The 72,089-nt window shown below is 39.4% G+C and overlaps 4 non-coding genes across 4 annotated transcripts; all 4 read right to left on the bottom strand.

Moving 5' to 3' along the window:
• Positions 1–27,427: 27,427 nt before the first annotated feature.
• trnae-cuc (transfer RNA glutamic acid (anticodon CUC)) lies at positions 27,428–27,499 on the bottom strand. The gene has a single exon. It is a non-coding gene; the product is annotated as a tRNA-Glu (tRNA).
• A 1,957-nt stretch (positions 27,500–29,456) lies between these two features.
• trnae-cuc (transfer RNA glutamic acid (anticodon CUC)) lies at positions 29,457–29,528 on the bottom strand. Its single transcript has one exon. It is a non-coding gene; the product is annotated as a tRNA-Glu (tRNA).
• Positions 29,529–30,551: 1,023 nt separating this feature from the next.
• Positions 30,552–30,622, bottom strand: trnae-cuc (transfer RNA glutamic acid (anticodon CUC)). Its single transcript has one exon. It is a non-coding gene; the product is annotated as a tRNA-Glu (tRNA).
• A 1,029-nt stretch (positions 30,623–31,651) lies between these two features.
• trnae-cuc (transfer RNA glutamic acid (anticodon CUC)) lies at positions 31,652–31,723 on the bottom strand. Its single transcript has one exon. It is a non-coding gene; the product is annotated as a tRNA-Glu (tRNA).
• Positions 31,724–72,089: the final 40,366 nt, after the last annotated feature.

Below are 72,089 nucleotides of genomic sequence, written 5' to 3'. Positions count from 1 at the left end.
CTGGCAAAAATTGCGATCTAATAAAAACCCAACCACAAAACTCAAAATTGCGCTCTAGCGCCCCCTAGGAAGAAATTGCTCAGAGGAAGAAAACTCAGACAAAACTGCTTGTAACTTCCAGTAGGAATGTTCTAGATATATGAAACAAAAACCTCTATGTAGGTCTCACTTAGACCTACATTTCATAAATTGACAACCTTCAGCAAAAATCAACAGAAAGTTGGCAATTCCCCCTTCAAAACAAAAGTTTTGTAAGAACCGGTCACCTTTTTTCTAACATTATCTCCTCAGAGCGCGTTTGTCGTGTCGGCTTCAAACTAGCACAGGAGAGAGATTCAACCCTTCGGATTAAAAGTTGACCAAAGAGGTTTAATTACTGCTCCGGTTTGGATTTTATGTGCCGTCAAAGTCGGTCCCGTCCATCGCTGCTTGCAGCTTTAATTGTATTTTGTGGTTAAGGGTTTTGTCCATGGAATTTTTTACCCTACAGTTTTAGGACAGTGTTTTAATTTCTTGCCATGAGGATGAAAATGGAGAAAAGGCAGACCAGGATGATTTGGACACACGTCTGGTGTAGTTCAAAGTGCAGTGAAATAAAATAGATGAATAAAAGACTTGCAGGCCTCTCTCATTAGAGTGTACAGTGGGGACTTCCTGGCTTAATAACTGGTGTGGAGTTTGTGTCTTAAGCGGCAGGAGAGGAACACAACCCTTTAATAGAGCAGCTTCAATGGCACCACATCAGGAAAACGATGTCCCCTTAGATCCCATTAACAAAAATAATAGTCGTGTTTTGGCTGTTGCTCCGGTTATATTTGGTCCCAGCGCCACTCAGAAAGTGCAGCCGTTTGTCAAAAGTGGACTTAAGCGAGCGCCCGGAAGACTGATGTGCTCCGACGGCGCGCCGACATCTGTTACGTCGCGGCCGTCGATAGCCATCGTCGCAAACTGCCGGCAAACTGCCGCGTCTTATCGAGGGGCAATTAGGAGAAAAAAAAACGGAAACTTCGAAAAAAAACACCCCCAGGCCGCCCCAAACGTCAGGGGGGGATGCCTCTCGTGGCGGACGGCCCTTGAAGGAAGCTATTTTGCCAAACTTGTTGAGTTGCTACATATCCTGTCAGATAAGAGCCCACAAAGAGACCTCTTACCGCCCCCCCGCCCCCCACCCCCGGCCCCTGAACTCTTCCTAACATCTCCACATCCTCCGCTCCCCTGATAAAGAGCCTTGTAATGTCAGGAAGGATGCACATTCCTCACATCTCTGCCTTGTAGCCACACATCAGAGGGAACGAGCGAAGGAGCGCATACATGTTCCGGTTCAGGGAACCGGGATAGGAGAAGTCGTCGACGATATTACGGGCGACTGCTGAGGAATGCGGGATAAACGGAGGGGTGACAGCGTGTGATTGCATGCGAATGTGGCGCAGAGCCAGCGTCCTCTGCAGACCCGGGAGGTTGTTCTGGGTGAGTCTGTTCAAAGCAGCCTCAGAAACCTCGGGGTTGTGTTGGATCAGTCTTTGGAGAGTCATTGCCGTCAACTGACCAAAAACTGTTTTTTATCGCCTCGGAAATGTTTCATAAGTGAGAACTTTGATCATTCATCTGACATCACATGGACAAAGATAAGACCTTCTGGAGGAATGTTCTGTGGTCAGTTGAAACAAGAATTGAGCTGTTTGGCCACAATACCCAGCAATATGTTTGGAGGAGAAAAGCTGAGGCCTTTAATCCCAGGAACACCATACCTAACGTCAAGCATGGTGGTAGTACACTCTTAGAAATAAAAGTGCTAAGTAGAACCATATATGGTTCTTCGGCTCGTCCTCATAGGAGAACCCTTTTTGGCTCCAGGTAGAACCTTTTTATAAAGGCTCCACCTGGAACCCTTTTGGAGGGTTCTACCTAGAACTGTGTGTGTAAGGTTCCACCCAGAACCCCCCATGAGAGGTTCTACAAAGAACCCACGCAGGGAGTTCCACTAAGAACCCTTTCATGTTTCAAGGGTTTCATCTAGAACCCACACAGGGAGTTCCACCAAGAACCCTTTCGTATTTCAAGGGTTTCATCTAGAACCCACACAGGGAGTTCCACTAAGAACCCTTTTGTATTTCAAGACTTTCATCTAGAACCCACGCAGGGAGTTCCACTAAGAACCCTTTCGTATTTCAAGGGTTTCATCTAGAACCCACACAGGGAGTTCCACTAAGAACCCTTTCGTTTGTCAAGGGTTTCATCTAGAACCCATGCAGGGAGTTCCACTAAGAACCCTTTCATGTTTCAAGGGTTTCATCTAGAACCCACACAGGGAGTTCCACAAAGAACTCTTTCATGTTTCAAGGGTTTCATCTAGACCTGACACAGGGGGTTCTAAAAACATCCCTTTTCAAAGGTTTTCACCGATAACCGTCTTGTCTTCTGAGGGTTCTATAAAGAACCATATTGTATTCTACAGATCAGTTTAGTTCATATTATATTGTGGTCATTTATCATGTTGACATTGAACAAACATTCAAAACATTTTAATGAGAAAAACATTTATTTAAAGATAGGCACCATTATTGGCAAATGTTATCAGGAAGTATGTCCCTGGTGACACAGGATCTTACCCATGCTTTCAACAATCCCTGAAGAACTCTTTCTTCCAAAAACGGTTCTCTGGATCAAAATAGTTCTTACTGGAACCCTTAGTGTTAGTGAGAACCCTTTTAAAACCAATTATTCAGAAAAGGGGTTTTAAAGGGTTCTCTGGATCAAAATGGTTCTTACTGGAACCATTAGCGTTACCAAGAACCCTTGAAAAACCCTTTCTTCGGGAAAGGGTTTTTCAGAAGCAAATGGTTCCAGTTAGAACCTCAGCCCTTGTAGAAGAACCCTTTTAGAACCCTTATTTCTAAGAGTGTATAATGCTCTGGGCCTGTTTTGCTGCCAATGGAACTGGTGCTTTACAGAGAGTAAATGGGACAATGAAAAACGAGTATTACCTCCAAATTCAGGTTGGGGAGGAGATCTTGCCCCAAGTGGAGGAGTTCAAGTACCTAGGAGTCTTGTTCACGAGTGAGGGAAGAGTGGATGGTGAGATCGACAGGCGGATCGGTGCGGCGTCTTCTGTAATGCGGACGCTGTATCGATCCGTTGTGGTGAAGAAGGAGCTGAGCCGGAAGGCAAAGCTCTCAATTTACCGGTCGATCTACGTTCCCATCCTCACCTATGGTCATGAGCTTTGGGTTATGACCGAAAGGACAAGATCACGGGTACAAGCGGCCAAAATGAGTTTCCTCCGCCGGGTGGCGGGGCTCTTCCTTAGAGATAGGGTGAGAAGCTCTGTCATCCGGGAGGAACTCAGAGTAAAGCAGCTGCTCCTCCACATGGAGAAGAGCCAGATGACGTGGTTCGGGCATCTGGTCAGGATGCCACCTGAACGCCTCCCTAGGGAGGTGTTTAAGGCACGTCCACGGGGAAGACCCAGGACAACCTAATATCATCAGCCCGGAGATTGGGTCTTGGGCGCAGTTGGGTGTTCCAACAGGATAATGACCCCAAACACACGTCAAAAGTGGTAAAGGAATGGCTAAATCAGGCTAGAATTAATTATTTAGAATGGCCTTCCCAAAGTCCTGACTTAAACATGTGGACAATGCTGAAGAAACAAGTCCATGTCAGAAAACCAACAAATTTAGCTGAACTGCACCAATTTGGTCAAGAGGAGTGGTCAAAAATTCAACCAGAAGCTTGTGGATGCCTACCAAAGCGCCTTATTGGAGTGAAACTTGGTTGTTCTGGGTGAATCTGTTCAAAGCAGCCTCAGAAACCTCGGGGTTGTGTTGGATCAGTCTTTGGAGAGTCATTGCCGTCAACTGACCAAAAACTGTTTTTATCGCCTCGGAAATGTTTCATAAGTGAGAACTTTGATCATTCATCTGACATCACATGGACAAAGATAAGACCTTCTGGAGGAATGTTCTGTGGTCAGAAGAATTGAGCTGTTTGGCCACAATGCCCAGCAATATGTTTGGAGGAGAAAAGCTGAGGCCTTTAATCCCAGGAACACCATATCTAACGTCAAGCATGGTGGTGGTAGTACACTCTTAGAAATAAAAGTGCTAAGTAGAACCATATATGGTTCTTCGGCTTGTCCTCATAGGAGAACCCTTTTTGGCTCCAGGTAGAACCTTTTTATAAAGGTTCCACCTGGAACCCTTTTGGAGGGTTCTACCTAGAACTGTGTGTGTAAGGTTCCACCCAGAACCCCCCATGAGAGGTTCTACAAAGAACCCACGCAGGGAGATCCACTAATAACCCTTTCATGTTTCAAGGGTTTCATCTAGAACCCACACAGGGAGTTCCACTAAGAACCCTTTCGTATTTCAAGGGTTTCATCTAGAACCCACACAGGGAGTTCCACTAAGAACCCTTTTGTATTTCAAGACTTTCATCTAGAACCCACGCAGGGAGTTCCAATAAGAACCCTTTCGTATTTCAAGGGTTTCATCTAGAACCCACACAGGGAGTTCCACTAAGAACCCTTTCGTTTGTCAAGGGTTTCATCTAGAACCCATGCAGGGAGTTCCACTAAGAACCCTTTCATGTTTCAAGGGTTTCATCTAGAACCCACACAGGGAGTTCCACAAAGAACTCTTTCACGTTTCAAGGGTTTCATCTAGACCTGACACAGGGGGTTCTAAAAACATCCCTTTTCAAAGGTTTTCACCGATAACCGTCTTGTCTTCTGAGGGTTCTATAAAGAACCATATTGTATTCTACAGATCAGTTTAGTTCATATTATATTGTGGTCATTTATCATGTTGACATTGAACAAACATTCAAAACATTTTAATGAGAAAAACATTTATTTAAAGATAGGCACCATTATTGGCAAATGTTATCAGGAAGTATGTCCCTGGTGACACAGGATCTTACCCATGCTGTCAACAATCCCTGAAGAACTCTTTCTTCCAAAAACGGTTCTCTGGATCAAAATAGTTCTTACTGGAACCCTTAGTGTTAGTGAGAACCCTTTTAAAACCAATTATTCAGAAAAGGGGTTTTAAAGGGTTCTCTGGATCAAAATGGTTCTTACTGGAACCATTAGCGTTACCAAGAACCCTTGAAAAACCCTTTCTTCGGGAAAGGGTTTTTCAGAAGCAAATGGTTCCAGTTAGAACCTCAGCCCTTGTAGAAGAACCTTTTTAGAACCCTTATTTCTAAGAGTGTATAATGCTCTGGGCCTGTTTTGCTGCCAATGGAACTGGTGCTTTACAGAGAGTAAATGGGACAAGGAAAAACGAGTATTACCTCCAAATTCAGGTTGGGGAGGAGATCTTGCCCCAAGTGGAGGAGTTCAAGTACCTCGGAGTCTTGTTCACGAGTGAGGGAAGAGTGGATGGTGAGATCGACAGGCGGATCGGTGTGGCGTCTTCTGTAATGCGGACGCTGTATCGATCCGTTGTGGTGAAGAAGGAGCTGAGCCGGAAGGCAAAGCTCTCAATTTACCGGTCGATCTACGTTCCCATCCTCACCTATGGTCATGAGCTTTGGGTTATGACCGAAAGGACAAGATCACGGGTACAAGCTGACAAAATGAGTTTCCTCCGCCGGGTGACGGGTCTCTCCCTTAGAGATAGGGTGAGAAGCTCTGCCATCCGAGAGGAACTCAAAGTAAAGCCGCTGCTCCTCCACATGGAGAGGAGCCAGATGACGTGGTTCGGGCATCTGGTCAGGATGCCACCTGAACGCCTCCCTAGGGAGGTGTTTAGGGCACGTCCACGGGGAAGACCCAGGACAAACTAAAATCATCAGCCCGGAGATTGGGTCTTGGGCGCAGTTGGGTGTTCCAACAGGACACTGACCCCAAACACAGGTCAAAAGTGGTAAAGGAATGGCTAAATCAGGCTAGAATTATTTTTTTAGAATGACCTTCCCAAAGTTCTGACTTAAACGTGTGGACAATGCTGAAGAAACAAGTCCATGTCAGAAAACCAACACATTTAGCTGAACTGCACCAATTTTGTCAAGAGGAGTGGTCAAAAATTCAACCAGAAGCTTGTGGATGGCTACCAAAAGCGCCTTATTGGAGTGAAACTTGGTTGTTCTGGGTGAATCTGTTCAAAGCAGCCTTAGAAACCTTGGGGTTGTGTTGGATCAGTCTTTGGAGGGTCATTGCCGTCAACTGACCAAAAACAGTTTTTATCGCCTCGGAAATGTTTCATAAGTGAGAACTTTGATCATTCATCTGACATCACATGGACAAAGATAAGACCTTCTGGAGGAAAGTTCTGTGGCCAGATGAAACAAAAATTGAGCTGTTTGGCTACAACACCCAGCAGTATTTTTGGAGGAGAAAAGCTGAGGCCTTTAATCCCAGGAACACCATGCCTAACGTCAAGCATGGTGGTGGTAGTATTATGCTCTGGGCCTGTTTTGCTGCCAATGGAACTGGTGCTTTACAGAGAGTAAATGGGACAATGAAAAATGAGGATTACCTCCAAATTCAGGTTGGGGAGGAGATCTTGCCCCAAGTGGAGGAGTTCAAGTACCTAGGAGTCTTGTTCACGAGTGAGGGAAGAGTGGATCGACAGGCGGATCGGTGCGGCGTCTTCAGTAATGCGGACGCTGTATCGATCCGTTGTGATCCGTTGTGGTGAAGAAGGAGCTATGGTCATGAGCTTTGGATTATGACCGAAAGGACAAGATCATGGGTACAAGTGGCCAAAATGAGTTTCCTCTGCCGGGTGGCGGGTCTCTTCCTTAGATAGGGTGAAAAGCTCTGCCATCCGAGAGGAACTCAAAGTAAAGCCACTGCTCCTCCACATGGAGAGGAGCCAGATGAGGTGGTTTGGGCATTTGCTCAGGATGCCACCTGAACGCCTCCCTAGGGAGGTGTTTAGGGCGCGTCCGACCGGCAGGAGGCCACGGGGAAGACCCAGGACAACCTAAAATCATCAGCCCGGAGATTGGGTCTTGGGCGCAGTTGAGTGTTCCAACAGGACAATGACCCCAAACACACGTCAAAAGTGGTAAAGGAATGGCTAAATCAGGCTAGAATGAAGGTTTTAGAATGGCCTTCCCAAAGTCCTGACTTAAACGTGTGGACGATGCTGAAGAAACAAGTCCATGTCAGAAAACCAACACATTTAGCTGAACTGTACCAAGTTTGTCAAGAGGAGTGGTCAACAATTCAACCAGAAGCTTGTGGATGGCTACCAAAGCGCCTTATTGCAGTGAAACTTGGTTGTTCTGGGTGAATCTGTTCAAAGCAGCCTCAGAAACCTCGGGGTTGTGTTGGATCAGTCCGTGTCTTTAGAGGGTCTCTGCCGTCAACTGACCAAAAGCTGTTTTTATCACCTCAGAATTATTTCTACAGTGAGAAATTTTCTGTCAAATTTGGATCTCGAAATAATCATTCATCTGACATCACATGGACAAAGATAAGACCTTCTGGAGGAAAGTTCTGTGGTCAGATGAAACAAAAATTGAGCCGTTTGGCCACAATACCATGTTGTGTAAATGGTAAATAAAAACAGAATACAATGATTTGCAAATCCTTTTCAACTTATATTCAATTGAATAGACTGCAAAGACAAGATACTTAACGTTCCAACTGGAAAACGTTGTTATTTTTTGCAAATATCAGCTCATTTGGAATTTGATGCTTGCAACATGTTTCAAAAAAGCTGGCACAAGTGGCAATAAATACTGATAAAGTTGAGGAATGCTCATCAAACACTTATTTGGAACATCCCACAGGTGTGCAGGCTAATTGGGAACAGGTGGGTGCCATGATTGGGAATGAAAGTAGATTCCATGAAATGCTCAGTCATTCACAAACAAGGACGGGGCGAGGGTCACCACTTTGTCAACAAATGCGTGAGCAAATTGTCCAACAGGTAAAGAACAACATTTCTCAACCAGCTATTGCAAGGAATTTAGGGATTTCACCATCTACGGTCCGTAATATCTTCAAAAGGTTCAGAGAATCTGGAGAAATCACTGCACGTAAGCGATGATATTAAGGACCTTCGATCCCTCAGGCGCTACTGCATCAAAAAGCGACATCGGTGTGTAAAGGATATCACCACATGGGCTCAGGAACACTTCAGAAAACCACTGTCAGTAACTACAGTTGGTCGCTACATCTGTAAGTGCAAGCTAAAACTCCACTATGCAAAGCGAAAAGCCATTTATCAACAACACCCAGAAACACCGCCTGCTCCGCTGGGCCCGAGCTCATCTAAGATGGACTAGAAAGTGGGAAAAGTGTTCTGTGGTCTGACGAGTCCACATTTGAAATTGTTTTTTGGAAACTGTGGACGTCGTGTTCTACGGAACAAAGAGGAAAAGAACCATCCGGATTGTTATAGGCGCGCAGTGTAAAAGGCAACATGTGTGATGGTATGGGGGTGTATTAGACATGGGTATCTTACACATCTGTGAAGGCATCATTAATGCTGAAAGTTACATACAGGTTTTGGAGCAACATATGTTGACATCCAAGCAACGTTATCATGGACGCCCCTGATTATTTCAGCATGACAATGCCAAGCCAAGTTGAACATCTTAAGCTGTACATCAAGCAAGAATGGGAAAGAATTCCACCTGAAAAGCTTCAAAAATGTGTCTCCTCAGTTCCCAAACGTTTACTGAGTGTTGTTAAAAGGAAAGGCCATGTAACACAGTGGTGAACATGCCCCTCTGACGTGTGTTGCTGCCATTAAATTCTAAGTTTATGATTATTTGCACACAAAAAAATAAGTTTCTCAGTGTGAACATGAAATATCTTGTCTTTGCAGTCTATTCTATTGAATATAAGTTGAAAAGGATTTGCAAATCATTGTATTCTGTTTTTATTTACCATTTACACAACGTGACAACTTCACTGCTTTTGGCTTTTGTACCAGAACCACGAGACCGGCAACATAAATCTCTCCCGGGGGATCTCGGGATTGTGGGCGCATAAATATAAATAGTCAGAGTCCTGAATTTTACAGCACCTGTCATATGACTGCAGCCCGAAAAAAAAAAAATGACTATATTAATTTGCTTAATTTCTCCTCTCTGCGTCGGGGGAAAAAAAAAAGTTCAGCGGCCAAGTTCCAAAAACAAGCTCAGCGCTGACAGTAAGACAACATGCAGAGCGCTCCAAGAAGTGATGCATGTTGTGTGATTGCACTACGGGTGCATGTTTGCTGACTCCATCAGTGTGACCGTAAATTACATGCACAGCACAACAACAACCAAGAGGGCAGGGGGGGTGGGGGGAAAGGCAGCGTTCCTCCCTTGTGGCAACATTTGGACGTCAGTGAGCGAAAATAATAAAAAAACAGCCTCGCCCGTCAGCCGCGAACCATTAGCAGCGAGCCCAGCCACGCCGCACACGCTACCCAGGCGCTAATTGCCTGTTTGCCAGTAAAGAAGGAGGACGCTTGTTTTGTAAACAGGCACGGATCGTAAACACCTGTGTGGGGACATTTCGCCTGACCCAGACTGATAGGACTTGGCTATTAAACGCACAGTAAACACTGTGAGACCTGCTGGTTGCATTTATTCGAGAAGGGTTGGCAGCATACCATGCCTGGTGGTGTCGTCGTGCATGCTGCTTTCTTGCATGCACGCCTGCATAAATGTGAGGCTTCAACCAAGAAATGTGCTGATGGGAGAAGGTGAAACCGCACTCATGCACCAAGAAGACAACAAAACAATATTTGTCCATGGAAAAGTCAAATATTGGACACCAGGAAGACAAAACAAAATATTTGCCCATGAAAAAGTCAAATATTGGACACCAGGAAGACAACAAAACAATATTTGTCCATGAAAAAGTCAAATATTGGACACCAAGAAGAGAAAACAAAATATTTGTCCATGAAAAAGTCAAATATTGGACACCAAGAAGACAACAAAACAATATTTGTCCATGAAAAGGTCAAAAATTGGACACCAAGAAGACAACAAAACAATATTTATCCATGAAAAAGTCAAATATTGGACACCAAGACAACAACAAAACAATATTTGTCCATTAAAAAGTCAAATATTGGACACCAGGAAGATAAAACTAAATATTTGTCCATGAAAAAGTCAAAAATTGGACACCAAGAAGACAACAAAACAATATTTGTCCATGAACAAGTCAAATATTGGACACCAAGACGACAACAAAACAATATTTGTCCATGAAAAAGTCAAATATTGGACACCAGGAAGACAACAAAACACTATTTGTCCATGAAAAAGTCAAATATTGGACACCAAGAAGAGAAAACAAAATATGTGTCCATGAAAAAGTCAAATATTGGACACCAAGAAGACAAAACAAAATATTTGTCCATGAAAAAGTCAAATATTGGACACCAAGACGACAACAAAACAATATTTGTCCATTAAATAGTCAAATATTGGACACCAGGAAGACAACAAAACACTATTTGTCCATGAAAAAGTCAAAAATTGGAAACCAAGAAGACAACAAAACAATATTTGTCCATGAAAAAGTCAAATATTGGACACCAAGACGACAACAAAACAATTTTTGTCCATTAAAAAGTCAAATATTGGACACCAGGAAGACAACAAAACACTATTTGTCCATGAAAAAGTCAAAAATTGGACACCAAGAAGACAACAAAACAATATTTGTCCATGAAAAAGTCAAATATTAGACACCAGGAAAACAACAAAACAATATTTGTCCATGAAGAAGTCAAATATTGGATACCAGGAAAACAATAAAAACAATATTTGTCCATGAAAAAGTCAAATATTTGACACCAAGAAGACAACAAAACAATATTTGTCCATGAAAAAGTCAAATATTGGACACCAAGAAGACAACAAAAACAATATTTGTCCATGAAAAAGTAAACAATTGGACACCAGGAAGACAACAAAACAATATTTCTCCATGAAACAGTCAAATATTGGACACCAGGAAGACAACAAAAACAATATTTGTCCATGAAAAAGTCAAATATTGGACACCAAGAAGAGAAAACAAAATATTTGTCCATGAAAAAGTCAAATATTGGACACCAAGAAGACAAAACAAAATATTTGTCCATGAAAAAGTCAAATATTGGACACCAAGAAGACAACAAAACAATATTTGTCCATGAAAAAGTCAAAAATTGGACACCAAGAAGACAACAAAACAATATTTATCCCTGAAAAAGTCAAATATTGGACACCAAGACAACAACAAAACAATATTTGTCCATTAAAAAGTCAAATATTGGACACCAGGAAGATACAACTAAATATTTGTCCATGAAAAAGTCAAATATTGGACACCAAGAAGACAACAAAACAATATTTGTCCATGAAAAAGTAAAAAATTGGACACCAAGAAGACAACAAAACAATATTTGTCCATGAAAAAGTCAAATATTGGACACCGAGACAACAACAAAACAATATTTGTCCATTAAAAAGTCAAATATTGGACACCAGGAATATAAAACTAAATATTTGTCCATGAAAAAGTAAAAAATTGGACACCAAGAAGACAACAAAACAATATTTGTCCATGAAAAAGACAAAAATTGGACACCAAGAAGACAACAAAACAATATTTGTCCATGAAAATGTTAAATATTGGACACCAGGAAGACAACAAAAACAATGTGTCCATGAAAAAGTCAAATATTGGACACCAGGAAGACAACAAAACAATATTTCTCCATGACAAATCAAAAATTGGACACCAAAAAGACAGCAAAACACTATTTGTCCATGAAAAAGTCAAAAATTGGACACCAAGAAGACAACAAAACAATATTTGTCCATGAAAAAGTCAAATATTGGACACCAGGAAGACAACAAAACAATATGTGTCCATGAAAAAGTCAAATATTGGACACCAAGAAGACAACAAAAACAATATTTGTCCATGAAAAAGTCAAATATTGGACACCAAGAAGACAACAAAAACAATATTTGTCCATGAAAAAGTCAAATATTGGACACCAAGAAGACAACAAAAACAATATTTGTCCATGAAAAAGTCAAATATTGGACACCAAAAAGACAACAAAAACAATATTTGTCCATGAAAAAGTAAAATATTGGACACCAAAAAGACAACAAAAACAATGTTTGTCCATGAAAAAGTAAACAATTGGACACCAGGAAGACAACAAAAACAATATTTTTCCATTAAAAAGTCAAATATTGGACACCAGAAAGACAAAACAATATTTGTCCATGAAAAAGTCAAAAATTGGACACCAAGAAGACAACAAAACAATATTTGTCCATGAAAAAGTCAAATATTAGACACCAGGAAAACAACAAAACAATATTTGTCCATGAAGAAGTCAAATATTGGACACCAAGAAGACAACAAAACAATATCTTTCCATGAAAATGTTAAATATTGGACACCAGGAAGACAACAAAAACAATGTGTCCATGAAAAAGTCAAATATTGGACACCAGGAAGACAACAAAACAATATTTGTCCATGACAAATCAAAAATTGGACACCAAGAAGACAACAAAACAATATTTGTCCATGAAAAAGTCAAATATTGGACACCAATTCAGCGTCAAATTCATACACCGTCATTATTAGACTGTCATTAAAATGATGCAATTGTATCTGAATGTGGTTCCAATGTGGACATGAGGAGATGTGGAAAGTGCATTTGTTCTAGAAGGATAGCGGCATACCATGCCTGGTCGTGTCCTAGTACAGGGGTTGGCAACCCAAAACGTTGAAAGAGACATATTGGACCACAAATACAAAAAACGAATATGTCTGGAGCCGCAAAATATTAAAGGCCGTATATAAGTGTTATAATGAAGGCAACACATGACATAAGTGTCTATATTAGCTATAATAGCCTACTATCAAAATGACTTTATAAGTCTACGAACAATGGGAGACCGGGCTTTCTGCTCCCAGTCTGTGGAACGCTCTCCCTGACCCCCTGAGGGCACCACAAACTGTGGATGCTTTTAAAAAAGACTTAAAAACCCTTCTTTTTAAAAAAAACTTTTTTTTTTAGATATATGCATACTAGATTTAGCGATTTGGCTGTTCTAGTTTTTAGTTTTTTAGTTTTTTTATTATCTTTTTATTTTTATTTGTTTTAATACACTGTCGCACTTTGAGGTTGTTTACTCAAGTGCTTTTTTACAAATAAAATATATTATTCTTATTATTATTATTACATAAGTGTTATAATGAAGGCAACACATGACACAAGTGTCTATATTAGCTATATTAGCCTACTATCAAAAGGCCTTTAAAAGTCTTATATAAGTGTTATAATGAAGGCAACACATGATGTAAGTGTCTATATTGGCTATATTAGCCTACTATCAAAATGACTTTAAAGGTCTTATATAAGTGTTATAATGAAGACAACACATGACGCAAGTGTCTATATTAGCTATATTAGCCTACTATCAAAATGACTTTAAAAGTCAGTTATAAGTGTTATAATGAAGACAACACATGACACAAGCGTCTATATTAGCTATATTGGCCTACTATCAAAATGACTTTAAAAGTCTTATGTAAGTGTTATAATGAAGACAACACATGATGTAAGTGTCTATATTAGCTATATTAGCCTACTATCAAAATGACATTAATAGTCTTATATAAGTGTTATAACGAAGCCAACACATGATGTAAGTGTCTATATTAGCTATATTAGCCTAGTATCAAAATGACTTTAAAAGTCTTATATAAGTGTTATAATGAAGGCAACACATGACGTAAGTGTCTATATTAGCTATAATAGCCTACTATCAAAATGACTTTAAAAGTCTTATATAAGTGTTATAATGAAGGCCACACATGACGCAAGTGTCTATATTAGTTATATTAGCCTACTATCAAAATTACTTTAAAAGTCTTATATAAGTGTTATAATGAAGGCAACACATGATGTAAGTGTCTATATTAGCTTTATTAGCCTACTATCAAAATGACTTTAAAAGTCTTATATAAGTGTTATTATGAAGACAACACATGACACAAGTGTCTATATTAGCTATATTAGCCTACTATCAAAATGACATTAATAGTCTTATATAAGTGTTATAATGAAGACAACACATGATTTCAGTGTCTATATTAGCTATATTAGCCTACTATCAAAATGACTTTATAAGTCTACGAACAATGGGAGACCGGGCTTTCTGTGGAACGCTCTCCCTGACCAGCTGAGGGCACCACAGACTGTGGATGCTTTTAAAAAAGGCTTAAAACCCTTCTTTCTTTTTTTTTAATAATTTTTTTTACATATATGCATACTAGTTTTAGAAATTTGACTGTTCTAGTTTTTAGTTTTAATTATTTTTTTATGATCTTTTAATTTTTTTATTTTTTTAATACACTTTAGCACTTTGAGGTTGTTTACTCAATGTAAAGTGCTTTTTACAAATACAATTTATTATTATTATTATTATTATTATTATTATTATTATTATTATTATTATATAAGTGTTATAATGAAGGCAACACAAGTAAGTGTCTATATTAGCTATAATAGCCTACTATCAAAATGACTTTAAAAGTCTTATATAAGTGTTATAATGAAGGCAACACATGATGCAAGTGTCTATATTAGCTATAATAGCCTACTATCAAAATGACTTTACAAGTTTTATATAAGTGTTAAAATGAAGGCAACACATGATGCAAGTGTCTATATTAGCTCTTTTAGCCTACTATCTAAATTATTAGAACTTCATTAAAAAGATGCCGTTGTAAGTCCAACATAGACTCCAGCATTTATACTGGAGGGTTGGCAGCATACCATGCCTGGTCGTGTGGTAATGCGTGTTGCTTCCTTTCATGCACGCCTGCCCTGGCCTGGATATATTTAAGGCTTGAATCTAAACAAAACATATGTGCTTGAGTCCTGATGCGAAAAGCTGAAACGGCACTAGCAGTATATCATGCCTTGTCGTGGCTAATCCAGCATTATCAGAGTGATTAAATGAAAAAAAAGGAATGGTCATGCAGTAGGACACCATACTGTTTTTCATGTGCAGCTACGGACATGGTAGAGACCCTGAAAGGGTGAAGCCGAAGCAACAGTATATCATGCACTGTCGTGTCGCTCAAAGGCTTTAGATATGATATGAATTCCTATTCTTTCCTTTTAACAACACTCAGTAAACATTTGGGAACTGAAAAGACACATTTTTTAAGCTTCTTAGGTGGAATTCTTTCCCATTCTTGCTTGATGTACAGCTTAAGTTGTTCAACAGTCCGGGGGTCTCCGTTTAGGCTTCATAATGCACCACACATTTTCAATGGGAGACAGGTCTGGACTACAGGCAGGCCAGTCTAGCACCCGCACTCTTACTATGAAGCCACGTTGTTGTACCACGTTGCTTGGCATTGTCTTGCTGAAATAAGCTCCAAAAGCTGTATGTACCTTTAAGGTTGCAAAGCGTGCTCACAGTCATAAAGTGCAGGACTTCTTCGAGAACCGTACAAACACTAGACGAATGTGGCAGGGCATACAGGTCATCACGGACTATAAAGCGGCCCCTTGTCCCTGTGACAACGGTATCAGCTACCTAGATGACCTTAACAACTACTTTGCAAGGTTTGAGGCACTTAACACCATTCCGGCGAGAAAATCCAGCCCTCGCCCTGATGAGCAGCCGCTCAACCTGGCTATAGCGGATGTCCGGAAAACCCTGAGGAGAGTGAACCCCCGGAAAGCACCGGGACCTGATGACATTCCGGGCAAGGCGCTTAAGGGATGTGCAGACCAACTGGCTGGGGTTCTCACAGACATCTTCAACATCTCGCTGACCCAGGCTGTGGTACCATCATGTTTTAAGACGGCCACAATCATTCCAGTGTCAAAAAAACCCACAATCTCCTCCCTCAATGATTACCGCCCCGTTGCACTCACCCCCATCATAATGAAGTGATTCGAGAGGCTGGTAAAGGAATATATTGTCTCCAGACTTCCCCCCACATTCCTAGATGACCTTAACAACTACTTTGCAAGGTTTGAGGCACTTAACACCACTCCGGCGAGAAAATCCATCCCTCACCCTGATGAGCAGCCGCTCAACCTGGATATAGCGGATGTCCGGAAAACCCTGAGGAGAGTGAACCCCCGGAAAGCACCGGGACCTGATGACATTCCGGGCAAGGTGCTTAAGGGATGTGCAGACCAGCTGGCTGGGGTTCTCACAGACATCTTCAACATCTCGTTGACCCAGGCTGTGGTACCATCATGTTTTAAGACGGCCACAATCATTCCAGTGCCAAAAAAAACCCACAATCTCCTCCCTCAATGATTACCGCCCCGTTGCACTCACCCCCATCATAATGAAGTGATTCGAGAGGCTGGTAAAGGAATATATTGTCTCCAGACTTCCCCCCACATTCCTAGATGACCTTAACAACTACTTTGCAAGGTTTGAGGCACTTAACACCACTCCGGCGAGAAAATCCATCCCTCGCCCTGATGAGCAGCCGCTCAACCTGGATATAGCGGATGTCCGGAAAACCCTGAGGAGAGTGAACCCCCGGAAAGCACCGGGACCTGATGACATTCCGGGCAAGGTGCTTAAGGGATGTGCGGACCAGCTGGCTGGGGTTCTCACAGACATCTTCACCGTCTCGCTGACCCAGGCTGTGGTACCATCATGTTTTAAGACGGCCACAATCATTCCAGTGCCAAAAAACCCCACAATCTCCTCCATCAATGATTACCGCCCCGTTGCACTCACCCCCATCTTAATGAAGTGATTCGAGAGGCTGGTAAAGGAATATATTGTCTCCAGACTTCCCCCCACATTCCTAGATGACCTTAACAACTACTTTGCAAGGTTTGAGGCACTTAACACCACTCCGGCGAGAAAATCCATCCCTCGCCCTGATGAGCAGCCGCTCAACCTGGATATAGCGGATGTCCGGAAAACCCTGAGGAGAGTGAACCCCCGGAAAGCACCGGGACCTGATGACATTCCGGGCAAGGTGCTTAAGGGATGTGCAGACAAGCTGGCTGGGGTTCTCACAGACATCTTCAACATCTCGTTGACCCAGGCTGTGGTACCATCATGTTTTAAGACGGCCACAATCATTCCAGTGCCAAAAAACCCCACAATCTCCTCCCTCAATGATTACCGCCCCGTTGCACTCACCCCCATCATAATGAAGTGATTCGAGAGGCTGGTAAAGGAATATATTGTCTCCAGACTTCCTCCCACATTCCTAGATGACCTTAACAACTACTTTGCAAGGTTTGAGGCACTTATCACCACTCCGGCGAGAAAATCCATCCCTCGCCCTGATGAGCAGCCGCTCAACCTGGATATAGCGGATGTCCGGAAAACCCTGAGGAGAGTGAACCCCCGGAAAGCACCGGGACCTGATGACATTCCGGGCAAGGTGCTTAAGGGATGTGCAGACCAGCTGGCTGGGGTTCTCACAGACATCTTCAACATCTCGCTGACCCAGGCTGTGGTACCATCATGTTTTAAGACGGCCACAATCATTCCAGTGCCAAAAAAACCCCACAATCTCCTCCCTCAATGATTACCGCCCCGTTGCACTCACCCCCATCATAATGAAGTGATTTGAGAGGCTGGTAAAGGAATATATTGTCTCCAGACTTCCCCCCACATTCCTAGATGACCTTAACAACTACTTTGCAAGGTTTGAGGCACTTAACACCACTCCGGCGAGAAAATCCATCCCTCGCCCTGATGAGCAGCCGCTCAACCTGGATATAGCGGATGTCCGGAAAACCCTGAGGAGAGTGAACCCCCGGAAAGCACCGGGACCTGATGCCATTCCGGGCAAGGTGCTTAAGGGATGTGCAGACCAGCTGGCTGGGGTTCTCACAGACATCTTCAACATCTCGCTGTGGTGCCATCATGTTTTAAGACGGCCACAATCATTCCAGTGCCTCAATGATTACCGCCCCGTTGCACTCACCTCCATCATAATGAAGTGCTTGGAGAGGCTGGTAAAGGAATATATTGTCTCCAGACTTCCCCCCACATTCGACCCATACCAGATTGCTTATCGCCCTAACCGCTCCACACATGACTCTGCACTCCACCTGAGCTTAGAACATCTGGAAGGAAAGGACACACACGTGCGGATGTTGTTTCTGGACTTCAGCTCGGCATTCAACACCATCATCCCGCAGCACTTGGTGAGCAAACTGACCCCCCTTGGATTCAGTACCCCCCTTTGCAACTGGCTGCTTGACTTCCTCACAGACAGACCCCAATCTGTGAGAGTGGGCAACAACACCTCCAGTGCCATCTCCCTGAGCACCGGCTCCCCCCAGGGCTGCGTCCTGAGTCCGCTGCTGTTCACGTTGATGACTCATGACTGCTGCGCCAGGTCCACTACCAACCACATTGTGAAGTACACGACAGTAGTGGGCCTCATCCGTGACAACAACGACATGGACTACAGGGAGGAGGTGAAACATCTGGTTGACTGGTGCAGAACCAACAACCTGGTCCTGAATGTCAACAAGACCAAGGAGATCATGGTTGACTTCAGGAAGCACCAGTCCAGCCACGCTCCACTCTTCATTGACTGCACAGCAGTGGAGATAGTAAGCAGCACCAAGTTCCTGGGGGTGCAGATAACTGACAATATAACCTGGTCCCTACACACCGGAGCTCTTGGAAAAAGAGCTCAGCAGCGCATGCACTTTTTGCGTGGGATGAAAAGAGCACAGCTCCCTCCCCCCCATTCTCAGCACATTCTACAGAGGCACTATAGCAGGGGTGCTCACACTTTTTCTGCAGGCGAGCTACTTTTCAATTGATCAAGTCGTGGGGATCTACCTCATTCATATATATAATTTATATTTACTTATTTATGTTTTTGTTAATAAGTTAAAGGTGTTTAATGATAATGCAAGCATGTTTAACACATATAGTTAATATTGTTAATAAATTAAAGGTGTTTAATGATAATACAAGAATGTTTAATACATATAGTTAATATTGTTAATAAATTAAAGGTGTTTAATGATAATACAAGTATGTTTAATACATATAGTTAATATTGTTAACAAGTTAAAGGTGTTTAAAGATAATGCAAGCATGTTTAATACATATAATTAATATTGTTAACAAGTCAAAGGTGTTTAATGATAATACAAGCATGTTTAATACATATAGTTAATATTATTAATAAGTTAACGGTGTTTAAAGATAATACTGTCATGTCTGTATTATCATGTTTTGTTTTAAGTCATGTTTTGTTTAGTTTGTCTTTTCACTCCCTTGTCTGGTCACCATAGCAACCATTAGTTTTCACCTGTCACGTCACGCACCTGTTTCACGTTTTGAGTCACGCACCTGCTTTCACTAATCATGTCCATAGTATTTAAGTTCATTCATTTTCTGTTGTTCGTTCTGACGACCACACCACATGTATGCTCTGTCCATTTTTTCATGTCCATGTTCACGCTGCTCCTTTTTTGTCCATGCCAAGTAAGTTTTCTTTATTCAAGCCATAGTTTGCAAGTTTTGTTTAATTGTTCATAGTTTATTCTCTGCCACTGTGCGCGCTTTTTGTTTGATCTTTTTTTTGTATTTATAGTCTTTAAATAAATCATGTACCTTCATTCCCGTCTCGCCCGTGCCAACTTTCCGTTGCATCCTGGAAAAGCACACACCCAGGACCAAGTCATGACAAATACAAGCATGTTTAACACATATAGTTAATATTGTTAACAAGTTAAAGGTGTTTAATGATAATACAAGCATGTTTAATACATATAGTTAATATTATTAATAAGTTAAAGGTGTTTAAAGATAATACAAGCATGTTTAACACATATAGTTAATATTGTTAACAAGTTAAAGGTGTTTAATGATAATACGAGCATGTTTAATACATATAGTTAATATTATTAACAAGTTAAAGGTGTTTAAAGATAATGCAGGCATGTTTAACACATATAGTTAATATTGTTAACAAGTTAAAGGTGTTTAATGATAATACAAGCATGTTTAATACATATAGTTAATATTGTTAACAAGTTAAAGGTGGTTAAAGATAATACAAGCATGTTTAACACATATAGATTCCTTTCTTTCATGAAGACAAGAATAAAAGTTGGTGTATTACCTGATTCTGATGACTTGCATTGATTGGAATCAGACAGTGGTGCTAAAAACGTCCGCATTTTCGAATGGAGGAGAAAAAAAGTCCTCCTTTCTGTCCAATACCACATGAAAGTGGTTGGTTTTTGGCATCTTATTTGTCCAGCTTCCGTACTCCTTTGTATACACTTTACAAGAAATACATTGTCGGCAAACTCCGGAGCTTGCTAGCTTGTGCACGCCAGCTTTCTGAGACTCTTGTTTTGTTAGCGCAACTGTGCAACTGTGCAGTCGGTCTTTTGGAGTTTTGACGACAGGTACGGCGCCAGAGTCTGTTGAAATAAAGTGTTTCTCGCCTTCCAGTCGGTAATTTAAATGAGCTGGCAGCAGCCAGCGTCATCTCAGAAGACCCTCGGGTGCCGTGAATGTCAATCAAGTGACGAAAGTGACGTCATAGTGAAGATTTATGATCGCTCATTTTTAGGACTATTTTTTTAATGCCTGGCTGGTGATCGACTGACACACCCTCCGAGATCGACCGGTAGCTCGCGATCGACGTAATGAGCACCCCTGCACTATAGAGAGGCACTATCGAGACCAACTGCATCTCTGTCTGGACTGGAGCCTGCAATGCCTCGGACTGGAAGTCTCTCCAGAGAGTGGTGAGGACGGCGGGAAAGATCATCAGGACTCCTCTTCCTCCTATCCAGGAGATGGCAAAAAGCCGCTGCCTGACCAGGGTTTTAGAAAATCTGCAAAGACTCCATCCCACCCCCACCAAGGACTGTTTTCACTGCTGGACTCTAGGAAGAGGTTCCGCAGCCTCCGAAGCAGAACCTCCAGGTTCTGTAACAGCTTCTTCCCTCAAGCCGTAAGACTCTTGAACGCATCATAATTAAATTATCCCCTCAACTCCCCCTAAAATGGATTAACTCGCTGGAATTAAAAAGACAATATAACAGACATCCATAAAAGTGCAATATATTTATTTGTACAGTAATCTATTTATTTATTTATATATATTTATATATATTTATTTATTTTATATATATATATATAATAAGCGGTAGAAAATGGATGGACTACCATGAGCTTATGTAACGAAATTTCGTTCTTATCTGTGCTGTAAAGTTCAAATTTGAATGACAATAAAAAGGAAGTCTAAGTCTAATGGCGCCATACCCCCATACCATCACACATGCTGCCTTTTCAACAGCCCGGATGGTTCTTTTCCTCTTTGGTCCGGACGTCCACAGTTTCCAAAATCAATTTGAAATGTGGACTCGTCAGACCACAGAACACTTTTTCCACTTTTGCATCAGTCCATCTTAGATGAGCGAAGCCGGCGGCGTTTCTGGGTGTTGTTGATAAATGGCTTTTGGCTTTGCATAGTCGAGTTTTAGCTTGCACTTACAGATGTAGCGACCGACTGTAGTTACTGACAGTGGTTTTCTATCAAAAATGACTTTAAAAGTCTTATATAAAGTGTTATAATGAAGGCAACACATGACATAAGTGTCTATATTAGCTATAATAGCCTACTATCAAAATGACTTTATAAGTCTACGAACAATGGGAGACCGGGCTTTCTGCTCCCAGTCTGTGGAACGCTCTCCCTGACCACCTGAGGGCACCACAGACTGTGGATGCTTTTAAAAAAGGCTTAAAAACCCTTCTTTTTAAAAAAGCCTCTTTTTTTTTTAGGTATATGCATACTAGTTTTAGCGATTTGGCTGTTCTAGTTTTTATTTTTTTATTTTTTTTATTATCTTTTTATTTTTGTTTTGTTTTAATACACTGTCGCACTTTGAGGTTGCTTACTCAATGTAAAGTGCTTTTTTACAAATAAAATCTATTATTATTATTATTATTATATAAGTGTTATAATGAAGGCAACACATGATGTAAGTGTCTATAAGCCATTTAGTGGTCAATTGTACGGAATATGTACTGTACTGTGCAATCTACTAATAAAAGCTTCAATCAATCAATCAATCAATCAATGGGAGACCAGGCTTTCTGCTCTGCCGCTCCCAGTCTGTGGAACGCTCTCCCTGACCACCTGAGGGCACCACAGACTGTGGATGCTTTTAAAAAAGGCTTAAAAACCCTTCTTTTTAAAAAAGCCTCTTTTTTTTTTAGATATATGCATACTAGTTTTAGCGATTTGGCTGTTCAAGTTTTTATTTTTTTATTTTTTTTATTATCTTTTTATTTTTTTTGTTTTAATACACTGTCGCACCTTGAGGTTGTTTACTCAATGTAAAGTGCTTTTTTACAAATAAAATCTATTATTATTATTATTATTATATAAGTGTTATAATGAAGGCAACACATGATGTAAGTGTCTATAAGCCATTTAGTGGTCAATTGTACGGAATATGTACTGTACTGTGCAATCTACTAATAAAAGCTTCAATCAATCAATCAATCAATCAATGGGAGACCAGGCTTTCTGCTCTGCCGCTCCCAGTCTGTGGAACGCTCTCCCTGACCACCTGAGGGCACCACAGACTGTGGATGCTTTTAAAAAAGGCTTAAAAACCCTTCTTTTTAAAAAAGCCTCTTTTTTTTTTTAGATATATGCATACTAGTTTTAGCGATTTGGCTGTTCTTGTTTTTTATTTGTTTTTTATTTTTTATTACCTTTTTATTTTTATTTGTTTTAATACACTGCAGCACTTTGAGGTTGTTTACTCAATGTAAAGTGCTTTTTGTTTTTACAAATAAAATATATTATTATTATTATTATTATATATATGTGAAGTGTTCCTGAGCCTATGTGGTGATATCCTTTACACATTGATGTCGCTTTTTGATGCAGTACCGCCTGAGGGATCGAAGGTTCAGAATATCTGAAACTTTTTGGTGCTTTTAAAGATCATAGATTGTGAAATCCCCAAATTCCTTGCAATAGCTGGTTGAGAAATGTTGCTCTTTTAAACTGTCGGACAATTTGCTCAGGCATTTGTCGACAAAGTGGTGACCCTCGCCCCGTCCTTGTTTGTGAATGACTGAGCATTTCACGGAAGCTGCTTTTATACCCAATCATGGCACCCACCTGTTCCCAATTAGCCTGTTCACCTGCGGGATGTTCCAAATAAGCGTTTGATGTGCGTTCCTCAACTTTCTCAGTCTTTTTTGCCACAAAATAACAAAGCTTTCCAATTGGAATGTTAAATATCTTGTCTTTGCAGTCTATTCCATTGAATATAAGTCATACTTGCCAACCTTGAGACCTCCGATTTTGGGAGGTGGGGGGAGGGGGGGTGGGCGGGGTCGTGGTGGGACGGGGGCGTGGCTGGGGGCGTGGCTAAATATTTACAGCTAGAATTCACCAAGTATTTCATATATATATATATATATATATATATATATATATATATATATATATATATGAAATATATATATATATGTATGTCGTAGTCTGAGGCGAAGTCTAGTGCTTGAGTACGGAGCAGAAACGTGTGAACTCGTTGGGAGTTTCCTCCTCTCCCAGCTCGCTAGGCTCAACCTGAACCTTGGTATTTACCATGATGACGGACTGGCAGTGTGTCGCGCCTCGCCAAGGAGCAGCGAGAATACCAAGAAACGCATATGCCAAATTTTCAAAGAGAACGGCCTACGGATCACGATTGAAGCCAACAAGCAAACCGTCAACTTCCTCGACGTCACTTTCAACCTGAGAAATAACAGCTACCAACCATTCACGAAATCCAACACAACACTCCAATACGTGCACCATGACAGCAACCACCCACCCACCACCACGAAAAGAATACCTACCGGAATCAATAAAAGGCTATCGATGCTGTCATCTAGCAAAGCTGAATTTGACCAAGCAACCCCCCCGTACCAAAAAGCCCTTGATGAAAGCGGATACAATTTCACCCTCACCTATGAACCCACGCCAGGAAACCAACCAAAAAAGAACAGAAAACGAAACAACATCATCTGGTACAACAAAAACGTCTCAACTAACATTGGCCACAAATTCCTCACTCTGATTGACAAACACTTCCCCAAAGGCAACACCCTAAGAAAAGTATTCAACAAGAACAACATTAAATTGAGCTACAGCTGTATGAACAATATACGACAAATTATCTCAAACCACAACAAAACAATTGCAAATGAGCCGTCGGCCCCCGGACAGAGCGACCCCAAAACCAACAAAGGCTGCAACTGCCGCAAGAAACCTGATTGCCCTCTCAACGGGGGGTGCTTACAAACATCAGTTGTTTACCAATCTAAGGTAACACGCAAGGACATTAACACATCCGACACATATGTAGGATTAACCGAGGGAGAGTTTAAAACCAGATGGAACAATCACAAGCCTTCTTTCAGGAACCAAAACCTGCGGAATACCACAGAACTCAGCAAATACATTTAGGACCTCAAAGACAATAATGTTGAATATTCAATAACATGGCAAATTCTTGCATCCAGCACACCTTACAATAGTGGTAATAAAAGATGCAACCTATGCTTGAAAGAGAAACTGTTTATTATATACCGTCCAGACCTGTCATCCCTCAACAAGCGCAGCGAAATTGTATCAACATGCCGCCACAGACGGAAACACCTCCTAGGTAACACATGAGCCAATCACCACGCCCCTACGCCAGCCTGTACCCACCCACTCTGTGCCCTATATAAACCATGGTATGTGAATGCTTCCATTAAAATCTCCTGATGATTGAGGGAACCCCTCATGAAACAGGCCTGTAGAGATGAAGTAGTCTTGTGATTTTTTTCCCCACACATACATATATATATATATATATATATATATATATATATATATATATATATATATATATATATATATATATATATAAAAGAAATACTTGAATTTCAGTGTTCATTTATTTACACATATACACACACATAACAGTCATCTACTCATTGTTGAGTTAAGGGTTGAATTGTCCATCCTTGTTCTATTCTCTGTCACTATTTTTCTAAGCATGCTGAACACCCTCTCTGATGATGCATTGCTGTGTGGCACGCACAAAAGTGCTTTCATCAAATGCACTAGATGGCAGTATTGTCCTGTTTAAGAGTGTCACAACATTGCTGTTTACGGCAGACGAACTGCTTTAGGGTATACAAAAACGTGACTGCTGTTGTTGTGTGTTGTTGCCGCGCTGGGAGGACGTTAATGAAACTGCCTAACAATAAACCCATGAGGACCTGAGTCCGCCTGAATTTCGGGAGATTTTCGGGAGAAAATTTGTCCCGGGAGGTTTTCGGGAGAGGCGCTGAATTTCGGGAGTCTCCCGGAAAATCCGGGAGGGTTGGCAAGTATGATATAAGTCGAAAAGGATTTGCAAATCATTGTAAATTGTTTTTATTTACGTTTTACACAACGTGACAACTTCACTGGTTTTGGGGTTTGTATCGTGGAGAGGTAGCAGCATATCACGCCTGGTCCTGTCTAGTACTGTAGGGCATGTTGCTGTCTTTCAATGCAGAAACACGACACGTCGTATCAACGCCCTGACAGAAGCCAAGTCAGCATATCATGCTTTGTCATGACTATTACATTACTGAGAACTGAAAAGAATTCCAGCAAAATCGCGTCTTTTTGGACACTTTTAGAGCTCGATTTTCATTATCCCTTATCCTCCTTTCTTGCACCAGCATCTGGAAAATGTCTCCAGATGCTGGTGAGTCTTTATCTCAAGAGCGTGCCCAGAGAATGTTGCACCAGAAACAAAAAAACACACCAAAAAAAAAAAAAAGAGAAAAACACGCTCCCTCATGATTTGTTCCATCCCTGCGCAAATAAACCGCAGCCCTGCTCATTAGATTCACAATCCATAACATTTTACTACCGCCTTGAATTTATTTCCATTTTATTTGCACATTTTCAATTTGTCAACACGCACTATTTTGACGTGGCGGCTCCGCTGACTCCGCAGAAAGAAGCCAGGCGGCTATATATAAACACAGCACGCAGAGCTGGCAGGAAAGCGGCGTTACATGTGAGAAGCAGTACCCACGTTGGCTCCTATCAAAATGGCTGGGATGCTTGTGGCTCGGTGATTAGGCTGCTGCGAAACCGCACGGGGCCCGCGGGGAGTAAAGCCGAGGTTTAAATCACAGCCCCAGATACGGGCAACGAGGCGGGCATATTAGTAATTATCCCCGAGACCAAAATGTCCATCATTTTGAGCGCGAGCCACAATCAGGCGATTGGGCTTCTCGGCACATGGAATTACATCTTGGAGGCTTGAGTGGGCTCCGTTACGCAGACATGTGTAGGCCCTGGCTTGTCTGCAGAACATTACCATGACTCGATGGTTAATGGTGATTAAATCAACATTAAAGAAAAACAACAAATCTCCATTCAGTTTGGATGATATTGTTTACTTTTAACCCACAAAACCAAATAGTATGATGAATAAAATGGACTTTAGAGATGCAACAATGTTATCATAATTATCACATTGTTGAATGTGCTCTAAAAGTACTTATACACACACTGTACGAATGTCTAGCCGTCCATAGCGTTTCTACTATAATAATAAGAATAGATTGTATTTTTAAAAAGCACTTTACATTGAGTAAACAACCCCAAAGTGCTACAGTCTATTAAAAAAAATGGCAAAAATTAAAAGATAATAAAACATAAATTAAAAATAAAAACTAGAACAGCTAAATAGAACTAGTATGCATATATCTAAAAAAAAAGAAGGCTTTTTTTAAAATAATAGTTTTTAAGCCTTTTTCAAAAGCATCCACAGTCTGTGGTGCCCTCAGGTGGTCAGGGAGAGCGTTCCACAGACTGGGAGCGGCGGAGCAGAAAGCCCGGTCTCCCATTGATTGATTGATTTATTGATTGAAGCTTTTATTAGTAGATTGCACAGTACAGTACATATTCCGTACAATTGACCACTAAATGGTAACACTCCGATAAGTTTTTCAAATTGTTTAAGTCGGGCTCCACGTAAATCAATTCATGGTAAAATGCTAAGTATATATGAGAAATTATTCTGGCTTGTCTGCAAAATAAATAAATAAATACAAAGATAATAAAAAATAAATTAAAAAAATTAAAAATAGAACAACTAAATAGAACTAGTATGCGTATATCTAAAAAAAAAAAAGGCTTTTTTTTAAAAAAAGAAGGTTTTTACGCCTTTTTTAAAAGCATCCACAGTCTGTGGTGCCCTCAGGTGGTCAGGGAGAGCATTCCACAGACTGGAAGCGGCGGAGCAGAAAGCCCGGTCTCCCATTTATTGATTGATTGATTGATTGAAGCTTTCAGTACAGTACATATTCCGTACAATTGACCACTAAATGGTAACAAACCAATAAGTTTTTCAACTTGTTTAAAAAGTAAAATGCTAAGTTCCCTGACCGGGAATCGAACCCAGGCCGCGGCGGTGAGAGCGCCGAATCCTAACCACTAGACCACCAGGGACTGTTCACTGTTTTGTTCTCGGAGATTGGAGGAGGTTATACTCACATGATTTCTTCGTTCATCACCCAAAGCAATGTTTGTAAGTTTTACAATACAACTAAAACAATCCATGCTTACCAAACCGTCCCATGTGTGACGTCTGTAGGAGTGTTCTCATGCATATTTGCACGTGCTATTGTAATGTCATCAAGCTAGCGTCGTTAGTATTAGCTAATATGTTAACTTTTTTTCACAAAAATGGCAGTATTATGATAAAAGTTGTCATTTCACTCAACGGAAGTCAACATTTTACAAGAAAAACTGAACATTTGTGCAATATTATGATTAAAAGTTGGAATTTTACTCAATAGCGGTCGCAGTTGTACAAGAAAAGCTTAAAGTTTTGGCAATTTTATGAAAAGAGTTGAAATTTTACTCAACAGTCACAATTTTACAAGAAAACTTAAAAATGTTGGCATTATTATAATAATAATCGGAATTTTACTTGGCAAAATGATGACAAAAGTCATCATTTTACTCAGAAAATGTTCACTATTTCACGAGAACAACAACAAAAAATTGGCAATATTGCGAAAACAGTCAGAATTTTATATGACAAATGTCACCATTTAGCATTAAAAAGTAATAATTTTCCTTAAAAAAAAGTCAACATTTTACGATAAAATATTGCAATATTACAGAAACAGACAGAATATGACAAATTGTCCCCAATTTTATAAGAAAACAGTTGACACATTGTGAGAAAAAGACTGCTTTTAGTTTATTGTTTTTGGGGGAATTAGTATAGTTAGTATTATTAACTTGGAGGCTTGAGTGGGCTCCGTTATGCAGACATGTGTAGGCTCTGGCTTGTCTGCAGAACATTAACATGACTCGATGGTTTAAAAAAAAATAAAAAATGCTCATGTAATTAAATCAACATTAAAGAAAAACAACAAATCTCCATTCAGTTTGGATGATATTGTTTACTTTTAAACCCACAAACCCAAATAGTAAGATGAATAAAATGGACTTTAGAGATGCAACAATGTTATCATTATTATCACATTGTTGAATGTGCTCTAAAAGTACTTATACACACACTGTATGAATGTCTAGCCGTCCATAGCGTTTCTACTATAATAATAAGAATAGATTGTATTTGTAAAAAGCACTTTACATTGAGTAAACAACCCCAAAGTGCTACAGTGTATTAAAAAAAAAAAAATACAAAAATTAAAAGATAATAAAAAATAAATAAAAATGAAAACTAGAACAGGTAAATAGAACTAGTATGCGTATATCTAAAAAAAAAGGCTTTTTTTTTAAAAGGAAGGGTTTTTAAGCCTTTTTAAAGGCATCCACAGTCTGTGGTGCCCTCAGGTGGTCAGGGAGAGCATTTCACAGACTGGAAGCGGCGGAGCAGAAAGCCCGGTCTCCCATTGATTGATTGATTTATTGATTGAAGCTTTTATTAGTAGATTGCACAGTACAGTACATATTCCGTACAATTGACCACTAAATGGTAACACTCCGATAAGTTTTTCAAATTGTTTAAGTCGGGCTCCACGTAAATCAATTCATGGTAAAATGCTAAGTATATATGAGAAATTATTCTGGCTTGTCTGCAAAATAAATAAATAAATAAATACAAAGATAATAAAAAATAAATTAAAAAAATTAAAAATAGAACAACTAAATAGAACTAGTATGCGTATATCTAAAAAAAAAAAAGGCTTTTTTAAAAAAAAGAAGGTTTTTACGCCTTTTTTAAAAGCATCCACAGTCTGTGGTGCCCTCAGGTGGTCAGGGAGAGCGTTCCACAGACTGGGAGCGGCGGAGCAGAAAGCCCGGTCTCCCATTTATTGATTGATTGATTGATTGAAGCTTTCAGTACAGTACATATTCCGTACAATTGACCACTAAATGGTAACACACCAATAAGTTTTTCAACTTGTTTAAAAAGTAAAATGCTAAGTTCCCTGACCGGGAATCGAACCCAGGCCGCGGCGGTGAGAGCGCCGAATCCTAACCACTAGACCACCAGGGACTGTTAGTAGCTTTGTCCTCAGAGGTTGGAGGAGGTTATACTCATATGATTTCTTCGTTCATCACCCAAAGCAATGTTTGTAAGTTTTACAATACAACTAAAACAATCCATGCTTACCAAACCGTCCCATGTGTGACGTCTATAGGAGTGTTCTCATGCATATTTGCACGTGCTATTGTACTGTCATCAAGCTAGCGTCGTTAGCATTAGCTAATATGTTAACTTTTTTTCACGATTGTGAAAAAAAATGGCAGTATTATGATAAAAGTTGTCATTTCACTCAATGGAAGTCAACATTTTACAAGAAAAACTGAACATTTGTGCAATATTGTGATTAAAAGTTGGAATTTTACTCAATAGCAGTCGCAGTTGTACAAGAAAAGCTTAAAATTTTGGCAATTTTATGAAAAGAGTTGAAATTTTACTCAACAACAGTCACAATTTTACAAGAAAACTTAAAAATGTTGGCATTATTATAATAATAATCTGAATTTTACTCAGAAAATGTTCACTATTTCACAAGAACAACAACAAAAAATTGTCAATATTGTGATAACAGTCAGAATTGTATATGAAAAATGTCACCATTTGGCATTAAAAAGTAATAATTTTCATTAAAAAAATGTCACAATTTTACGAGAAAATATTGCAATATTACAGAAACAGAAAGAATATGAGAAATTGTTCCCAATTTTAAAATACAAAGATAATAAAAAATAAATAAAAATTAAAACTAGAACAGATAAATAGAACTAGCATGCATATGTCCCAAAAAAAAAAAGGCTTTTTTAAAAAGAAGGGTTTTTAAGCCTTTTTTAAAAGCATCCACAGTCTGTGGTGCCCTCAGGTGGTCAGGGAGAGCGTTCCACAGACTGGGAGCGGCGGAGCAGAAAGCCCGGTCTCCCATTTATTGATTGATTGATTGATTGAAGCTTTCAGTACAATACATATACCGTACAATTGACCACTAAATGGTAACACACCAGTAAGTTTTTCAACTTGTTTAAAAAGTAAAATGCAAAGTTCCCTGACCGGGAATCGAACCCGGCCGCGGCGGTGAGAGCGCCGAATCCTAGCCACTAGACCACCAGGGACTGTTCACTGCTTTGTTCTCGGAGATTGGAGGAGGTGATACTCATATGATTTCTTCGTTCATCACCCAAAGCAATGTTTGTAAGTTTTACAATACAACTAAAACAATCCATGCTTACCAAACCGTCCCATGTGCGACGCCTGTAGGAGTGTTCTCATGCATATTTGCACGTGCTATTGTACTGTCATCAAGCTAGCGTCGTTAGCATTGGCTAATATGTTAACTTTTTTTCACGATTGTGAAAAAAAATGGCAGTATTATGATAAAAAGTTGTCATTTTGCTCAACGGAAATCAACATATTACGAGAAAAACTGAACATTTGTGCAATATTATGATTAAAAGTTGGAATTTTACTCAATAGTGGTCGCAGTTTTACAAGAAAAGCGTAACATTTTGGCAATTTTATGAAAAGAGTTGAAATTTTACTTAACAACAGTCACAATTTTACAAGAAAACTTAAAAATGTTGGCATTATTATAATAATAATCTGAATTTTACTCAGAAAATGTTCACTATTTCACAAGAACAACAACAAAAAATTGTCAATATTGTGATAACAGTCAGAATTTTATATGAAAAATTTCACCATTTGGCATTAAAAAGTAATAATTTTCATTAAAAAAAAAGTCACAATTTTACGAGAAAATATTGCAATATTACAGAAACAGAAAGAATATGAGAAATTGTTCCCAATTTTAAAATACAAAGATAATAAAAAATAAATAAAAATTAAAACTAGAACAGATAAATAGAACTAGTATGCATATGTCAACAAAAAAAAAAGGCTTTTTTAAAAAGAAGGGTTTTTAAGCCTTTTTTAAAAGCATCCACAGTCTGTGGTGCCCCCAGGTGGTCAGGGAGAGCGTTCCACAGACTGGGAGCGGCGGAGCAGAAAGCCCGGTCTCCCATTTATTGATTGATTGATTGATTGATTGAAGCTTTCAGTACAGTACATATACCGTACAATTGACCACTAAATGGTAACACACCAGTAAGTTTTTCAACTTGTTTAAAAAGTAAAATGCAAAGTTCCCTGACCGGGAATCGAACCCAGGCCGCGGCGGTGAGAGCACCGAATCCTAACCACTAGACCACCAGGGACTGTTCACTGTTTTGTTCTCGGAGATTGGAGGAGGTTATACTCATATGATTTCTTCGTTAATCATCCAAAGCAATGTTTGTAAGGTTTACAATACAACTAAAACAATCCATGCTTACCAAACCGTCCCATGTGTGACCCCTGTACGAATGTTCTCATGCATATTTGCACGTGCTATTGTACTGTCATCAAGCTAGCGTCGTTAGCATTAGCTAACATGCTAAAAAAAAATATTTTTTACGAGGGACTGTGTTAGTATTATTAACTTAGAGGCTTGAGTGGGCTCCATTATGCAGCCATGAGATTGCTCTGATTACTGCGTTGCACACTCTTTGCATTCTCTCCATGAAATACCGTGAATTGATTAACGTGGAGCCCGACTTAAACAAGTTGAAAAACTTATTCGGGTGTTGCCATTTAGTGGTCGATTGTACGGAATATGTACTGTACTGTGCAATACTGTTTCAGATCATGTATTCTCTTCCTTTGCAATCTACTAATAAACGTTTCAATCAATCAATCAATCAATCAATCAATCAATCAATCAGCTTCAAGAGGTAGTCGCCTGAAATGGTTCTCCCTTCACAGGTGTGCCTTATCAGGGTTGACTAGTAGAATATCTTGCTTTATCAATGGGGTTGGGACCATCAGTTGTGTTGTGAATGAGAAGGCGTAACAAAAAGTTTTGGCCTGTACTTAGTATGTTTACATATTGTTACTACTTATTACATACTTGCCAACCCTCCCGGATTTTCCGGGAGACTCCCGAAATTCAGCGCCTCTCCCGAAAACCTCCCGGGACAAATTTTCTCCCGAAAATCTCCCGAAATTCAGGCGGAGCTGGAGGCCACGCCCCCTCCAGCTCCATGCGGACCTGAGTGACGTGTTGACAGCCTGTTCACAACATTGCCGTAAACAGCAATGTTGTGACACTTTTAAACAGGACAATACTGCCATCTACTGTACATGCATATGTGACCCACCCATAATGTGTCACATTTTTGTGTTGATTTATTTATTTTATTTTGTGGTTTGAATTCGTTTTTGGAGCTGTCATTCCACATTTATCAGTATTCACATTGGTCAGTAGGGGGCAGTAGGGCGTTTCTTCCCAATTGAATGCTATCACCTGCAGATTGGAAGTGTCTTGTCATTCTGATGAGCGCGACCAGTCTGTGTACAATTGAAACGTCCTGTGTGCTTTTTCCTCCTGTATAACAGGTTAGTTTTGGTGAATCAACTCACTGAATAATATCCATGTGATCTTTATAAGTTTAAGTACACATTCTGATGGTGGAGCCTAACTCTAAAGTGTTTGTGAGTTGTAGTTTGTATTTGTGAATGAATCCAGTGCACAGCTGCAGTAATCAATACAAAAAGGCGACGTGAGTGCGCAATGTTTATATAGGAACTTCTGATCCTAATTCAGACTCCCAAATTAGAGCTCCCGTTTTCTTATTGATTTTATAATGTATATTTGTACAATATGTGTGTTCTGAAATAGTGACAGAGAATAGAACAAGGATGGCCAATTCAACCCTTAACTCAACAATGAGTAGATGAGTGTTATGTATGTGTATATGTGTAAATAAATGAACACTGAAATTCAAGTATTTCTTTATATATATATATATGTATATATATATATATATATATATATATATATATATGCAATAAAAAAAAAAAATATATATATATATATATATATATATATATATATATATATATATATATATATATATATATATATACACAGGTAAAAGCCAGTAAATTAGAATATTTTGAAAAACTTGATTTATTTCAGTAATTGCATTCAAAAGGTGTAACTTGTACATTATATTTATTCATTGCACACAGACTGATGCATTCAAATGTTTATTTCATTTAATTTTGATGATTTGAAGTGGCAACAAATGAAAATCCAAAATTCCGTGTGTCACAAAATTAGAATATTACTTAAGGCTAATACAAAAAAGGGATTTTTAGAAATGTTGGCCAACTGAAAAGTATGAAAATGAAAAATATGAGCATGTACAATACTCAATACTTGGTTGGAGCTCCTTTTGCCTCAATTACTGCGTTAACGCGGCGTGGCATGGAGTCGATGAGTTTCTGGCACTGCTCAGGTGTTATGAGAGCCCAGGTTGCTCTGATAGTGGCCTTCAACTCTTCTGCGTTTTTGGGTCTGGCATTCTGCATCTTCCTTTTCACAATACCCCACAGATTTTCTATGGGGCTAAGGTCAGGGGAGTTGGCGGGCCAATTTAGAACAGAAATACCATGGTCCGTAAACCAGGCACGGGTAGATTTTGCGCTGTGTGCAGGCGCCAAGTCCTGTTGGAACTTGAAATCTCCATCTCCATAGAGCAGGTCAGCAGCAGGAAGCATGAAGTGCTCTAAAACTTGCTGGTAGACGGCTGCGTTGACCCTGGATCTCAGGAAACAGAGTGGACCGACACCAGCAGATGACATGGCACCCCAAACCATCACTGATGGTGGAAACTTTACACTAGACTTCAGGTAACGTGGCTCCTGTGCCTCTCCTGTCTTCCTCCAGACTCTGGGACCTCGATTTCCAAAGGAAATGCAAACCAAACCAACCCAAACCATCAGTGCAAAAAAAAAAAAAAAAGTCTTAAAAAAATCTTTTATCCCATTGTCAATGTAGGTTTATTTGCATAAAATGTTAAATAACTGCACATAACTCTGAGAAGGAGGTCTAACGCTAGTTAATGGTCGGTGTCCAGGCTGGTCCACCACCAACATGATCCAAAGTCAAGGATGCCTCATTACAAACTGCTATGTCACCACCATTCTTTTTATTTCAAGGTACAATAATTACATAATGTTGCTTTATTATTAGTATCGCTGTGTGCGGCTGTGACTGCTCCGTGACCGGCCAGACCTTGTCAAGAGGCGAAAAAGAAGCCATCCGTCCAAGCAAACGCTTCCATATGGACTCCAAAGAGCGGGGGTTGGGGGCTGCGTTCTTGTGGGAATGAAAGCACGTCCTTTAATCTAAGAGACATAATCAATAAATGATAAGACCTCAGTGTCCGCAGGGGGCCGAGCGCCAGCTTGAAGATAACCGGGGAGCGTGATTAGTGATGAGACCGTGCACTCGCGCGGGGGGGGGGCGACGGGGGACGGATTAAGGTGACGCACCAAGGGCCGAGGTCTCGTTTGGTAATCACGGCCTCCTATCGGCTCTTCAGATCGCTTCCTGCCGGCTTAGCGGGCTCCTTTTTAAGCCGCGCTCGTTTTATCTGAAAGGGATGCTAATCACGCCACGACGTCGAGGAGAGTGCGGCATGTGGTCAGTGGAAATTGGTCAGAATTTTATTCTGGACCGCGACCCGGAAAAGGGACAAGCGGTAGAAAATGGATGGATGGATGGAGTACAGTGTTAACACACCAGAATAAACTTGTCTTAGTGCACAATCAGTGCAATTAATGCAAACGTTTAGCAACACTTTGTAGTTGCCATGTACGAAGATACAGGTGTCAAACCCCGTTTCCATATGAGTTGGGAAATTGTGTTAGATGTAAATATAAACGGAATACAATGATTTGCAAATCATTTTCAACCCATATTCAGTTGAATATGCTACAAAGACAACATATTTGATGTTCAAACTGATAACATTTTTGCAAATAATCATTAACTTTAGAATTTGATGCCAGCAACACGTGACAAAGAAGTTGGGAAAGGTGGCAATAAATACTGATAAAGTTGAGGAATGCTCATCAAACACTTATTTGGAACATCCCACAGGTGAATTGGGAACAGGTGGGTGCCATGATTGGGTATAAAAGTAGATTCCATGAAATGCTCAGTTATTCACAAACAAGGATGGGGCGAGGGTCACCACTTTGTCAGCAAATGCGTGAGCAAATTGTTGAACAGTTTAAGAAAAACCTTTCTCAACCAGGCTATTGCAAGGAATTTAGGGATTTCACCATCTACGGTCCGTAATATCATCAAAGGGTTCAGAGAATCTGGAGAAATCAACTGCACATAAGCAGCTAAGCCCGTGACCTTCGATCCCTCAGGCTGTACTGCATCAACAAGCGACATCGGTGTGTAAAGGATATCACCACATGGGCTCAGGAACACTTCAGAAACCCACTGTCAGTAACGACAGTTGTTCGCTACATCTGTAAATGCAAGTTAAAACTCTACTATGCAAGACGAAAACCGTTTATCAACAACACCCAGAAACGCCGTCGGCTTTGCTGGGCCTGAGCTCATCTAAGATGGAAAGTGGAAAAGTGTTCTGTGGGTCTGACGAGTCCACATTTCAAATTGTTTTTGGAAACTGTGGACGTCGTGTCCTCCGGACCAAAGAGGAAAAGAACCATCCGGATTGTTATAGGCGCAAAGTGTAAAAGCCAGCATGTGTGATGGTATGGGGGTGTATTAGTGCCCAAGACATGGGTAACTTACACATCTGTGAAGGCACCATTAATGCTGAAAGGTACATACAGGTTTTGGAGCAACATATGTTGCCATCCAAGCAACGTCACCATGGACGCCCCTGCTTATTTCAGCAAGACAATGCCAAGCCACGTGTCGCATCAACGTGGCTTCACAGTAAAAGAGTGCGGGTACCAGACTGGCCTGCCTGTAGTCCAGACCTGTCTCCCATTGAAAATGTGTGGCGCATTATGAAGCCTAAAATAGCACAACGGAGACCCCCGGACTGTTGAACAACTTAAGCTGTACATCAAGCAAGAATGGGAAAGAATTCCACCTGAGAAGCTTCAAAAATGTGTCTCCTCCGTTCCCAAACATTTACTGAGTGTTGTTAAAAGGAAAGGCCATGTAACACAGTGGTGAACATGCCCTTTTCCCAACTACTTTGGCACGTGTTGCAGCCATGAAATTCTAAGTTAATTATTAAATATCTTGTCTTTGTAGTGCATTCAATTGAATATGGTTTGAAAATCATTGTATTCCGTTTATATTTACATCTGACACAATTTCCCAACTCATATGGAAACAGGGTTTGTAAATATGTATCAATAAAGTACTGTGTAAGCGTTACGATAAAAAGACATTCGAAACAATCGGCAGTGTTGTCGCGGTTTTTTTTCCCCGTTATAGCGGGAATCTTTACGTACCTAAGAGGGTGTGGAGTCCAGTGTGCAGAGTTAACAAGATTTTGAATGATTGTATTGTTTTTTTCAGGCAAAGTTTTCTCCAGACTTTTCAGTCTCACCAATCCTCCTTCCTCTCTCTGCTCCCGGCCGCTTATTGTTAAAAGACAACAGATGATTAGGTCAACACGTACCGCCGGTGAAATCTAATCACCTGGCGGCTGTGTCTCGCCGTCAACACATGCCCCGCCCCTGCCCGATGGTGCTCGTCCTCAGCACCCTGGACAGCGACGGTGACTTTTGCTCCTACAAGCAGCGCTGACTACACTTTGAGCGTAAAACCTACACGGAGAATGTCTGCACTTTGTGGACGACGGAGCATACAGTGGACGATAAGGAAGCCTTAGGTGGTGTTTCTTTCTGTAATTACGATTAATTGTTACTATCATTAGCTGTAAATAATTAAAATTCCGGACTATAAATCGCTACTTTTTTCCTACACTTTGAACCCTGCGTCTTATAAGACGGAGTGGCTAAATTATGTTTTTTTTTTCTTCGCTGACCTGACTTAAAAATCATTGGTTTTCCAAAAAATGTTGATGACTTCTCTCACTCCACCAAAAGTGGAGTGCCATTCAGTCTTCTAGCCGTCCATAGCGTTTCCACTCGTAAGGAATTCCTCGTTCATCACCCAAAACCCGGGGGCCAGATGTGGGCCGCCACTTCATTTTATTTGGCCCTGGAAAGCCTGGAAATAATATGTATCAATAAAGTACTTGTCAAGACTTGGTCTTGGGTGTTAGCTTTTCCGGGATGCAACGGAAAGTTGGCTCGGGCGAGACGGGAATGTAAGTACATTTTTATTTTAAGACTATAACTACAAAAAAAGGAAGTAAACAAAAGGCGGAGAACAAACTATGAAACCAAAAGACTATAAACATGGAGCAAAAACTTACTTTGGCATGGGACATGAAGCAGGATCTAAAAAGGAGGAAGAGTGTGTAGAGCATAATTGTGGGATGTCGTCAGAACGACAAACTGAAAACAATGAACTTAAATACTACAGACATGATTAGTGAAAGCAGGCGCGTGACTCAAAACGTGAAACAGGTGCGTGACGTGACAGGTGAAAACTAATGGTTGCTATGGTGACAAACAAGAGTGCATAATGAGTCCAAACGTGGAACAGGTGAAACTAATGGGTAACCATGGAAACAAGACAAGGGAGTGAAAAGACAGAAGCTAAAGAGTCAATAACTAAACAAAACATGACTAAAACAAAACATGATTACACAGACATGACAGTACTGTAACTGTTCTTACTAAATGTATTCTTTCTTTCTATTTTGGGAGGAAAAAAAAAAAGTATATATATGTAATCACAAATTATGTTAACTTAAATATTGTCTAATTATGTAAAAATATATTATTAAAAATTCCAACCATTTTTTTAAAATACAAATAAATAGTAATAATAATGATTTCAAAGCAAGTTATCCATCAAATTGTGCAATGCAAAAGTAGCAATAGATTTCATGGTCAAATTGTGAAATGTACTGTGGTTTTTACAGCATTTTTTTCTAAATGAAAAAAATGGTACTTTTTTTTTTTTACTGTAATAAACTGTAGTGCCTTTTTGATATTTACAGTAATACACGGGAAAATTTGCACTTGTTGATTTGCGGTAAAAAAAAAAAAAAAAAACACAAATTGGCAGCTCAGGTGCCGACATTTTACAGTAAAATTGCATTTTTTTTTATTTACAGTAAAAAAAATCTATTGTAAATGTTACAGTAAATTTCTAGCAACTGAGCTGCCTTTTTTTTTTTTTTTTTTTTTTTTTTTTACCATAAAAACAATATACTGTTTTTATATATACAGTAATACACACTACATTTTGAGGGGAAATTATTGCAATTTACCATATTTTTTTGACATTTTACTTTTTAAAACATCTACTAATAGAATGCATTAAAACATTGTGTAATAATAGTATTCACTGTTAGAAGCGGCCCTCCGGGGCCGAACATAACTGCCATGTGGCCCTTAGTGAAAACCACTTTGACACCTCTGTACTAATATATATATTTGTAACCTTTATTTACCCAGAGTAAGGCGATTAAAACCATAGCATGTGCAGTGCACCCAGAAATTATCCACAGCGCTTTACCTTTCCCACAGTTTTGTTATGTTACAGCCTTTTTCCCGAAATGGAATAAATTAATTGATTAATCTGCTTTTAAATCATATTATTTTTTTATTTTTTTTAAATTTGTAATAAACTTGCAAAAAAAAAAAATCTCTAAAAAAATATTTTATCCCATTGTCATTATTGTGTGTAGAATTTTGAGGACAAAAATGAATTTGTTCCTTTTTGGAATAAGGTTGTAAAAAGCGAGAATGTGCAGTGCATCCAGAAAGTATTCACGGCGTGTTACTTTTTCCACAGTTTTGTTAGGTTACAGCCTTTTTCCGAAATGGAATAAATTCATTGATTAATCTGCTTTTAAACCAAGTGATTTTTTTTATTCTTTTTTAATTTGTAATAAACTTGCAAAAAAAAAAAAATCTCTAAAAAAATATTTTATCCCATAGTCATTATTGTGTGTAGAATTTTGAGGACAAAAATGAATTTGTTCCTTTTTGGAATAAGGTTGTAAAAAGCGAGCATGTGCAGTGCATCCAGAAATTATCCACAGCGCTTCACTTTTTCCACAGTTTTGTTATGTTACAGCCTTTTTCCCGAAATGGAATAAATTAATTGATTAATCTGCTTTTAAATCATATGATTTTTAATTTTTTTTAATTTTGTAATAAACTTGAAAAAAAAAAAAAAATCTCTAAAAAAATATTTTATCCCATTGTCATTATTGTGTGTAGAATTTTGAGGACAAAAATGAATTTTTTCCTTTTTGGAATAAGGTTGTAAAAAGCGAGCATGTGCAGTGCATCCAGAAATTATCCACAGCGCTTCACTTTTTCCACAGTTTTGTTATGTTACAGCCTTTTTCCCGAAATGGAATAAATTCATTGATTAATCTGCTTTTAAATCATATGATTTTTTATTTTTTTTTATTTTGTAATAAACTTGAAAAAAAAAAAAAAATCTCTAAAAAAATATTTTATCCCATTGTCATTATTGTGTGTAGAATTTTGAGGACAAAAATTAATTTGTTCCTTTTTGGAATAAGGTTGTAAAAAGCGAGCATGTGCAGTGCATCCAGAAATTATCCACAGCGCTTCACTTTTTCCACAGTTTTGTTATGTTACAGCCTTTTTCCCGAAATGGAATAAATTCATTGATTAATCTGCTTTTAAATCATATGATTTTTTATTTTTTTTAATTTTGTAATAAACTTGAAAAAAAAAAAAAAAATCTCTAAAAAAATATTTTATCCCATTGTCATTATTGTGTGTAGAATTTTGAGGACAAAAATTAATTTGTTCCTTTTTGGAATAAGGTTGCAGTGCATCCAAAAATTATTCACAGCGCTTCACTTTTTACACAGTTTTGTTATGTTACAGCCTTTTTCCGAAATGGAATAAATTCATTGATTAATCTGCTTTTAAATCAAGTGATTTTTTTATTTTTTTTTAATTTGTAATAAACTTGCAAAAAAAAAAAAAAAAAACTCTAAAAAAATATTTTATCCCATTGTCATTATTGTGTGTAGAATTTTGAGGACAAAAATGAATTTGTTCCTTTTTGGAATAAGGTTGTAAAAAGCGAGAATGTGCAGTGCATCCAGAAAGTATTCACGGCGTGTTACTTTTTCCACAGTTTTGTTAGGTTACAGCCTTTTTCCGAAATGGAATAAATTCATTGATTAATCTGCTTTTAAACCAAGTGATTTTTTTTATTCTTTTTTAATTTGTAATAAACTTGCAAAAAAAAAAAAATCTCTAAAAAAATATTTTATCCCATAGTCATTATTGTGTGTAGAATTTTGAGGACAAAAATGAATTTGTTCCTTTTTGGAATAAGGTTGTAAAAAGCGAGCATGTGCAGTGCATCCAGAAATTATCCACAGCGCTTCACTTTTTCCACAGTTTTGTTATGTTACAGCATTTTTCCGAAATGGAATAAATTAATTGATTAATCTGCTTTTAAATCATATGATTTTTGATTTTTTTTAAATTTGTAATAAACTTGCAAAAAAAAAAAAAAATCTCTAAAAAAATATTTTATCCCATTGTCATTATTGTGTGTAGAATTTTGAGGACAAAAATGAATTTGTTCCTTTTTGGAATAAGGTTGTAAAAAGCGAGCATGTGCAGTGCATCCAGAAATTATCCACAGCGCTTCACTTTTTCCACAGTTTTGTTATGTTACAGCCTTTTTCCCGAAATGGAATAAATTAATTGATTAATCTGCTTTTAAATCATATGATTTTTTTATTTTTTTTTAATTTGTAAAAAACTTGCAAAAAAAAAAAAAAATCTCTAAAAAAATATTTTATCCCATTGTCATTATTGTGTGTAGAATTTTGAGGACAAAAATGAATTTGTTCCTTTTTGGAATAAGGTTGTAAAAAGCGAGCATGTGCAGTGTTATGTTACAGCCTTTTTCCCGAAATGGAATAAATTAATTGATTAATCTGCTTTTAAATCATATGATTTTTTTTTTTTTTTTTAATTTGTAATAAACTTGCAAAAAAAATAAAAAATCTCTAAAAAAATATTTTATCCCATTGTCATTATTGTGTGTAGAATTTTGAGGACAAAAATGAATTTGTTCCTTTTTGGAATGAGGTTGTAAAAAGCGAGCATGTGCAGTGCATCCAGAAATTATCCACAGCGCTTCACTTTTTCCACAGTTTTGTTATGTTACAGCCTTTTTCCCAAAATGGAATAAATTCATTGATTAATCTGCTTTTAAATCATATGATTTTTTTTATTTTTTTAATTTGTAATAAACTTGCAAAAAAAAAAAAAAAAATCTGTAAAAAAATATTTTATCCCATTGTCATTATTGTGTGTAGAATTTTGAGGACAAAAATGAATTTGATCCTTTTTGGAATAAGGTTGTAAAAAGCGAGCATGTGCAGTGCATCCAAAAATTATCCACAGCGCTTCACTTTTTCCACAGTTTTGTTATGTTACAGCCTTTTTCCGAAATGGAATAAATTAATTGATTAATCTGCTTTTAAATCATATGATTTTTTTATTTTTTTTAAATTTGTAATAAACTTGCAAAAAAAAAAAAAAATCTGTAAAAAAATATTTTATCCCATTGTCATTATTGTGTGTAGAATTTTGAGGACAAAAATGAATTTGTTCCTTTTTGGAATAAGGTTGTAAAAAGCGAGCATGTGCAGTGTTATGTTACAGCCTTTTTCCCGAAATGGAATAAATTAATTGATTAATCTGCTTTTAAATCATATGATTTTTTATTTTTTTTAATTTGTAATAAACTTGCAAAAAAAAAAAAAAAAATCTCTAAAAAAATAATTTATCCCATTGTCATTATTGTGTGTAGAATTTTGAGGACAAAAATGAATTTGTTCCTTTTTGGAATAAGGTTGTAAAAAAAGAAAAAAGAAAGTATTCACGGCGTGTTACTTTTTCCACAGTTTTTTTTTTTATGTCATAGCCTTATTCTGAAATTGAATAAATTCATCAATTAATCTCCTTTTAATTAATCTGATTTCTCCTTTTCAATTTTGTTTGGAATAAACTTGCAAAAAATATATATCTTTAAAAAAAACTAAAAACTTTTATCCCATTGTCATTATGGGGTATTGAGTGTAGAATTTGGAGAACAAACGTGAATTTGTTCAATTTTGGAATAAGGCTGTAACATATCAACGTGTGGAAAAAGTGAAGCAGTGTACATGTTAGAGATGTTGAAGTACGATGATAAGCTCTCATCATCTCTTATTAACCAATAAAATGGACTGCTCTAAATCGCTCTCAACACTTATAAGGATATGACAACTTTAGAGATGTAACAATGTTATCAAAGACAAGATACTTAACGTTCAAACTGGTAAACGTTGATATTTTTTGCAAATATTAGCTCATTTGGAATTTGATGCCTGCAACATGTTTCCAAAAAGCTGGCACGAGTGGCAAAAAAGACTGAGAAAGTTGAGGAATGCTCATCAAACACTTATTTGGAACATCCCACAGGTGAACAGGCTAATTGGGAACAGGTGGGTGCCATGATTGGGTATAAAAAGCAGCTTCCCAAAAAATGCTCGGTCTTTCACAAGAAAGGACGGGGGCGAGGGTCACCACTTTGTCACCAAATGCGTGAGCAAATTGTTGAAGAACAACATTTCTCAACCAGCTATTGCAAGGAATTTAGGGAGTTCACCATCTACGGTCCGTAATATCAGAATCAGAATCAGCTTTATTGTCATTACGCAAGGTAACGAGATTGAGGTCATTCCATACAGTGCGATGTGTGCATGCTAGAAAAACAATGTGCAAATATATAAAAATATAAAAAATGTAGAAGTGCAATGAATATGGTGTGAAATGAATATATACATGAAAAAAAAAAAAAAAAAAAAAAAAAAAAAAAAACAGGGTGGTTGGTGGAATGGGTTATTGCACCGAAGAGAAGGCAGTTATGAGGGACAATGGGGCAGTCCGTTCAGGATGGTTATGGCCCTGGGGAAGAAGCTGTTCTTTAGCCTGTTTGTTTTGGTTTTAATATCATATTTAATATCATCAAAAGGTTCAGACAATCTGGAGAAATCACCGCACGTAAACCACGATATTACGGACCTTCGATCCCTCAGGCGGTACTCCATCAAAAAGCCACATCAGTGTGTAAAGGATATCACCACATGGACTCAGGAACACTTCAGAAAACCACTGTCAGTAACTACAGTTCGTTGCTCAATCTGTAAGTGCGAGTTAAAACTCTACTATGCAAAGCGAAAGCCGTTTTATCAACAACACCCAGAAACGCCGCCGGCTTCGCTGGGCCCCGAGCTCATCTAAGATGGACTGATACAAAGTGGGAAAAGTGTTCTGTGGTCTGACGAGTCAACATTTCAAATTGTTTTTGGAAACTGTGGACATCGTGTCCTCCGAAATAAAGAGGAAAAGAACCATCCGGACGGTTTTTGGCGTTAAGTGTAAAAGCCAGCATCTGTGATGGTATGGGGGTGTATTAGTGCCCAAATCTGGAGAAATCACTGCCCGTAAGCGGCAATGCCCGTGACCTTGGATCCCTCACGGGGATGACTGGTCAGGCTTATCATTACACCACGTACCAAATAAAATTGCTTTGAGGTTGGTAAGGAAAACCAGAATTAATCCGCACATTAGGCGCTGTCAGGCTTGGTAAAAAGGATAGGACTCAGATGCAGAGTAGGGAACTTAGACAGGCTTTTATTTTGACAGCTTCCTTTCACCTCCAAAGTCAAGGAATACAATATCTATTTTAACCATACTTGCCAACCCTCCCGAATTTTCCGGGAGACTCCCGAAATTCAGCGCCTCTCCCGAAAACCTCCCGGGACAAATATTCTCCCGAAAATCTCCCGATTTTCAGCCGGAGCTGGAGGCCACGCCCCCTCCAGCTCCATGCGGACCTGAGTGAGGCCAGACTTTTTTTTATGACGGGAGGACAACAGGGTGACAAGAACTAAATCATCCAGACTAGAGATAAATGGTATTATTATGTTTATCTTACCTAAAAATAAATATATTTATTAATTTAAAAAAAAAACCTAAATACATTTTTACTATATTTTGCTAAAAACATCAAAATTAATTGTATTTTTATTTGTATTTTTTCTGACTCCTTATTACATCCAGCCATAGAATTATACATTAAAATAAACATATTGGAAATAATACATTTTAAATGATCATAATAATTCATTTAAAATGACCATATTTAATTATTAAAATAATTGTTTGTTTATCAACAACTTTAGCATTTTATTCATTACATTTTGAAGCTCTCAGAAGCCAAGTTATGTTATATTCCTTAAGATTTATTTATGCAAGTTTGAAGTATCAATTATCTAAACACAGTTTTGTTTGCGTATTTTCAGGATGTATATATATATATATATATATATATATATATATATATATATATATATATATATATATATATATATGTATGTGTGGGGAAAAAATCACAAGACTATTTCATCTCTACAGGCCTGTTTCATGAGGGGGGGTACCCTCAATCGTCAGGAGATTCATTTCGGCCGCTTGTACCCGTGATCTTGTCCTTTCGGTCATAACCCAAAGCTCATGACCATAGGTGAGGATGGGAACGTAGATCGACCGGTAAATCGAGAGCTTTGCCTTCCGGCTCAGCTCCTTCTTCACCACAATGGATCGATACAGCGTCCGCATTACTGAAGACGCCGCACCGATCCGCCTGTCGATCTCACGATCCATATATATATATATATATATATATATATCCATCCATCCATCCATCCATCTTCTTCCGCTTATCCGAGGTCGGGTCGCGGGGGCAGCAGCCTAAGCAGGGAAGCCCAGACTTCCCTCTCCCCAGCCACTTCGTCCAGCTCCTCCCGGGGGATCCCGAGGCGTTCCCAGGCCAGCCGGGAGAGATAGTCTTCCCAGCGTGTCCTGGGTCTTCCCCGTGGCCTCCCACCGGTCGGACGTGCCCGAAACACCTCCCTAGGGAGGCGTTCGGGTGGCATCCTGACCAGATGCCCGAACCACCTCATCTGGCTCCTCTCGATGTGGAGGAGCAGCGGCTTTACTTTGAGCTCCCCCCGGATGACAGAGCTTCTCACCCTATCTCTAAGGGAGAGCCCCGCCACTCGGCGGAGGAAACTCATTTGGGCCGCTTGTACCCGTGATCTTGTCCTTTCGGTCATAACCCAAAGCTCTTGACCATAGGTGAGGATGGGAACGTAGATCGACCGGTAAATCGAGAGCTTTGCCTTCCGGCTCAGCTCCTTCTTCACCACAACGGATCGATACAGCGTCCGCATTACTGAAGACGCCGCACCGATTCGCCTGTCGATCTCACGATCCACTCTTCCCCCACTCGTGAACAAGACTCCGAGGTACTTGAACTCCTCCACTTGGGGCAAGATCTCCTCCCCAACCCGGAGATGGCACCCCACCCTTTTCCGGGAGAGTACCATGGACTCGGACTTGGAGGTGCTGATTCCCATCCCAGTCGCTTCACACTCGGCTGCAAACCGATCCAGTGAGAGCTGAAGATCTTGGCCGGAGGAAGCCATCAGGACCACATCATCTGCAAAAAGCAGAGACCTAATCCTGCATCCACCAAACCAGATCCCCTCAACGCCTTGACTGCGCCTAGAAATTCTGTCCATAAAAGTTATGAACAGAATCGGTGACAAAGGGCAGCCTTGGCGGAGTCCAACCCTCACTGGAAACGTGTCCGACTTACTGCCGGCAATGCGGACCAAGCTCTGACACTGATCATACAGGGAGCGGACTGCCACAATAAGACAGTCTATATATATATATATATATATATATATATATATATATATATATATATATATGTATGAAATACTTGACTATATATATATATATATATATATATATATATATATATATATATATATATATATATATATATATATATATATATATATATATATATATATATATATATGTATGAAATACTTGACTATATATATATATATATGTATGTGTGGGAAAAAAATCACAAGACTATTTCATCTCCTTAATAAGGTTATCAAGACATATATATATATATATATATATATATATATATATATATATATATATATATATATATATATATATATATATATATATATATATATATGTATGAAATACTTGACTTGGTGAATTCTAGCTGTCAATATGCTCCTCCCCTCTTAACCACGCCCCCACCCTCAACCACGCCCCCGTCCCACACCCGACCACGCCCCCCACCAACCCCACCTCCCGAAATCGGAGGTCTCAAGGTTGGCAAGTATGATTTTAACCAAAAACTAATCGGCAAAAAGGTTCCTAAAAAAATAGGAACAACCAAAAATCACTCCGAACGGAGGAAAACACAAAAGCAAAGACGAACTATAATTGGCGCCGTATATGTTATAAAATTTATAAACAAAAAAAAACGCTCCAACAGGAGGAAGAAACAACAGTTATGAAAAATTCTACACTATCTAATCTAATAAAGTTTTAACAAAAAATTGTCACTCAAAATTTGAGGAAAGAATGAAAAATAACTGATAACTCACCACTTCGGCTGAATACACTAAATAACAAAAAAAATCACTCTGCTGAGGAGGAAGAAAGGAAAACTCAAAATAGCAACGAAGGAATTCGGGATCAAGGAACATAAGCACAAGACGAGGCAAGGCGAGACAAGGCATGGACATGGAAGCTAGAGAGCACGAATAAACGAGACAATCTGGCACAGAACAAAGGGAGGGGTGGGCTTATAAGACACATGAGGGTAATAGGGAACAGGTGGAAACAATCAGGGAACCGGGATGACGTCAGACTGATGACACAAAAGGAAGGGCAAGTGGAGTTACTTTTCAAACTAAAACATGCACATCACAAGACAGAAAAAACCAAGACAAGACGCAAAGGGTTATAAGACGCACTGTCGAGTTTTGAGAAAATGAACGGATTTTAAGTGCGCCTTATAGTCCGGAAAATACTTTGTGTCTTTTTGTTGACTTGACTGGCCTGCACAGAGTCCTGACCTGATCCCAATAGAACACCTTTGGGATGAATTAGACTGAAGGCTGAGAGCCAATGAGCGGATTTTAAGTGCGCCTTGTAGTCCGGAAAATACTTTTTGTCTTTTTGGTGACTTGACTGGCCTGCACAGTGTCCTGACCTGAACCCGATAGAACACCTTTGGGATGAATTAGACTGAAGGCTGAGAGCCAATGAACGGATTTTAAGTGCGCCTTATAGTCCGGAAAATACTTTTTGTCTTTTTGTTGACTTGACTGGCCTGCACAGAGTCCTGACCTGATCCCAATAGAATACCTTTGGGATGAATTAGACTGAGGCTGAGAGCCAATGAACAGATTTTAAGTGCGCCTTATAGTCCGGAAAATATTTTTTGTCTTTTTGTTGACTTGACTGGCCTGCACAGAGTCCTGACCTGAACCCAATAGAACACCTTTGGGATGAATTAGACTGAAGGCTGAGAGCCAATGAACAGATTTTAAGTGCGCCTTATAGTCCGGAAAATACTTTTTGTCTTTTTGTTGACTTGACTGGCCTGCACAGAGTCCTGACCTGATCCCAGTAGAATACCTTTGGGATGAATTAGACTGAAGGCTGAGAGCCAATGAACGGATTTTAAGTGCGCCTTATAGTCCGTAAAATACTTTTTGTCTTTTTGTTGACTTGACTGGCCTGCACAGAGTCCTGACCTGATCCCAATAGAATACCTTTGGGATGAATTAAACTGAGGCTGAGAGCCAATGAACGGATTTTAAGTGCGCCTTATAGTCCGGAAAATACTTTGTGTCTTTTTGTTGACTTGACTGGCCTGCACAGAGTCCTGACCTGAACCCGATAGAACACCTTTGGGATGAATTAGACTGAAGGCTGAGAGCCAATGAACGGATTTTAAGTGCGCCTTATAGTCCGGAAAATACTTTTTGTCTTTTTGTTGACTTGACTGGCCTGCACAGAGTCCTGACCTGATCCCAATAGAATACCTTTGGGATGAATTAGACTGAAGGCTGAGAGCCAATGAACGGATTTTAAGTGCGCCTTATAGTCCGGAAAATACTTAATGTCTTTTTGTTGACTTGACTGGCCTGCACAGAGTCCTGACCTGATCCCAATAGAATACCTTTGGGATGAATTAGACTGAGGCTGAGAGCCAATGAATGGATTTTAAGTGCGCCTTATAGTCCAGAAAATACTTTTTGTCTTTTTGTTGACTTGACTGGCCTGCACAGAGTCCTGACCTGATCCCGATAGAACACCTTTGGGATGAATTAGACTGAAGGCTGAGAGCCAATGAACGGATTTTAAGTGCGCCTTATAGTCCGGAAAATACTTTTTGTCTTTTTGTTGACTTGACTGGCCTGCACAGAGTCCTGACCTGATCCCAATAGAACACCTTTGGGATGAATTAGACTGAAGGCTGAGAGCCAATGAACGGATTTTAAGTGCGCCTTATAGTCCGGAAAATACTTTTTGTCTTTTTGTTGACTTGACTGGCCTGCACAGAGTCCTGACCTGATCCTAATAGAATACCTTTGGGATGAATTAGACTGAGGCTGAGAGCCAATGAACGGATTTTAAGTGCGCCTTATAGTCCGGAAAATACTTTTTGTCTTTTTGTTGACTTGACTGGCCTGCACAGAGTCCTGACCTGAACCCGATAGAACACCTTTGGGATGAATTAGACTCAGACTGAGAGCCAATGAACGGATTTTAAGTGCGCCTTATAGTCCGGAAAATACTTTTTGTCTTTTTGTTGACTTGACTGGCCTGCACAGAGTCCTGACCTGATCCCAATAGAATACCTTTGGGATGAATTAGACTGAGGCTGAGAGCCAATGAACGGATTTTAAGTGCGCCTTATAGTCCGGAAAATACTTTTTGTCTTTTTGTTGACTTGACTGGCCTGCACAGAGTCCTGACCTGATCCCAATAGAATACCTTTGGGATGAATTAGACTGAAGGCTGAGAGCCAATGAACGGATTTTAAGTGCGCCTTATAGTCCGGAAAATACTTTTTGTCTTTTTGTTGACTTGACTGGCCTGCACAGAGTCCTGACCTGATCCCAATAGAATACCTTTGGGATGAATTAGACTGAGGCTGAGAGCCAATGAACGGATTTTAAGTGCGCCTTATAGTCCGGAAAATACTTTTTGTCTTTTGGTTGACTTGACTGGCCTGCACAGAGTCCTGACCTGATCCCAATAGAATACCTTTGGGATGAATTAGACTGAAGGCTGAGAGCCAATGAACGGATTTTAAGTGCGCCTTATAGTCCGGAAAATACTTTTTGTCTTTTTGTTGACTTGACTGGCCTGCACAGAGTCCTGACCTGATCCCAATAGAATACCTTTGGGATGAATTAGACTGAAGGCTGAGAGCCAATGAACGGATTTTAAGTGCGTCTTATAGTCCGGAAAATACTTTTTGTCTTTTTGTTGACTTGACTGGCCTGCACAGAGTCCTGACCTGATCCCAATAGAACACCTTTGGGATGAATTAGACTGAAGGCTGAGAGCCAATGAACGGATTTTAAGTGCACCTTATAGTCGGGAAAATTCTTTTTTTCTTTTTGTTGACTTGACTGGCCTGCACAGAGTCCTGACCTGATCCCAATAGAATACCTTTGGGATGAATTAGACTGAGGCTGAGAGCCAATGAACGGATTTTAAGTGCGCCTTATAGTCCGGAAAATACTTTGTGTCTTTTTGTTGACTTGACTGGCCTGCACAGAGTCCTGACCTGAACCCGATAGAACACCTTTGGGATGAATTAGACTGAAGGCTGAGAGCCAATGAACGGACTTTAAGTGCGCCTTATAGTCCGGAAAATACTTTTTGTCTTTTTGTTGACTTGACTGGCCTGCACAGAGTCCTGACCTGATCCCAATAGAACACCTTTGGGATGAATTAGACTCAGACTGAGAGCCAATGAATGGACTTTAAGTGTGCCTTATAGTCCGGAAAATACTTTTTGTCTTTTTGTTGACTTGACTGGCCTGCAGAGTCCTGACCTGATCCCAATAGAATACCTTTGGGATGAATTAGACTGAGGCTGAGAGCCAATGAACGGATTTTAAGTGCGCCTTATAGTCCGGAAAATACTTTTGGTCTTTTTGTTGACTTGACTGGCCTGCACAGAGTCCTGACCTGATCCCGATAGAACACCTTTGGGATGAATTAGACTGAAGGCTGAGAGCCAATGAACGGATTTTAAGTGCGCCTTATAGTCCGGAAAATACTTTTTGTCTTTTTGTTGACTTGACTGGCCTGCACAGAGTCCTGACCTGAACCCGATAGAACACCTTTGGGATGAATTAGACTGAAGGCTGAGAGCCAATGAACGGATTTTAAGTGCGCCTTATAGTCCGGAAAATACTTTTTGTCTTTTTGTTGACTTGACTGGCCTGCACAGAGTCCTGACCTGAATCCGATAGAACACCTTTGGGATGAATTAGACTGAAGGCTGAGAGCCAATGAACGGATTTTAAGTGCGCCTTATAGTCCGGAAAATACTTTTTGTCTTTTTGTTGACTTGACTGGCCTGCACAGAGTCCTGACCTGATCCTAATAGAATACCTTTGGGATGAATTAGACTGAGGCTGAGAGCCAATGAACGGATTTTAAGTGCGCCTTATAGTCCGGAAAATACTTTTTGTCTTTTTGTTGACTTGACTGGCCTGCACAGAGTCCTGACCTGATCCCAGTAGAATACCTTTGGGATGAATTAGACTGAAGGCTGAGAGCCAATGAACGGATTTTAAGTGCGCCTTATAGTCCGTAAAATACTTTTTGTCTTTTTGTTGACTTGACTGGCCTGCACAGAGTCCTGACCTGATCCCAATAGAATACCTTTGGGATGAATTAACCTGAGGCTGAGAGCCAATGAACGGATTTTAAGTGCGCCTTATAGTCCGGAAAATACTTTGTGTCTTTTTGTTGACTTGACTGGCCTGCACAGAGTCCTGACCTGAACCCGATAGAACACCTTTGGGATGAATTAGACTGAAGGCTGAGAGCCAATGAACGGATTTTAAGTGCGCCTTATAGTCCGGAAAATACTTTTTGTCTTTTTGTTGACTTGACTGGCCTGCACAGAGTCCTGACCTGATCCCAATAGAATACCTTTGGGATGAATTAGACTGAAGGCTGAGAGCCAATGAACGGATTTTAAGTGCGCCTTATAGTCCGGAAAATACTTAATGTCTTTTTGTTGACTTGACTGGCCTGCACAGAGTCCTGACCTGATCCCAATAGAATACCTTTGGGATGAATTAGACTGAGGCTGAGAGCCAATGAATGGATTTTAAGTGCGCCTTATAGTCCAGAAAATACTTTTTGTCTTTTTGTTGACTTGACTGGCCTGCACAGAGTCCTGACCTGATCCCGATAGAACACCTTTGGGATGAATTAGACTGAGGCTGAGAGCCAATGAACGGATTTTAAGTGCGCCTTATAGTCCGGAAAATACTTTTTGTCTTTTTGTTGACTTGACTGGCCTGCACAGAGTCCTGACCTGATTCCAATAGAATACCTTTGGGATGAATTAGACTGAAGGCTGAGAGCCAATGAACGGATTTTAAGTGCGCCTTATAGTCCGGAAAATACTTTTTGTCTTTTTGTTGACTTGACTGGCCTGCACAGAGTCCTGACCTGATCCCAATAGAATACCTTTGGGATGAATTAGACTGAGGCTGAGAGCCAATGAACGGATTTTAAGTGCGCCTTATAGTCCGGAAAATACTTTTTGTCTTTTTGTTGACTTGACTGGCCTGCACAGAGTCCTGACCTGATCCCAATAGAATACCTTTGGGATGAATTAGACTGAAGGCTGAGAGCCAATGAACGGATTTTAAGTGCGCCTTATAGTCCGGAAAATACTTTTTGTCTTTTTGTTGACTTGACTGGCCTGCACAGAGTCCTGACCTGATCCCAATAGAATACCTTTGGGATGAATTAGACTGAAGGCTGAGAGCCAATGAACGGATTTTAAGTGCGTCTTATAGTCCGGAAAATACTTTTTGTGTTTTTGTTGACTTGACTGGCCTGCACAGAGTCCTGACCTGATCCCAATAGAACACCTTTGGGATGAATTAGACTGAAGGCTGAGAGCCAATGAACGGATTTTAAGTGCACCTTATAGTCGGGAAAATACTTTTTTTCTTTTTGTTGACTTGACTGGCCTGCACAGAGTCCTGACCTGATCCCAATAGAATACCTTTGGGATGAATTAGACTGAGGCTGAGAGCCAATGAACGGATTTTAAGTGCGTCTTATAGTCCGGAAAATACTTTGTGTCTTTTTGTTGACTTGACTGGCCTGCACAGAGTCCTGACCTGAACCCGATAGAACACCTTTGGGATGAATTAGACTGAAGGCTGAGAGCCAATGAACGGACTTTAAGTGCGCCTTATAGTCCGGAAAATACTTTTTGTCTTTTTGTTGACTTGACTGGCCTGCACAGAGTCCTGACCTGATCCCAATAGAACACCTTTGGGATGAATTAGACTCAGACTGAGAGCCAATGAATGGACTTTAAGTGGGCCTTATAGTCCGGAAAATACTTTTTGTCTTTTTGTTGACTTGACTGGCCTGCAGAGTCCTGACCTGATCCCAATAGAATACCTTTGGGATGAATTAGACTGAGGCTGAGAGCCAATGAACGGATTTTAAGTGCGCCTTATAGTCCGGAAAATACTTTTGGTCTTTTTGTTGACTTGACTGGCCTGCACAGAGTCCTGACCTGATCCCGATAGAACACCTTTGGGATGAATTAGACTGAAGGCTGAGAGCCAATGAACGGATTTTAAGTGCGCCTTATAGTCCGGAAAATACTTTTTGTCTTTTTGTTGACTTGACTGGCCTGCACAGAGTCCTGACCTGAACCCGATAGAACACCTTTGGGATGAATTAGACTGAAGGCTGAGAGCCAATGAACGGATTTTAAGTGCGCCTTATAGTCCGGAAAATACTTTTTGTCTTTTTGTTGACTTGACTGGCCTGCACAGAGTCCTGACCTGAATCCGATAGAACACCTTTGGGATGAATTAGACTGAAGGCTGAGAGCCAATGAACGGATTTTAAGTGCGCCTTATAGTCCGGAAAATACTTTTTGTCTTTTTGTTGACTTGACTGGCCTGCACAGAGTCCTGACCTGATCCTAATAGAATACCTTTGGGATGAATTAGACTGAGGCTGAGAGCCAATGAACGGATTTTAAGTGCGCCTTATAGTCCGGAAAATACTTTTTGTCTTTTTGTTGACTTGACTGGCCTGCACAGAGTCCTGACCTGATCCCAATAGAATACCTTTGGGATGAATTAGACTGAGGCTGAGAGCCAATGAACGGATTTTAAGTGCGCCTTATAGTCCGGAAAATACTTTTTGTCTTTTTGTTGACGTTATTCATGACTACTTGGTGCAATATTTGAAGATGTGAACGTCTTGCAATAAAATTATAGTGAAGGGAGCGGTCTGTAGCTTTGCAAAATTATGTCTGCCAGAACAATTTTGTGGACGTTTACCAAACAGGCTAAAGGAGAGCCAAAGCAATTTACGTCATTAGTGGAATAATCATTCAGGAAAAGTGGGTGGTTTTAGGAATAAATCCAGTTAAGAGAAGCATTGGTATTATTTTGCAGGGACTTTGGTTTTGAGTACATGGCTCCGGACCTACGTGATGCACTATATTGCCAAAAGTATTTTTGCCAAATGATGAGAATCAGGTGTCCTAATCACTTGGCCCGGCCACAGGTGTATAAAACCAAGCACTTAGGCATGGAGACTGTTTCTACAAACATTTGTGAAAGAATGGGCCGCTTTCAGTGATTTCCAGCGTGGAACCGTCACAGGATGCCCACCTGCGCAACAAATCCAGTCGTGAAATGTCCTCGCTCCTAAATATTCTGGGTTTGGAGATTTCCTAGGAGAACGGTACATTTCGGACTGCATTGTGCCGAGTGTGAAATTTGGTGGAGGAGGAATTATGGTGTGGGGTTGTTTTTCAGGAGTTGGGTTATATTGTAATAAAAAATACAATACAATGTACTGAAAACAACTACAGTAGTTTTATGAAGTAATGCTATAATAATGTTGTAGCAACATGTATATTTTATACATCATTTAAGAGTTGGTGGGCAGCACGGTGGAACAGGGGTTAGTGCATGTGTCTCACAATACAAAAGTCCTGAGTTCAATCCCGGCCTCGGGATCTTTCTGTGTGGAGTTTGCATGTTCTCTCCGACTTCCTCCCACCGCCAAAGACATGCACCTGGGGCTAGGCCCTTCCCACCTCCAAAGACATGCACCCGGGGATAGGCCCCTCCCACCTCCAAAGACAAGCACCCGGGGATAGGCCCCTCCCACCTCCAAAGACATGCACCCGGGGATAGGCCCCTCCCACCTCCAAAGACATGCACCTGGGGATAGGCCCCTCCCACCTCCAAAGACATGCACCCGGGGATAGGCCCCTCCCACCTCCAAAGACATGCACCCGGGGATAGGCCCCTCTCACCTCCAAAGACATGCACCCGGGGAAAGGCCCCTCCCACCTCCAAAGACATGCACCCGGGGAAAGGCCCCTCCCACCTCCAAAGACATGCACCCGGGGATAGGCCCCTCCCACCTCCAAAGACATGCACCTGTGGATAGGCCCCTCCCACCTCCAAAGACATGCACCCGGGGATAGGCCCCTCCCACCTCCAAAGACATGCACCTGGGGATAGGCCCCTCCCACCTCCAAAGACATGCACCTGGGGATAGGTTGATTGGCAACACTAAATGGTCCCTAGTGTGTGAATGTTGTCTGTCTATCTGTGTTGGCCCTGCGATGAGGTGGCGACTTGTCCAGGGTGTACCCCGCCTTCCGCCCAAATGGATGGATGGATGGGTTTGGCTCCTCGGTTCCAGTGAAAGGAACTTTGAATGCTCCAAGATACTAAAACAGAGTCTGGTGTGGGTGAACTTGACTGGCCTGCACAGAGTCCTGACCTGAAACCCGATAGAACACCTTTGGGATGAATTAAACGGAGACTGAGGTAATTCTCGGTGTGACCTCACCAATGCGCTTTTGGAAGAATGGTGGAAAATTCCTATAAACACACTCCGCGACCTTGTGGACAGCCCTTCCCCAGAAGAGTTGAAGCTGTAATAGCTGCAAAAGGTGGACAGACATCATATTGAACCCTATGTGTTAGGAATGGGATGGCACTTCAAGTTCCTATGTGAGTCCAGGCAAGTGGCAATTTAGTGTATATCTGACGCTGCTTTTAAAGTCCTTGAAAAAGTTGGGAGATTTTTGAGGATTTGCTCGTCAACATTCATCACATCTGTCACAGAAGCTCCGCTGAGATACGTGTCTGGGTGAGATTTATACCTTTGTGTCCGTGTAAGCCAGGGATACGACATAATACCATGTTTCCCACCCACAATGGAGGAACACACACACACACACACACACACACACACACACACACATTCTAACACAGCTGCGGCGGTAGGGTGTTTTCCAATCACTCAAAGCTGGCCACAACATTGTAGACGTCGGTGACAAGCAATCCGCGCTGTCAAGTTTCTGATTCTGGGCAGTCGGCAGGGAGACTTCATCCAGGGTCGTAAATTACCATCTTCTGGCTGTTTACTAATAACAACGAGTTTGCGTCATGTCTTTTTGGAAAGGAGGAATTGGACAAGCCACACGAGTTTGTACGAACCTCGTTTCCATATGAGTTACTATGAAGCCACGTTGATGCAACACGTGGCTTGGCATTGTCTTGCTGAAATAAGCAGGGGCGCCCATGGTAAACGTTGCTTGGATGGAAACATCTGTTGCTCCAAAACCTGTATGTACCTTTCAGCATTACCTTCACAGATGTGTAAGTTACCCATGTCTTGGGCACTAATACACCCCCATACCATCACACATGTTACCTTTTACACTGTGCGCCTATAACAATCCGGATGGTTCTTTCCCTCTTTGGTCCGGAGGACACGACGTCCACAGTTTCCGAAAACAATTTGAAATGTGGACCCGTCAGACCACAGAACACTTTTCCACTTTGCATCAGTCCATCTTAGATGAGCTCAGGGCCCAGCGAAGCCGACGGCGTTTCTGGGTGTTGTTGATAAACGGTTTTCGCCTCGCATGGGAGAGTTTTAACTTGCACTTACAGATGTAGCGACCAACTGTCGTTACCGACAGTGGGTTTCTGAAGTGTTCCTGAGCCCATGTGGTGATATCCTTTACACACCGATGTCGCTTGTTGATGCAGTACAGCCTGAGGGATCGAAGGTCACGGGCTTAGCTGCTTACGTGCAGTGATTTCTCCAGATTCTCTGAACCCTTTAGATGGTGAAATCCTTAAATTTCTTGCAATAGCTGGTTGAGAAAGGCTTTTCTTAAACTGTTCAACAATTTGCTCACGCATTTGTTGACAAAGTGGTGACCCTCGCCCCATTCTTTTTTGTAAATGACTGAGCAGTTCATGGAATTTACAATCATGGGTTGAAAAGGATTTGCAAATCATTGTATTCCATTTATATTTACATCTAACACAATTTCCCAACTCATATGGAAACGGGGTTTGTACTTTGAGGTCACCCCGGATGGCAGAGCTTCTCACCCTATCTCTAAAGGAGAGACCCATCACCCGGCGGAGGAAACTCATTTGGGCCGCTTGTACCCGTGATCTTGTCCTTTTGGTCATAACCCAAAGCTCATGACCACAGGTGAGGATGGGAACGTAGATTGACCGGTAAATTGGAGAGCTTTGCCTTCCGGCTCAGCTCCTTCTTCACCACAACGGATCGATACAGCGTCCGCATTACTGAATACGCCGCACCGATCCGCTTAGGCACATGTAAGCAAATATTAACATTTCTGTATGTATACTTTTGACCCAGCACATATGCTCACATTTTCAGTAGACCCATAATAAATTCACCTCGAAACTATTTTATTTGGTATATGGTGTAATGATAAATGTGACCAGTAGATGGCAGTCAAACATAGGAGATCAACGTTAAAGTACCAATGATTGTCACACACACACACACTCGGTGTGGTGAAATATGTCCTCTGCATTTGACCCATCACCCTTGTACACCCCTTGGGAGGTGAGGGGAGCAGTGAGCAGCAGCGGTGGCCACGCCTGGGAATCATTTTTGGTGATTTAACCCCCAATTCCAACCCTTGATGCTGAGTGCCAAGCAGGGAGGTAATGGGTCCCATTTTTATAGTCTTTGGTATGACTCGGCCGGGGGTTTTAACTCACAACCTACTGATCTCACTAGGCCACTGAGTAGGTGTAGACTGCACTACGACGGCAATATGACTCAAGTAAACAACACCAACATTTTTCTGTATTTTTTGGGCTATAAGGTGCACTTATTTCATTTCCTCAAAATGTATGTGTACGGAATAATTCTGGTTGTGCTTACCGACCTCAAAGCTATTTTATTTGGTACATGGTGTAATGACAAGTGTGACCAGTAGATGGCAGTCACACATAAGAGATACGTGTAAACTTGCAAGGTGACGCCACGGCGTGGCGCTTGGTTGGGAGAGTGGCTGTGTCAGCAAACCTGAGGGTTCCTGGTTCGATTCCCACCTTCTACCAACCTCGTGGTTGGGTGAGACACTTCCACTTTTGCTCCTGATGGGTCATGATTAGGGCCTTGCATGGCAGCTTCCCGCCATGCATGGGCGGAGCGGTATAGCTCGGTTGGGTGGAGCGGCCGTGCCAGCGACTTGAGGGTTCCAGGTTCGAGCCCCGCTTCCGCCATCCTACTCACTGCCGTTGTGTCCTTGGGCAAGATACGTTACCCCACCTGCTCCCAGTGCCACCCACACTGGTTTAAATGTAACTCAGATATTGGGTTTCACTATGTAAAAGCGCTTTGAGTCACTAGAGGAAATGCCCCCCCTCTACCTCAAATAACTACTCACCCCCAAATCCTCCGCTCCGGACAGGCTAACCTCCTCCAAACCTCCGAGGACAAAGCTACAAACAATGGGATACCGGGCTTTCTGCTCCGCCGCTCCCAGTCTGTGGAACACTCTCCCTGACCACCTGAGGGCACCACAGACTGTGGATGTTTTTAAAAAAGGCTTTAAAACCCTTCTTTTATTTATTTTTTATTATTAAAGTGAAGTTAAAGTACCAATGATTGTCACACATGACCTAATGGTTAGAGTGTCCGCCCTGAAATCGGTAGGTTGTGAGTTCAAATCCAAACAACAGAAGCATAAGTGATTGTTACATTTTAACAGAAGTGTAGATAGAACATGTTAAAACAGAAAATAAGCAGTAAATGAACAAGTAGATTAATCATTCATTTTTACAGCTTGTCCTTTATAATTTTGACAAAATAATAGAATGATAAATGACACAATATCTTACTGCATACATTAATAGCTAAATTTAGAGCTTTTGTTTGTTTACTTACTACTAAAAGACAAGATGTCTAGTATGTTCACTATATTATTTAAGGACTACATTGCAATAATAAACATGTTTAATGTACCCTAAGATTTTTTTGTTAAAATAAAGACAATAATGACATTTTGTGTAGTCCAATTTATTTAGAAAAGTATCGAAAAGTATCAAAATACATTTTTTTGTACCGATACCGGTACAAAAATATTGGTATCGGGACAACACTAGTATATAATAATATATCATTTGCATGATCAGATAATATTAAAGTTTAAAACATGCATTTTTTTTCTGTCAAAATTGAAAGACCGAATTCATTTAGTAAAAAAAAAAAAATGATGATAATAATAATAAAAATAATAATAATAATAATAATAATAATAATAATAATAATAATAATAATAAAAGTATTTTATTGAAACCCATTTTCTTCCAGGCTTTCGCGGACCACATAGAATGATGTGGCCCCCGGGCCTTGAGTTTGACACCTGTGCTCGAAGACTCAGTGGCCTAGTGGTTAGAGTGTTCGCCCTTAGATGGGTAGGTCGTGAGTTCGAACCCCGGCCGAGTCATACCAAAGACTATAAAAATGGGAGCCATTACCTCCCTGCTTGGCACTCAGCATCAAGGGTTGGAATTGGGGGTTAAATCACCAAAAATTATTCCTGAGCGCAGCCACTGCTGCTGCTCACTGCTCCCCTCACCTCCCAGGGGGTATTATCTTTTGATTTTGATTTTTTTTTAATACACTGTAGCACTTTGAGGTTGTTTACTCAATGTAAAATGCTTTTTAAAAATAGAATCTATTATTATTATTATTATTATTAGAGAAAAGCGCTATATAAATATAATTCACTTCACATTTGCGTCTAATGACTCCTCTCTTTAAGAGGCCGCAGAACAACCAACAGGACAAAAGAAGAGAAGTGAACTTGACCACTTTGGCCATTTGCATTAGGTGGGTGTTTCCTTTTTTGTCAGCTCATTTAGGGCCCCTTAGATGTCGGCGTGAACAAATCAACATTTAGATAGTGTACTAATGTGGCCCTCTGAAGATAAAGCGCCTTTTGATATGACCCCCCGCCACTCGGCTTAGCTCCTCTGGCCGGGGGGGGGCAAGACAATCCCGGGCCATTTGCCCCCAGGGGAGATCAAAGGTGCAGACCACCTCCTCGTCATTCTCCGACCAAAAGACTCCACCTTTGCAAAGTCCTTGCACAAATGAGATTGGGCATGAGCCATCTTCTTTGGTGGGGTTTAAAGTGTTTTTGAAAGGAGGGGACAACAAGTAGGGACATTAAAGACTTTGGAAGGTGATGAAGGAGAAGGTGATAACAATGCTTCAAGGACCCCCCCCCCCAGTACACATGGTTTGGAGAAGCTGAGAGATATTTCTTCATGCCAGACTCAACTCCTGCGCAAGATTCTTATTTCCTGCCGCTGATGATGGAATGTTGTGTCCAACAATTTTGGTGTGCGTTCACACTCGTCATGTTCCGTGAAAAGGAGCTGCGGTGCGTTTGCGCTGCCAGTACGGTCCGTTTGGTCGCACGTGACTTAAAGATGGGTATCTTTCACATTTGAACTAGAGATGTCCGATAATGGCTTTTTTGCCGATATTCCGATATTGTCCAACTCTTAATTACCGATGCCGATATCAACCGATACCGATATATACAGTCGTGGAATTAACACATTATTATACCTAATTTTGTTTTGATGCCCCGCTGATATATACAGTCGTGGAATAATAATAATAATAATAATAATAATAATAATAGATTTTATTTGTAAAAAGCACTTTATATTGAGTAAACAACCTCAAAGTGCTACAGTGTATTAAAAAAATTAAAATAAAAAGATAATAAAACATTTTAAAAAAGATAATAAAAAATAAATAAATAAAATAAATAATGATAATAATAATAATAATAAAAAGATAATTAAAAAAATAAAAAAATAAAAATGATAATAAAAAAAATAATAATAATAATAATAATAATAGTAGATTTTGTTTGTAAAAAGCACTTTACATTGAGTAAACAACCTCAAAGTGCTACAGTGCATTAAAAAAATAAAAAATAAAAAGATAATTTAAAAAAAAATAGAAATAAAAACTAGAACAGCCAAATAGCTCAAACTAGTATGCATATATCTAAAAAAAACATTTTTGTTTTGATGCCCTGCTGATATATACAGTCGTGGAATAATAATAATAATAATAATAATAATAATAATAATAATAATAGATTTTATTTGTAAAAAGCACTTTACATTGAGTAAACAACCTCAAAGTGCTACAGTGTATTAAAAAGATTAAAACAAAAAGATAATAAAACATTAAAAAAGATAATAAAAAATAAATAAATAAAATAAATAAATAATAATAATAATAATAAAAAGATAATAAAAAAAATAAAAATAAAAATGATAATAATAAAAAAAAAAAAAATAATAATAGTAGATTTTGTTTGTAAAAAGCACTTTACATTGAGTAAACAACCTCAAAGTGCTACAGTGTATTAAAAAAAATAAAAATAAAAAGATAATTGAAAAAAAAATAGAATTAAAAAATAGAACAGCCAAATAGCTAAAACTAGTATGCATATATCTAAAAAAAACACTTTTGTTTTGTTTTTTTTCAAAATAGGGATGTCCAATAATGGCTTTTTTGCCGATATCCGATATTCCGATATTGTCCAACTCTTAATTACCGATATCAACCGATACCGATATATACAGTCGTGGAATTAACACATTATTATACCTAATTTTGTTGTGATGCCCCGCTGATATATACAGTCGTGGAATAATAATAATAATAATAATAATAATAATAATAATAATAATAATAATAATAATAATAATAATAATAATACTAGTAGATTTTGTTTGTAAAAAGCACTTTACATTGAGTAAACAACCTCAAAGTGCTACAGTGTATTAAAAAATTTTAAATAAAAAGATAATAAAACATTTTAAAAAAAGATGATAAAAAATAAATAAATAAAATAAATAATAATAATAATAATAATAATAATAATAATAAAAAGATAATAAAAAAATAAAAATAAAAATGATTAAAAAAAAATAAAAAATAATAATAATAATAATAGTAGATTTTGTTTGTAAAAAGCACTTTACATTGAGTAAACAACCTCAAAGTGCTACAGTGTATTAAAAAAAATAAAAATAAAAAGGTAATTAAAAAAAAAAAAGAAATAAAAACTAGAACAGCCGAATAGCTAAAACTAGTATGCATATATCTAAAATAAAACATTTATTATTTATTTATTTATTTTCAAAATAGGGATGTCCGATAATGGCTTTTTTGCCGATATCCGATATTCCGATATTGTCCAACTCTTAATTATCGATATCAACCGATACCGATATATACAGTCGTGGAATTAACACATTATTATACCTAATTTTGTTTTGATGCCCCGCTGATATATACAGTCGTGGAATAATAATAATAATAATAACAATAATAGATTTTATTTGTAAAAAGCACTTTACATTGAATAAACAACCTCAAAGTGCTACAGTGTATTAAAAAATGTAAATAAAAAGATAATAAAACATTTAAAAAAGATAATAAAAAATAAATAAATAAAATAAATAATAATAATAATAATAATAATAATAATAAAAAGATAAAAAAAAAAAAAAAAATAAAAATGATAATAAAATAATAATAATAATAATAATAATAATAGTAGATTTTGTTTGTAAAAAGCACTTTACATTGAGTAAACAACCTCAAAGTGCTACAGTGTATTAAAAAAAAAAAAAGATAATAAAAAAAAAAAATAGAAATAAAAACTAGAACAGCCAAATAGCTAAAACTAGTATGCATATATCTAAAAAAAAAACACTTTTTTATTTTATTTTTTTTAAAATAGGGATGTCTGATAATGGCTTTTTTGCCGATATCTGATATTCCGATATTGTCCAACTCTTAATTACGGATATCAACCGATACCGATATATACAGTCGTGGAATTAACACATTATTATACCTAATTTTGTTTTGATGCCCCGCTGATATATACAGTCGTGGAATAATAGTAATAGTAATAATAATAATAATAATAGATTTTATTTGTAAAAAGCACTTTACATTGAGTAAACAACCTCAAAGTGCTACAGTGCATTAAAAAAATTAAAATTAAAAGATAATACAACATTAAAAAAAGATAATAAAAAATAAATACATAAAATAAATAATAATAATAATAATAATAATAATAATAATAAAAAGATAATAAAAAAATAAAAATAAAAATTATAATAAAAAAAAAATAATAATAATAATAGTAGATTTTGTTTGTAAAAAGCACTTTACATTGAGTAAACAACCTCAAAGTGCTACAGTGTATTAAAAAAAATAAAAATAAAAAGATAATTGAAAAAAAAATAGAATTAAAAACTAGAACAGCCAAATAGCTAAAACTAGTATGCATATATCTAAAAAAAACATTTTATTTTTTATTTTTTATTTTTTCAAAATAGGGATGTCCGATAATGGCTTTTTTGCCAATATCCAATATTCCGATATTGTCCAACTCTTAAATACCGATATCAACCGATACCAATATAAACAGTCGTGGAATTAACACATTATTATGCCTAATTTGGACAACCAGGTATGGTGAAGATAAGGTCCTTTTTAAAAAAAAATAAAAAATAAAATAAGATAAATAAATTAAAAACATCTTCTTGAATACAAAAGAAAGTAAAACAATATAAAAACAGTTACATAGAAACTAGTAATTAATGAGAAAGAGTAAAATTAACTGTTAAAGGTTAGCACTATTAGTGGACCAGCAGCACGCACAATCATGTGTGCTTACGGACTGTATCCCTTGCAGACTGTATTGATATATATTGATATATAATGTAGGAACCAGAATATTAATAACAGAAAGAAACAACCCTGTTGTGTGAATGAGTGTGAATGGGGGAGGGAGGTTGTTTGGGTTGGTGCACTAATTGTAAGTGTATCTTGTGTTTTTTTATGTTGATTTAAAAAAATAAAAAATAAAAAATAAAAAAAACGATACCGATAACTTCTGATATTACATTTTTAAGCATTTATCGGCCGATAATATCAGCAGGCCGATATTATCGGCCATCTCTAGTTTTTAAGCCTTTTTTAAAAGCATCCACAGTCTGTGGTACCCTCAGGTGGTCAGGGAGAGCGTACCACAGACTGGGAGCGGCGGAGTAGCTTTGTCCTTGGAGGTTGGAGGAGGTTAGTCTGTCCGGAGCGGAGGTGTCGTGTGGAGGATTTGGGGGTGAGTAGTTCTTTGAGGTAGAGGGGGGGCATTTCCATGGAGGCACTGGTGGGTTAGTAGTGAGACTTTGAATTCAATCCTGAGTGGAACAGAAAGCCAGTGAAGGGATTTGAGAGTTGGTGTGATGTGGTCATATTTCCGCACTCTCATCAGGATCCTAACAGCACTATTCTGTATGTATTGCAGCTTCTGGATGTTCTTGCTGAAATAACACATTATTATGCCTAATTTTGTTGTGATGCCCGGCTGGATGCATTAAACAATGTAACGAGGTTTTCCAAAATAAATCAATTCAAGTTATGGAGAAAAAAAGGCCAACATGGCACTGCCATATTTATTATTGAAGAATTTTTAACATGCCTCAAAACAGCAGCTTGGAATTTGGGACATGCTCTCCCTGAGAGAGCATGACGAGGTTGAGGTGGGCGGGGTTGGGAGGGTGCGGGGGGGTGTATATTGTAGCGTCCTGGAAGAGTTAGTGCTGCAAGGGATTCTGGGTATTTGTTCTGTTGTGTTTATGTTGTGTTACGGTGCGGATGTTCTCCCGAAATGTGTTTGTCATTCTTGTTTGGTGTGGGTTCACAGTGTGGCGCATATTTGTAACGGTGTTAAAGTTGTTCATACGGCCACCCTCAGTGTGACCTGTATGGCTGTTGACCAAGTATGCTTGCATTCACTTGTGTGTGTCCGATACCGATAATTTCCGATATTACATTTTAAAGCATTTATCGGCCGATAATATTGGCAGCCCGGTATTATCGGACATCTCTAATTTGAACCGATACGGTGCCAATTCTCTTTACCTGGGAATCTCAACGATTCCAATTGTTGGTACTTTTGTGTGTGTACATGACTTAATAGATGTTAATTGTTTAATTATATATATTTTTTATTCAACCTTTAACAATGAGCTGATTATAATTAATTTTTATATAAATTGTATCTCGTTTCCTTACACTTCCGGGTCTCATTTGCAAGTATGAGGTGCACAACCCAAAAGCAGTGAAGTTGTCACGTTGTGTAAATGGTAAATAAAAACAGAATACAATGATTTGCAAATTCTTTTCAACTTATATTCAATTGAATAGACTGCAAATACAAGATACTTAATGTTCACACTGAGAAACGTATTTGTTTTGCAAACAATCATTAACTTAAAATTTAACAAATTGCAAAAAAGTTGGCACAAGGGCATTTTACCACTGTGTTACATGGCCTTTCCTTTTAACAACACTCAGTTAAGGTTTGGGAACTGAGGAGACACATTTTTGAAGCTTTTCAGGTGGAATTATTTCCCATTCTTGCTTGATGTACAGCTTAAGTTGTTCAACAGTCCGGGGGTCTCCGTTGTGGTATTTTATTCTTGGCATTGTCTTGCTGAAATAAGCAGGGGCGTCCATGATAACGTTGCTTGGATGTCAACATATGTTGCTCCAAAACCTGTATGTACCTTTCAGCATTAATGGTGCCTTCACAGATGTGTAAGTTACCCATGCCTTGGGCACTTATACACCCCCATACCATCACAGATGCTGCCTTTTCAACTTTGCGCCTAGAACAATCCAGATGGTTATTTCCTCTTTGGTGCAGACACCACGTCCACAGTTTCCAAAAACAATTTGAAATGTGGACTTCGTCAGACCACAGAACACTTTCCCCACTTTGCATCAGTCCATCTTAGATGAGCTCGGGCCCAGCGAAGCCGGCGGCATTTCCGGGTGTTGTTGATAAATGGCTTTCACTTTGCATAGTCGAGTTTTAACTTGCACTTACAGATGTAGCGACCGACTGTTGTTACTGACAGTGGTTTTCTAAAGTGTTCCCGAGCCCATGTGGTGATATCCTTTACACACTGGTGTCGCTTTTTGATGCAGTACCGCCTGAGGGCGGTGATTTCTCCAGATTATCTGAACCTTTTGATGATATTACGGACATCCCAGTGCCACCCACACTGGTTTAAATGTAACTTAGATATTGGGTTTCGCTATGTAAAAGCGCTTTGAGTCACTAGAGAAAAGCGCTATATAAATATAATTCACGTAAAAAGTCAGTATATTTGATTAACTATAAAGTCCTGTGACTTTATATGTATGGACGCTAAGGGAAGCGCACCAAGTGTAGGTGTTTTAGGTCCAGGCCGGAGTTCTGAACCACAAGTGTGAACCCTCTTACTCTCTGTGCCGTCACTTCTCCCCAAACAGCTGTTCCTAACGACGGGCCCTCCTCTGTTATATAACCGCTTATAACTCCCTCGGCGCGTTACTGCGAACAGTCGCCGCTTAGTCCTTTTCCACCGTTTATTTTCTCCTTTGAAAAACTTTGTAAATAATGAGTAAATTATATGTGCGAAGCGGCTTTTGCGCAATGTGGTTGTGGCTTGAGGCAGACTTTACACAGCAGACAGGACCCGGGCCAGCTCTGGGCCGCTGTCCGAGTCCCCCCGCACGCCGCCAGCTCCTCAACCCGCCATAATGAAGAGTTGGCATTTTTTATTTTTTTTCCCCTTCCTTGTCAATCCGTTTGCTTCCCCATGCCCGTCTGGCCCCCACGTTGCATGCTGGGATATTATCGGTGTCAACAACGGGTGTGTTGTTTATTTGCTCGCAGCTGTGAAAGCACGGGATGCGGGCGTCGGAGAACCGCCACACGGTGCGTTTGAAAAACACCACATGTTGTGGTGCGTCCCTCCCCCCCCACACCCCCCACTCGAGTGTTCACGTCGTATTACAGTCAGGCGGCCGACGCGACATGAGTGAAGTCAGAGTAAGCTTGTGTTCATGTGGTGCAAAAGGGGGGCATGACATCATCCGAGAGGGCGTGGAGACCACATGGGAGGGGCAGGCCAGGATTGGGTCATAGCAGTGGGTCCAAACACAAGCCTTGTTGGAAGCGGGCCAAAGTCATCCATGTTGATTGCTATTCTGAATGTTGCTGGTTTTGGTTTTGGAATTAGGATTGTATTATTTTGTTGGACTGATTAATAATTAAAACATTTTAAAAAAATGTGAAAATAACCCATATTACTCGGAATATTTTAGATACGTCACGTCAAAAGTTACAAAAGTTTTCACTTTGTGTATTTTTTTTTTACTATAAAGTCCTGTACTATATATATATATATATATATAGCTGAAATTCAAGTATTTATTTTATTTTACATATATATATATATATATATATATATATATATATGTAATATAAAATAAATACTTGAATATACATATGTATATATATATATATATATATATATATATATATATATATATATATATAGCACGGTGGAAGAGGGGTTAGTGCGTCTGCCTCACAAAACGAAGGTCCTGGGTAGTCGTGAGTTCAATCCCGGCCTCGGGATCTTTCTGTGTGGAGTTTGCATGTTCTCCCCGTGACTGCGTGGGTTCCCTCCGGGTACTCCGGCTTCCTCCCACCTCCAAAGACATGCACCTGGGGATAAGTTGATTGGCAACACTAAAAATTGGCCCTAGTGTGTGGATGTGAGTGTGAATGTTGTCTGTCTATCTGTGTTGGCCCTGCGATGAGGTGGAGACTTGTCCAGGGTGTACCCCGCCTTCCGCCCGATTGTAGCTGAGATAGGCTCCAGCGCCCCCCGGGACCCCGAAGGGAATAAGCGGTAGAAAATGGATGGATGGATGGATATATATATATATATATATATATATATATATATATATATATATATATATATATATATATATATATATATATATATATATATATATATATATATATATATATATATATATATATATATATAGCTGAAATTCAAGTATTTATTTTATTTTACACACACACATATATATATATATATATATATATATATATATATATATATATATATATATATATAAATATAAATATATATATATATATATATATATATATATATATATATATATATATATATACATATATATTTATTTATATATATATATGTATATATATATATATATATATATATATATATATATATATATATAGCTTAAATTCAAGTATTTATTTTATTTTACATATATATATATATATATATATATATATATATATATATATATGTATATATATATTTATATATATGTGTATATATATATATATATATATATAGCTGAAATTCAAGTGTTTATTTTATTTTACATATATATATATATATATATATATATATATATATATATATATATATATATATATATATATATATATATATATATATATATATATGTAATTTAAAATAAATACTTGAATATATATATATATATATATATATATATATATATATATATATATATATACATATATATACAGGTAAAAGCCAGTAAATTAGAATATTTTGGAAAAACTTGATTTATTTCAGTAATTGCATTCAAAAGGTGTAACTTGTACATTATATTTATTCATTGCACACAGACTGATGCATTCAAATGTTTATTTCATTTAATTTTGATGATTTGAAGTGGCAACAAATGAAAATCCAAAATTCCGTGTGTCACAAAATTAGAATATTACTTAAGGCTAATACAAAAAAGGGATTTTTAGAAATGTTGGCCAACTGAAAAGTATGAAAATGAAAAATATGAGCATGTACAATACTCAATACTTGGTTGGAGCTCCTTTTGCCTCAATTACTGCGTTAATGCGGCGTGGCATGGAGTCGATGAGTTTCTGGCACTGCTCAGGTGTTATGAGAGCCCAGGTTGCTCTGATAGTGGTCTTCAACTCTTCTGCGTTTTTGGGTCTGGCATTCTGCATCTTCCTTTTCACAATACCCCACAGATTTTCTATGGGGCTAAGGTCAGGGGAGTTGGCGGGCCAATTTAGAACAGAAATACCATGGTCCGTAAACCAGGCACGGGTAGATTTTGCGCTGTGTGCAGGCGCCAAGTCCTGTTGGAACTTGAAATCTCCATCTCCATAGAGCAGGTCAGCAGCAGGAAGCATGAAGTGCTCTAAAACTTGCTGGTAGACGGCTGCGTTGACCCTGGATCTCAGGAAACAGAGTGGACCGACACCAGCAGATGACATGGCACCCCAAACCATCACTGATGGTGGAAACTTTACACTAGACTTCAGGCAACGTGGATCCTGTGCCTCTCCTGTCTTCCTCCAGACTCTGGGACCTCGATTTCCAAAGGAAATGCAAAATTTGCATGGTTGGGTGATGGTTTGGGGTGCCATGTCATCTGCTGGTGTCGGTCCACTCTGTTTCCTGAGATCCAGGGTCAACGCAGCCGTCTACCAGCAAGTTTTAGAGCACTTCATGCTTCCTGCTGCTGACCTGCTCTATGTCCACTCAGGACATGCTAACCTCCTCCAAACCTCCGAGGACAAACCTACGAACAATGGGAGACCGGGCTTTCTGCTCCGCCGCTTCCAGTCAGTGGAACGCTCTCCCTGACCACCTGAGGGCACCACAGACTGTGAATGCTATTAAAAAAGGCTTAAAAACCCTTCTTTTAAAAAAAGCCTTGTTTTAGATACATGCATACTACTTCTAGTTTGTATTTTTATTTATTTTTTATTATCTTTTTATTGTTATTTTTAATACACTGTAGCACTTGGAGGTCGTTGCTGAACGGGGCTGCCCTCCGTCTAATCATCGCGGCGTTGCTCAAACAGGTAGATTGTCCCCTCACAAAGATGAATGGCCAGCATTGTGCTTCGGCCTGGGCGAAGCCACCGATGCCCACGGCGTTTGTCACCTCCTCCTTGAACGTTTGTTGACACAAGAAGTGCCCGCCATCTCCCTTTCATGCGCCGCGTCTGTGTCGGCGGGCCCTTTTTCATTCCCCGGTGCCTCGCCAGTGGGCTCGTTAGCTTCGTTTTTGTCATGTCAGTCAGGACGGTTGGCGCACTCCGGTAAGAGAACGTGCATAATAGCCAGACTTTTTAATGATCCTGCGTAAACAAGAGCTCGTTATCGGGCGGTTAATATACTCCAGACAGGTCTTAATCATCTGGAGCAAATAAAACGCACAATTAGGGCCGGCTGACGGGCTTTGTGTGGGATAATTGCGTGAACGCCGAGAGACAAGCGGCTACTGTTGAGTTGTTCTCAAGCCTGACCGCGGGGCCTTTTGCTCAAAGGCGTCAAAGTTTGGTCGGCTTAAGTGTCTAATTGCACGGCTTTGATCTCACCACCGATACTGCCAGCTGGCAATGATGGACAGGCACTGGAAATATCGACTATTTCAATTGTGTGGCTTGTTTTGAGCCTTGGTGTTCATTGGTCAGTTGCAGGATAATTAAGATTTTAAACATTTATCCACGAAACAACACAAAGTAGAATGGCTTTGATCCTGCTGTCTGTTGCGTGATGGAACGGTAATGGCGATTACCATTAATAACTGACGAGAGGAAGGATTGCATCGATCCAAAGCAGTTTGTGCAAGAACACGCGCTCTTGTGTGAGCTTGGGTTTTGATTTTCTGTGTTAATTTGATTCTTTGTAATTATTCGATCATGCAAAATGGCGGTTACCATAACTAACTGGTGAGAGGAGCGATTGCTACAGTACATTGTGCAAGAACACGTGCTCTTGTGTGAGCTTGGGGTTTGATTTTCTGTGTTAATTTGATTCTTCGTAATTATTCGATCATGCAAAATGGCGGTTTCCATAACTAACTGGTGAGAGGAGCGATTGCTACACTACATTGTGCAAGAACACGTGCTCTTGTGTGAGCTTGGGTTTTGATTTTCTGTGTTAATTTGATTCTTCGTAATTATTCGATCATGCAAAATGGCGGTTTCCATAACTAACTGGTGAGAGGAGCGATTGCTACAGTACATTGTGCAAGAACACGTGCTCTTGTGTGAGCTTGGGTTTTGATTTTCTGTGTTAATTTGATTCTTCGTAATTATTCGATCATGCAAAATGGCGGTTACCATAACTAACTGGTGAGGGGAACGATTGCTACAGTACGTTGTGCAAGAACACGTGCGCTTGTGTGAGCTTGGGTTTTGATTTTCTGTGTTAATTTGATTCTTCGTAATTATTCGATCATGCAAAATGGCGGTTTCCATAACTAACTGGTGAGAGGAGCGATTGCTACAGTACGTTGTGCAAGAACACGTGCGCTTGTGCGAGCTTGGGTTTTGATTTTGTGTGTTATTTTGATTCTTCGTAATTATTCGATCATGCAAAATTATGGTTACCATAACTAACTGGTGAGAGGAACGATTGCTGCAGTACGTCGTGCAAGAACACGTGCTCTTGTGCGAGCTTGGGTTTTGATTTTGTGTGTTAATTTGATTCTTCGTAATTATTCGATCATGCAAAATGGCGGTTACCATAACTAACTGGTGAGAGGAACGATTGCTACAGTACGTCGTGCAAGAACACGTGCTCTTGTGTGAGCTTGGGTTTTGATTTTGTGTGCTAATTTGACTCTTTGTAATTATTCGATCATGCAAAATGGTGGTTACCATAACTAACTGGTGAGAGGAACGATTGCTACAGTACGTTGTGCAAGAACACGTGCTCTTGTGCGAGCTTGGGTTTTGAGTCTGGGTGTTAATTTGACTCTTTGTAATTATTCGATCATGCAAAATGGTGGTTACCATAACTAACTGGTGAGAGGAACGATTGCTACAGTACGTTGTGCAAGAACACGTGCTCTTGTGTGAGCTTGGGTTTTGAGTCTGGGTGTTAATTTGACTCTTTGTAGTTATTCCATCATGCAAAATTATGGTTACCATAACTAACTGGTGAGAGGAACGATTGCTGCAGTACGTTGTGCAAGAACACGTGCTCTTGTGCGAGCTTGGGTTTTGAGTCTGGGTGTTAATTTGACTCTTTGTAATTATTCGATCATGCAAAATGGCGGTTACCATAACTAACTGGTGAGAGGAACGAT

This window comes from Nerophis lumbriciformis, linkage group LG02 (assembly GCF_033978685.3).
Source record: "Nerophis lumbriciformis linkage group LG02, RoL_Nlum_v2.1, whole genome shotgun sequence".
Taxonomy (NCBI): domain Eukaryota; kingdom Metazoa; phylum Chordata; class Actinopteri; order Syngnathiformes; family Syngnathidae; genus Nerophis; species Nerophis lumbriciformis.
The sequence above is the reverse complement of the archived record's forward strand: the minus strand, read 5'-3'. Positions and strand labels throughout refer to the sequence as shown.